Source organism: Melanerpes formicivorus, unplaced genomic scaffold (genome assembly GCF_026170545.1).
Source record: "Melanerpes formicivorus ecotype bairdi unplaced genomic scaffold, bMelFor1.0.p_v2 SCAF_89, whole genome shotgun sequence".
Taxonomy (NCBI): domain Eukaryota; kingdom Metazoa; phylum Chordata; class Aves; order Piciformes; family Picidae; genus Melanerpes; species Melanerpes formicivorus.
Window position 1 is genome coordinate 1,838 of NW_027142441.1, and position 63,163 is coordinate 65,000.

The 63,163-nt window shown below is 54.5% G+C and overlaps 2 protein-coding genes across 5 annotated transcripts; both read right to left on the reverse strand.

Moving 5' to 3' along the window:
* Positions 1 to 24,143: 24,143 nt before the first annotated feature.
* Positions 24,144 to 32,211, reverse strand: HRH4 (histamine receptor H4). The gene is made up of 3 exons (XM_068165469.1): positions 31,965 to 32,211; positions 29,006 to 29,172; positions 24,144 to 25,003 (listed from the first exon to the last, which is right to left on the reverse strand). The coding sequence occupies exons 1-3, from the start codon at positions 32,209 to 32,211 to the stop codon at positions 24,212 to 24,214; spliced, it is 1,206 nt and encodes a 401-aa protein (XP_068021570.1). The 3' UTR covers positions 24,144 to 24,211.
* A 6,595-nt stretch (positions 32,212 to 38,806) lies between these two features.
* On the reverse strand, positions 38,807 to 58,224 carry IMPACT (impact RWD domain protein). 4 transcript variants are annotated; one of them, XM_068165450.1, is made up of 11 exons: positions 58,179 to 58,224; positions 55,343 to 55,471; positions 52,670 to 52,722; positions 52,067 to 52,129; positions 49,119 to 49,204; positions 48,310 to 48,438; positions 47,937 to 48,034; positions 44,909 to 44,982; positions 43,200 to 43,290; positions 41,766 to 41,900; positions 38,807 to 39,006 (listed from the first exon to the last, which is right to left on the reverse strand). In XM_068165450.1, exons 1-11 carry the CDS (start codon positions 58,212 to 58,214, stop codon positions 38,935 to 38,937), a joined length of 966 nt encoding a protein of 321 aa, XP_068021551.1. In that variant the 5' UTR covers positions 58,215 to 58,224; the 3' UTR covers positions 38,807 to 38,934. The 4 variants fall into 4 exon arrangements, with proteins under 4 accessions (XP_068021551.1, XP_068021549.1, XP_068021552.1 ...); XM_068165448.1 differs by having other exon boundaries at positions 47,937 to 48,052; XM_068165451.1 differs by lacking the exon at positions 55,343 to 55,471 and having other exon boundaries at positions 47,937 to 48,052; positions 58,179 to 58,220.
* Positions 58,225 to 63,163: the final 4,939 nt, after the last annotated feature.

Genomic DNA, 63,163 nt, shown 5'->3' on the forward strand with positions numbered 1-63,163 from the left:
CTTGCTTTCATCCCAGGAATTTCATTTAGTCCCTTCTTGTTCAGGTTTGCTCTGCCCTCCCCCTGTGCTCCTGGGAGCCACATGCCAATATTTTGCCTGTGTTATGTAGGGGAATAGTCAGAAGAAAAGCCTCCAAGTCTCTTTCCTCCACTCCCTGTCATATCTTTGCTAGGGCAGACTGTAGCCCTAAGATCCTTCCAAGATCAAATAAATGCCTCCAGGAAGAAACGATCAAAGGAGGGGGAAGAAAGCTTAAGAAGTCATTAGTCTGGGTATTTCCTTGGATTAGAGTGGCCCTTTGTGGCTCCAGCAGTCTCCTGGGTTACAAAAATGAAGGGGCAAAGCGTCCCAGAGGCCCCCAGGTGAGGGAAAGCATCCGCGGGGCACACGCACACAGACAGGACTCGTGTTGCCTTTCTCCCATCCACCTAGAGAAGAATCAGCCCCTACCCATGGGCACAGGGAGCACATCTAGAGAAGAATCAGCCCCTACCCATGGGCACAGGGAGCAATGTGGGTAGACAGCAGCTCCAAGCTTCACAGCAGGTCCTGTGAGCAGCACAGCGCTGGCAGGATGAGCTGAGGGCCCCACGCTGCCAGGCATCTCCCTGCCTCTTCTGCCTGCCTCTGCCATGGTCCCTTTCTGCTGGGCACGGAGATGTGGGGCTGGGGAGGTCCCAGCTTCTGAAAGGCATTCAGGAGACAAAGGGAGAAATGGCTCAGGGCTGAGCTGTGTCTAGAGCTGAGCTGGGATGTCCTGATGGGAGCTTTCCTGTGGGACCGACACTAAGTGGGGGGTGCCTGCACTGTGCACACATCACCTCATAACCAACCATGGTAGGTCAGCTGGTGCTGGATCCTTTCCTCTGTACCTCTTTCTGGTCATGGAATTCCAGCAAGTCTTCCTCTTTCAGCTGGCTTCGCTTTTTTAACCTTAACATTTGTTCCCTCATTCTTCCACAGCATCTCTCTTGCTCCTCTGAATACTGCTGCTATCAAAGTACAAGCAAGGTCACTCGTGGGGAATGTCCCTGGCCCAAGGGAGTTAGATCCAAATGGCTTAAAGTTAGTCACATATTGAGATGCTTTGCTGGGTCAAGACTCCAGGAAGGGGAATGTGCAAAAAGAAAAACAATAAACATCCCCTGAGGAGCTTTGCACCACACCAGGCTGCGGGGTTTTCATGGAATCACAGAATCAACCAGGTTGGAAAAGACCTCAGAGATCATCAAGTCCAACCTGTCACCCAACACCTCCTGACAACTAAACCATGGCTCCAAGTGCCACATCCAATCCCCTCTGGAACACCTCCAGGGATGGGGACTCCACCACCTCCCTGGGCAGCACATCCCAATGGCCAATCTCTCCTGCTGGGAAGAGCTTTCTCCTCACCTCCAGCCTAAACCTCCCCTGGCACAGCTTGAGACTGTGTCCTCTTGTTCTGCTGCTGCTTGCCTGGCAGAAGAGACCAACCCCCACCTGGCTACAACCTCCCTTCAGGGAGTTGCAGAGAGCAATGAGGTCTCCCCTGAGCCTCCTCTTCTCCAGGCTAAGCAACCCCAGCTCCCTCAGCCTCTCCTCACAGGGCTGTGCTCCAGACCCCTCCCCAGCTTTCTTGCCCTTCTCTGGACACCTTCAAGTCTCTCAATGTCCTTCTTGAACTGAGGAGCCCAGAACTGGACACAGGACTCAAGGTGTGGCCTCAGCAGTGCTGAGCACAGGGCACAAGGACTTCCCTGCTCCTGCTGGCCACACTCTTCCTGATGCAGGCCAGGATGCCCTTGGCCTTCTTGGCCCCCTGGGCACACTGCTGGCTCATGTTCAGCCAGCTGTCACCCAGCACCCCCAGGTCCCTCTCTGCCTGGCTGCTCTCAGCCACTCTGACCCCAGCATGTAGCACTGCCTGGGGTTGTTGTGGCCAAAGTGCCAGGGGAAGGGCAGGGCAGGGCAGGGCAGGGCAGGGCAGGGCAGGGAAGGGATGGGAAGGGAAGGGAAGGGAAGGGAAGGGAAGGGAAGGGAAGGGAAGGGAAGGGAAGGGAAGGGAAGGGAAGGGAAGGGAAGGGAAGGGAAGGGAAGGGAAGGGAAGGGAAGGGAAGGGAAGGGAAGGGAAGGGAAGGGAAGGGAAGGGGTGCTTCACTGTCTCTGCTTCTCCTGCCTGAAGAACCTGCTCCTTGCCCGAGCAGGAGTGCTCACAGGTCTGCCAGTTGCACTTTCTGGACAGCCCCACTGGTCTTGGTTCATTGGCGGGTTTTGGCTGCTGTCTGCACTGGGAGCACTTCCCAGCTCTCTAACCAGGCAGCCCAGTTGCAACCCAGCTCCTCATCCAGCTGACACCAGCCACACACTGCTTCCCACAGGCCTTGCTGTCCATGGGAAGCCAGCACAGCCTAGGGGTGATGTGCTCTTCCCACCTCCCTTCCTGGCACCCTGCAGCTCAGCTCCTGCTCACTGGTGCAGGAGATGCAGCCTGGGCTTCCTGGCTGAGCTCCTGCTGCCCTCAGACCTCCATTTGCAGTGAGCAGGGATCAAGCCAGCAGCCACAGCAAAGGTCAGGGGCACCCTGAAGCTGCTCCTGGGGGGTCGTGCTGGTTGCCTTGCCTGGAAGATGAAACAAGGCTTTGTTTGGACCAGAGATTTGTGTTGTTTTCTTTCCTCATGCTCTGTGACAATTGCAGCTCTGCAGGCCATGTGCCAGGCAGCTGAGCATCCTCTGAACCAGACCTCAGCCCAAAGCCAGAAGCCCAGGGAAGCTCTTTCTGTCCTCAGCTGAGAGTCACCATTCCAGGGAAGCTCTTTCTGTCCTCAGCCCAAAGCCATCAGTCCAGAGAAGCTCTTTCTGTCCTCAGCCCAAAGCTAGAAGCCCAGGGAAACTCTTTCTGTCCTCAGCCCAAATCCATCAGTCCAAGGAAGCTCTTTCTGTCCTCAGCCCAAAGCCAGAAGCCCAGGGAAGCTCTTTCTGTCCTCAGCCCAAATCCATCAGTCCAGGGAAGCTCTTTCTGTCCTCAGCCCAAAGCCAGAAGCCCAGGGAAGCTCTTTCTGTCTTCAGCCCAAAACTAGGAGTCAGTTCAGCACTTTCTGTCCTCAGCCCAAAGCCAGAAGCCCAAGGAAGCTCTTTCTGTCCTCAGCCCAAAGCCAGAAGCCCAGGGAAGCTCTTTCTGTCCTCAGCCCAAATCCATCAGTCCAGGGAAGCTCTTTCTGTCCTCAGCCCAAAGCCAGAAGCCCAGGGAAGCTCTTTCTGTCTTCAGCCCAAAACTAGGAGTCAGTTCAGCACTTTCTGTCCTCAGCCCAAAGCCAGAAGCCCAAGGAAGCTCTTTCTGTCCTCAGCCCAAAGCCAGAAGCCCAGGGAAGCTCTTTCTGTCCTCAGCCCAAAGCCATCAGTCCAGAGAAGCTCTTTCTGTCCTGTAACTCAGCCAATTTAATCAGTTTCCTTCCACTTTTGATAAGAACCAGACCCACGTCTGTTTAGATTAGATTAGAGCTAGATAACGGTTGGAGCCGACGACCTTAAAGGTCTTTCCCAACCAAGGCCATTCCGTGACTCCAACAGCACACGGCAGCAGCAGGGCTCAGCCCCGGAGCTTACCGAATGTGGCCCCCACAGCATCCCTCCCCCGCGCCCACAGCACCCACGGGGACCCTTGGCGTGGGATGGGGCAGCTCGGAGCCGCTGAAAGCAGCGCAGGGGCTGCGGATGCCCGTGCTGCGCCTCCCGGGCCCCGGCGCATCTCCTCCATCCGCGGCCGCTGGGGGGGCTTTGCGCGGAGCAAGAGCGACATCCAGCGGCCCCCGCCGCCCTCCCCGGCTGCGCAGCTCGGCAGTGGAGCTGCTTTGCCTTCCCTCTGCGGGAGGGGAAAAAAAAAATATCTAATAATAAATAAATAAATGATGTGCAAAGCAGTGCCAGGCTGGTGCCACAGCTGCCTTTGGGAGATGCGGCTCCCACCGCCCTGCGGGAAACCCGCGCCGCTAAAAGCAGCTGAGGAGCCGCGGCTCAGCCCGGGGGCTCTGGGGATCAGACACCGCACAAAGAATGTGCAGTAACTCCGCGAGCAGGGGGAGGGAGGAAGGGTGTTTGTGGATGGGGAAGGTCACCTCCAGGCCTCTGGCCACTAACCCCCAAAGCGAAATATGCTGAGGTGCACGGAAAGAGGTTGGAGCAGGGTGGGTGTTGGTCTCTTCCCAGTCAGGAGTGGCAGGGTGAAAGGAAACGGCCTCAGGTTGCCCCAGGGCAGGATTAGGTTGGACATTAGGGAAAAACAACTCCTCCCTGCAAGGGCTCTCCAAGCCTGGCACAGGCTGCCCAGGGAGGTGGTTAAATCCCCGTCCCTGGAGGTGTTTCAGAGAGGCAGAGATGTGGTGCTGAGGGCCACGGTTTAAGCCCCAGCCGTGGCAGAGCTGGAGAATGGTTGGGCTGGATGAGCTTAAAGAGCTTTTCCAACCCAAAGGATTCTGTGGCTCTGTGATTAGTGGCACTGCCTTGGCAGTATTTTTCCATCTCCTCTTTGTTTCAAACCTCACAACTGCAGCTGTAAATCTTTCAGCCACAGCCACGGGGCTGTAAAAAACACACCCTCCAACTGCTGTGATTCTCCTGCTGCCTGCCCACTGCTGGAACCTTGGCTCCAAGACAGTGAATATCAGGAAACAGGCAACTTCCAAGGGTCAGGGAAGCTGCAACCTCTCTGACTTCTCTCCCCCACCAGCCCAGCTTCAGTGTAAATGATGACAAGAAGCTGCCCTTACAAAACTGACCTGAGGCTAAGGCTGCACTGGAAGCCTCTATCTCTGGAGCTACATTGGTTTAAGCAGTGACATTTTTATTCCTTCTTTGTTTTGGTTTGGTTGGTTGGGGTTTTTTCATTCCCAGTAAATCCCCAGAGCAGGATTAGCTGTACTAGCAAAAGCTCCTGGATGGGAGTGATGGGAGGCAGGTTAACAGCAGTGGTCCTCACTCTCCAGCAGTGCCTGTGGCAGCTCCAGCTCAGCCTCAGTGTCCTTTCCTCCTCACCCTCCTCCCTCTGAACTCTTTGTCCTTGAGCTGTGCCTGAGCTGGAGGGATCCTGCACCAGCTCAGCTCTCCTGCTACGAGGCAGCTCTTCATCACCTCAGTTTTGGACAATGACTTCTTCATCTCTGCTGGTGATGCCCTTGCTGCTGCAGCTCAGCATCCTGTTGGCTTTCTCTGCTGCTGCAGCACACTCTGCACTCATGCTGAGTTGCTTGTCCACCAACACCCCCCCAGGTCCCTTTCCACAGGGCTGCTCTCCAGTCAAGTGGTTCCCAGTCTGAGCTGCACTCCTGGGTTGTGTATTGGGTGGTTTATGTTATCTGGGCCCTGCTTCACCAGTTTTAGCCAAAACAAGGCCATGTTGTCCTCACAAGGCTGCCTCCTCCAGCTGCTGGCAGGCCAGCTTGCTTGGATCTTCACTTAACATAAACATCTCTTGGTTCTAAATGACCTTGGTCCAAAATGACCTTGGTCCAGAAGCTGCTGCATCACCTGTCCCACAGTGAGCTGTGTGGTTACCCCACAGGCTGTCAGCACAAGATGTGGGTGCCAGAAAGACAGCAGCACCTCATTAACCTGAGAGGCACAGAGGAAGCAGGGGAGGCTGGGGAGGCAGGGGCCAGGCTGCTGCTCGAGTGTCAAAGCACAGCCATAACTGACAGCTCCCTGCTGAGGGGCAGCAAGGAAGGAGAAATCTGGAGACTTGGCCTCCCAAGGTGCTGAGTGGTTCTCCAACCACCTCACCTTGGCATTGCCTCCCCTTTCATGTGTGCAACAGCTACCAGCAGCAGCAGCTGCTGTCAGTGCCTGACAGAGCATCCCACCTGGCAGCCTGCAGATGCTGCCTCCCCACCAACAGGCCACCAGGAGAGAGCTGCTGAGTGCTGGAGGATTTACAGGAACCAAACTCTTCTGTGTAACAGATTAAAAAATGTGGGTGGCAAGTGCAAAAGGGATGGGAGGAGGCAAAAAAGACAGGGAGGGAAACCTGCCTTGAGGAAGTACAACAGGGGGAATAAAGCACAGGAGAGAAGACGGTGGCCCAGCCAGCCTGGTGTGGCAAACTGTTGGGGCTGTTCAGCCTGCAGAAGAGAAGGCTCCAGGGAGAGCTCAGGGCTGCATTTCATTATCTGAAGTGGACCTACAGGCAGGCTGGGGAGGGACTGTTCAGAAGGGTCTGTGGGGATAGGACCAGGGGCAATGATTTGAAACTGGAGCACGGGAGGTTTAGGCTGGACATCAGGAGGAAGCTCTGCACAGTGAGAGTGGTGAAATACTGGATCAGGCTGCCCAGGGATGTGGGTGAGACTCCATCCCTGGAGACATTCCAGATCAGACTTGATGTGGCCCTGGGCAGCCTGCTCTAGCTGGAGGTGTCCCTGCTGCCTGCTGGGGGCTTGGAGGAGAAGTCCTTTGAGGGTCCCTTCCAACCCAGTGCCATCTGTGACTCTGAAACTGTAGTCCTGCATTGAGTTTGGTCCTGCCTCCTGCTCTGGCTCCACACTGATGCTGCTTGCTACTGCTGGGGCCCAGAAGTGGGGCTGTGCTGGGATTACTACTGCAACACCAGCCAAGCCCATCACCTGCTCATCTTTGATGCTACTGACTTCTGGTACATTTAGCCCAGCAGCCCTTCACAAACTCATGAGATCCCCCTGGGGCTTGAGTGGGCTACTGGAAATACTTTGCTTATGTAAAGCAATAATCTGCAGCTCTTGGACAAGTCTCTGCTCAGTTCTGTCCTCTCCACAAGCCTCTGCAGCCAGCAAACCCTGCAGAGCTGCTGACTTCTACCCTCTCTTGTCTTCTGTTCTTAAGTTCTGTCAGGATCTTCAGTCATGGATCACACCTGCCAGGTGGAGGGCTGAGCTTCCACAGGTAGCTCACACAAGCACTTCTGACTTGTAAGATGAGGCCCTGGGAGTCCTGGTGGACAGCTGGATGACCATGAGCCAGCAGTGTGTCCTTATAGCCAAGAAGGCAAATGGAATCTTGGGGTGCATTAAGAAGTTTGTAGCCAGCAGGTCAAGGGAGGTTCTCCTCCCCCTCGACTCTGCCCCAGTGAGGCCACCTCTGGAGTACTGTGTCCAGATTTGGGCTCCCTGCTTCAAGAAGGACAGGGGCTCGCTGGAAAGGGGACAGCAAAGGGCTACAAAGATGCTGAGGGTGCTGGAACATCTCTGGTGAGCAAAGGCTGAGAGAATTTGGGGGTTTTACTCTGGAGAAGAGCAGCCTGAGAGGGGATCTCATCACTGCTGATCAGGGTGGGTGGCAGGAGGATGGGACCAGGCTTTGCTCAGTGGTGCCCAGTGACAGGACAAGGGGCAACAGGCACAAACTTGACCATCAGAAGCTCCATCTAAACATGAAGAGGAGCCTCTTGAACTTAAGGGAGCTGGAGAACTGGAGCAGGCTGCATAGAGAGGTGGTGGACTTTCCATCTCTGGAGAAACTCCAAACCTGCCTGCCCATGTTCCTGTGTGACCTGATCTAGATGAACCTTCCTTGGCAGGGGGTTGGACTCAGCCCTGCGAGGTCCCTTCCAATCCCTCCCATCCTGTGATTCTCACTTCCAAGTAGCTGCCCTATCTCTTCCTCCAGGAGGGGCCAGCAGGGGAGAGGAGGGCCCCAAGCAGAGGCATTTTTACCCAGACACTTCTCCATCCTTTCTTCTCATCAGCTGAAGTGCCAGAGGTGCTGAGGGCTTTGCCTCCTCTCTTAATGTCAGCAGATGTTGGGGTCAGGTATCACTGTGTCTGTAAGCACAGGCACAGCTCCACAGCCTGGCTGCATTCTGCACCTCCTTGCTCAGCAGAGGCACAGCCCCTCTTGCTCGCCTGGTGGACTGAGTCACCTCACGCTACATTTGCACTTTCCCAGAGGCCAGCAGGCTTCAGCTACTGAGCCATCATCATCTACCACCTCCCCTCTGGGCAGGATATGCTGATTTATACCCACAACCAGGCATCTGTGACACCATTTGTGCTGCAGGTACTGATGGGGGGTTGGGAGCTGATGGTTATTCAGATCTGGTGGTAACAGAGGGAAACCTGATTGATTTCCCCACTGAGTGGAGCAGCTACTAAACCCAGAGTGGATGAACTCTCCCTTCTCAATGTGCCTTGGCTGCATGCTAATAGTTTGGAGTGGAGGTGACTTGTTCACTGGAGAAACTTTGCTCTCTGAATTATTCACTTATTCAGCCTACTAAGCCAGATAATAGGAGGTGGCAGAACCTTTCCCCAGCTCTCAGAGGGTGTATTAATATCTTACCAACGTTCCTCCTCTGCCCAGGCATATATATTTCAAGGCTTATTTGTGCATCTGTTCCTTTTCTTGAGTGGATTTGATGCTCTTGTCCTGACTGTGCTTGTACAACAAAGGCTTGGCTGGGAAGAGGCTCCCAGAGTCTCTCAAGTTGGAAGGGACCCTTAAGGGCCATGCAGCTCCAAGTCCTTCAGAGGCTCTGTTACTGCCATCCACACAAAGGAAGAAGACAGCTTTCCTTTCTTCATACACTGAGGGCACCCAGCATTCAGCCCCTGCCAGGGGGAAAATCCCACCACCAGCAGCCTCTTCCCTGCCCCACAGCCACTGTCTGGATCCAGAGACAGTCACTTCCCATTCATGTCACACACAAACAGCTCTGTGGGACTGAAGCCTTCATTGTCACCCCCATAGGTCACAGCAGCTTTTCTCTCAGCTAGAAGCCAAGCTGCACATCACTTCCTGCATCTAGCCAAACAGTTCTCATGGCACTTTTGTAGCTGTGTGCCCTTTTCCTTATGCTCATCCCCAGCTCAAGTTCACCTCCTGCCTTACAGTCCTGTGCTGCTGCAGGGCCAAGCTTCCCAGCAGGCAGAGCCCTTCTTGCCTGCCTATAGAGCTCAGCTCCTCTGTCTGCTTTGCTTCCCTTTGCATCATCTATCAAACAGACTCTTGTCCCAAGTTCCTCTGCAAGCCTAATGAAACAAAGGTATATAGAGGAACTCTACACTGGCTGGAGAGCAGCCCTGAACAAAAGGACCTGGGGTTGCTGGGGGAGGAGAAGCTCAGCAGGAGCCAGCAGTGAGCACTTGCAGCCCAGAGAGCCAAGCAGAGCCTGGGCTGCAATGTGCCAGAAGATGAGCCGCCGGGGCAGACGGCCAGCCTGGATGGTTCATGAACTTTTAATGGAACTGAGGGAAAAAAAGAGGGTGTATCACCTTTGGAAGCGAGGGGAGGCAACCCACAGAATGTTTAAGGATGTTGCTAGGTCTTGTAGGAAGAGAATTAGGGAGGCAAAAGCACACTTGGAGCTTAAACTGGCCTCTACTGTGAAGGACAACAAAAAGTCCTTCTATAAATACATTAATAGTAAGAGGAAGGGGAAGGAAAACCTCCACTCCTTGGTGGATACGGAGGGGAACATTGTAACCAAGGATAAGGAAAAGGCAGAGATACTTAACACCTTCTTTGCCTCAATTTTTACTAGAAGGGCAGAACGTCTTCCTGACAGCTGGCCTGCAGAGCTAGCAGAAGGAGCCAGGGAGCTGCACAGTTTCCCTATGTTCCATGAGGCGGTAGTTGGAACTCTCCTTAGCAGCTTGGATCCCCACAAGTCCATGGGACCAGATGGGATTCATCCTAGGGTGCTGAGAGAGCTGGCAGATGAGCTGGCCAAGCCACTCTCCATAATTTTCCAGCAGTCCTGGCTCACTGGTGAGGTCCCAGAGGACTGGAAGCTGGCCAACGTGGTGCCCATCCATAAGAAGGGCCGGTTGGATGAGCCAGGGAATTCCAGGCCTGTCAGCCTGACCTCAGTGCCAGGCAAGATCATGGAACAGGTCATCCTGAGTTCAATAACACAACACTTACAGGATGGCCAAGGGATCAGGCCTAGCCAGCATGGATTTAGGAAGGGCAGGTCCTGCCTGACCAACCTGATCTCCTTCTATGATCAGGTGACCCGCCTGGTGGATGTGGGGAGGCCTGTTGATGTAGTCTACCTGGACCTCAGCAAGGCCTTTGACACCGTCCCCCATAGCAAACTCCTGGCCAAGCTGTCAGCCCATGGCTTGGACGGGAGCACACTGCGATGGGTTAGGAACTGGCTGGAGGGCCGAGCCCAGAGAGTGGTGGTGAATGGTGCCACATCCAGCTGGCAGCCAGTCACTAGTGGTGTGCCCTGTGCTGGATCAGTGCTGGGCCCTGTGCTCTTTAACATCTTTATTGATGATCTGGATGAGGGCATTGAGTCCATCATCAGTAAATTTGCTGACGACACCAAGCTGGGGGCAGGAGTTGATCTGCTGGAGGGTAGAGAGGCTCTGCAGAGAGACCTGGACAGGCTGCACAGATGGGCAGAATCCAGCGGCATGAGATTGAACACATCCAAATGCCGGGTTCTGCACATTGGCCACAACAACCCCAGGCAGTGCTACAGGCTGGGGTCAGAGTGGCTGAGAGCAGCCAGGCAGAGAGGGACCTGGGGGTGCTGGTTGATGGTAGGCTTAACATGAGCCTGCAGTGTGCCCAGGCAGCCAAGAGGGCCAATGGCATCCTGGCCTGCATCAAGAACAGTGTGGCCAGCAGGAGCAGGGAGGTCATTCTGCCCCTGTACTCTGCACTGGTTAGGCCACACCTCGAGTACTGTGTCCAGTTCTGGGCCCCTCAGTTTAGGAAGGAGGTTGACTTGCTGGAACGAGTCCAGAGAAGAGCAACAAAGTTGGTGAGGGGTTTGGAACACAGCCCTGTGAGGAGAGGCTGAGGGAGCTGGGGCTGCTTAGCCTGGAGAAGAGGAGACTTAGGGGTGACCTTATCACTCTCTACAACTACCTGAAAGGAGGTTGTAGACAGGCTGATGATGGTCTCTTCTTCCAGGCACCCAGTACCAGAACAAGAGGACACAGTCTCAAGCTGCGCCAGGGGAGGTTCAGGTTGGATGTTAGGAAGAAGTTCTACACAGAAAGAGTGATTGCGCTATGGAATGGGTTGCCCGGGGAGGTGGTGGAGTCGCCGTCATTGAAGGTGTTCAGAAGGAGACTTGACGGGGTGCTTGGTGCCATGGGTTAGCTGTTTGGGTGGGTTGGATTGGTTGATGGGTTGGACACGATGATCTTGAAGGTCTCTTCCAACCTGGTTTGGTTTATTCTAATAAAGGTTATTCTAAAGAGAAGTGTGGCCAGCAGGGCCAGGGAGGGGATTCTGTCCCTCTGCTCCACTCTGCTGAGACCACAGCTGCAGCTCTGGGGCCAGCTCTGGAGCCTCTGTGCCAGGAAGGCTCTGGAGGTGCTGGAAGGTGTCCAGAGAAGGGCCAGGAGGAGGAGCAGAGGGCTGGAGCTGCTCTGCTCTGGGACAAACTGAGAGAGTTGGAGTTGTGCATGCTGGAGAGGAGAAGGCTCCAAGGAGACCTCATTGTGGCCTTGCAGGATCTGCAGGGGGCTCCAAGAAAGCTGGGGAGGGACTTTTGAGGGTGTCAGGGAGGGGTAGGACTGGGGGGGATGGAAATAAAACTAGAAATGGGGAGATTGAGATTGGATGTGAAGAAGAAGTTGTTGCCCATGAGGGTGGTGAGAGCCTGGCACAGGCTGCCCAGGGAGGTGGTGGAAGCCTCCTGCCTGGAGGTGTTTGCAGCCAGGCTGGATGTGGCTGTGAGCAACCTGCTGTAGTGTGAGGTGTCCCTGCCCATGGCAGGGGGTTGGAGCTGCCTGATCCTTGAGGACCCTTCCAACCCTGACAATTCTATGGTTCACTCCTGCTGGGGTTGTTTCTCCCCTTTGCCACCAGCAAGGTGACATGGCACGACAACAACAATGGGATTAGAAGCAATTTTGGACATCCATGAGCGCAGTTTCTGATCACAGTAAGGTGAAACATTCCTTCTTTATTCCTCCTGCTGAGACTTATTTGCTCTGAGTCACTATTTACCTCCTGCTCCTCACAAAGCCTGCTGGGCCCCCACGGTTTCAGCAGAGATTTTTAACCTCTGATGAAGGCACTGTGTTAGCTTTTACCCAACTGATCACTACATTCTGCATTGCTGGGCTTAATTTTCCCCCTTCACTCTCTCTCCATCTCATCCCAAGCAAGGCAGTCTCTGAACAGGGCAGATTTAAACAGCTGCCAATTTTCTTCTGCTCTCTCCACTTTGGGATCATAAAGCAGCAGATGAAATTAGTGTGGCTGAAGTTGAGTGCTGCCTGGCACCCTGTCACATAAATAGCATGGGCAGTAATGGGGCAGAGAGCAGAACAATCTGCTGAGTCCTCTCCCAGGAAGCATCAACACTGCTCAGGAGAACAGGAGACACCCAGGGACTCTGCCTGGCCCATGGGACAGGCTCAAAGGAATCCCCTCCTGCATGGTGTGAGCCACAGCAATGCTCTCAGTCCCTGCTTGTGACCTTTGAGGTCATCAAGTCCAACCACTGCCCTGCTGCTCACCATCCCTCCACTGCTGCTAAGCCACTGCCACTAAAGCACAGCCCTCAGCACCACAGCCCTCAGCACCACATCACTCAGCAAGCACATCACTCAGCACCACATCCCCCAGCACCACATCCAGGAGTCTTTTAAATACCTCCAGGGCTGGGGACTCCCCCACCTCCCCTGGGCAGCTCCTCCTGTGTTCCAAGAGAGCTGCACAGCTTCAGAGAAGCAGTGAAAAGTCAGTAAATAAAGAGACAGAGCCACTGACAGAGCCAGCAGAAAAACACTTGCCTCAGAAGTGTAGAATCATAGAAGTTTGAAAAGCTCTCTAAGATCACCCAGCCCAGCACCAGCCCAACCCCACCATGGCCACCAAACCCTGGCCTCAAGGGCCATGGCCACAGCTCTCTGGGACACCTCCAGGCATGGGGACTCCACCACCTCCCTGGGCAGCCTCTGCCAAGCCCTGACCACTCTTGCAGCAAAGACATTTGTCCTCATCTCCAACCCAACCCTCCCCTGGCACAACTCCAGGCCATTTCCTCTCCTTCTATCACCTGAGCCTAGGGAGCAGAGCCCAACCCCCACCTCCCTGCAGCCTCCTCTCAGGGAGCTGCAGAAAGCAATGAGGTCTCCCTCAGCCTCCTCTCCTCCACACTCAACACCCCCAGCTCCCTCAGCTGCTCCTCCCCAGCCCTCTTCTCCAGACCCTTCCCCAGCTTGGTTGCCCTTCTCTGGACATGCCCCAGCCCCTCACTGACTGCTGTGGGTCCATTCTACCACCTAGCTCAGAGCCATTTGCCATCTTTGCAGCAGGTGAATAAAGGAGAGAGAGTGTTAAATTTCCTGGCATCCAGTCTAGCATCTTCCGTTCTGGGACCTTAATTACATCCAGGTGGTGTCCAGGTGCAGTCATCTGGACTGTCTCCATTGGGCACAGTTGCTTACACAATAGGCTGGTTGCTGGGGGGGGTTTGTTTCAGACAAATGGATTCTCCTGGCCATTCATTATGGCCTTCCACTCTTCCCAAGTTCTCCCTCTGTCCCCAAAGTGAGTAACAGCTAATGAAAGGCACAGCTAGAAGCAGCCTCCTTTGACAGCTGAGAACACTCCTGACATCACTTGCTCAATGTGCCTGGCCTCACTGCTCTGTGCACAATCCACAGCAAGGGGAGAGCTCAACCCATCTGAGAGCATTCCTGAGCTGAAGGCAGCTCTGGGCTTTCCTTCTTGTTCTGCAGATCACTGAGGTGCAAAAATTACCCTGAGCCAGGGGGTGCCCAAAAAGGCCACCAGCAGCCTGGCCTGGAGCAGCAATGGTGTGGGCAGCAGGAGCAGGGCAGGGATTGTCCTCCTGTGCTGGGCACTGGGGAGGCCACAGCTGGAGTGCTGGGTTCAGCTTTGGGCCTCTCACTCCAGGAAGGACATTGAGAGGCTGGAGCAGGTCCAGAGAAGGGCAACCAAGCTGGGGAAGGGGCTGGAGAAGAGGGCTGGGGAGGAGCAGCTGAGGGAGCTGGGGGTGTTGAGTGTGGAGAAGAGGAGGCTGAGGGAGACCTCATTGCTCTCTGCAGCTCCCTGAGAGGAGGCTGCAGGGAGCTGGGGGCTGGGCTCTGCTCACATGCAACGAGTGACAGGACAAGAGGAAACAGCCTCAAGCTGTGCCAGGGGAGGGTCAGGTTGTGTATGACAAGAAATATCTCCCCAGCAAGGGCTCTCAGGCACTGGCACAGGCTGCCCAGGGAGCTGCAGGAGTCACCACCCTGGAGGTATTTCCAGCACTCCTGGATGTGGTGCTGAGGGCTGGGCTTTAGTGGCAGAGCCTTAGCAGCAGTGCTGGCATGGGGAGCTCTGGGGGAGCTCATGGGGAGCTCATGGGGAGCACTTGGACTTGATGACCTCAAAGGTCTCTCCCAACCTCAACAGTTGCTTGTTTGGCAGGAACTCCATCACTCTAGCCTTAAAGAAGAGCATCTGTGAGACCTGTTGGGTGCCACAACTCAGTGGAACCAGCAGTGCTCTTTGCTGGTATGGTCTCTCTTGAGATGTGGACACATTCAACCCCCCAGAATCACAAATCAGCTGCTCCCTTCCCCTCTCTTCTGCAGGACAAAGTACAATGATTTGTGTTTGTCCTCTTCCCACTGCTGGCTTTTGGTCACCCTCCCTGGGTCTGACTGAGGAAGCTTCCTCACAACCTGCCCCTGAGGATCCTGCTTTGATTCCTCACTTGGAGGGGAGAGGACAGCCACAGTGCTGGGCAGCTCTCTTGTAACACAGGAGGAGCCTCCCAGGGGAGGTGATGGAGTCCCCAGCCCTGGAGGTGTTTAAAACACTCCTGGATGTGGTGCTGAGGGCTGTGGTGCTGAGGGCTGTGGTTTAGTGGCAGTGGCTTAGCAGCAGTGGAGGGATGGTGAGCACCAGGGGAGGGGTTGGACTTGATGACCTCAAAGGTCTCTTCCAACCTCAACAGATCTGTGGTTCTGTGCCTCTAAGTGAGCCAAAGGGAGCACTAAGTTCACAGCAGATGTGCAGCTTCCCTTGGACAGAGGTGACCGGCGTGCTCAGACAGGGAGGGGGCAAAGCATCCTGCCTGAAGCTAGGAAAGCTCTGGCACATGGTTTCCCCAGGCTGTTAGCACATCTCTTTGATGGGGCAGTCAAGTCGTGGGCAGGCACAGAAGCAGGGAACAGCAAGGCTCTGACCTGCAGTTGAGAAGGTGAACAAACTGACCTCTCTTTACAGCCCTATTAGAGCCACTTGAGTGGCTTCCTGGGCTTTAAAACAGCGGCTGGGGGGACTCTAATTAATGATGCAGAGGTAAAACCAGTATGGGATAAAATGCAGCGTGGGTTTTCTGAAGGCTGACCTTGCCAGCCTCACTCAGTCTCTCCTTTGGAAGGGTAGGAGTGAGGGCAGCAGGGGAGGCATTTCCAGGGGAAATGGGGCAGCATTCCTGTCTCTGCACGAGGCCCAGGTGATGCCATATGGAAAACTGCACACAGCTCTGGTCAGCCAGGCTGCAGGGAGATGCCTCCCAGCTGCAAGAGGCACAAAGAGGTCAGTGGGAAGGTTAGCAGAGAGGATGGGAGATGGCTGCTGTACGGCCTGAGGAGGGGTGGCTGACTAAAGCTGGAAGAGGGGAGCCTGGGACTGGAGACTGCAGTGCAAGTCTGTGGAGATTAGACTCAACTATGATGTCAAAACAAAGGCAATGGTCTTGAAGGTCTCTTCCAACCTGGTTAATCCTATCCTATCCTATCCTATCCTATCCTATCCTATCCTATCCTATCCTATCCTATCCTATCCTACCCTATCTTATCCTTCTATCCTATCCTATCCTATCCTATCCTACCCTATCCTACCCTATCCTATTCTACCCTATCCTATCCTTCTATCCTATCCTATCCTATCCTATCCTATCCTATCCTATCCTATCCTATCCTATCCTATCCTATCCTTCTATTCTATTCTGTTCTATCCTATCCTATCCTATCCTATCCTATCCTATCCTATCCTATCCTATCCTATCCTATCCTATCCTATTCCCAGCCTCTTGTAAACTCAGACCTGGAGCCCCTTCCTGCTGGGCCATCCAGCTCCCCATGTGCAGGGCAGCTCTTGAAAGCTGCCTCCTGGGCATGGTGTCAAATCACCCACCCCACACCTGCCCTCTTCTCTCTGGGGCAGGGCATGGCTTTTAAATTCACCTCCCAGCTCCGGAGCCCGTTCTGCCTGCCAGAAAAGCTAAATTGGCTGCTAAGTGCCCTGTCTGTCAGCAAAGCACAGCTGATGGCCAGAGCCACCAGGGCAGGCTGGAGCGCAGCGCTTCCCTTTGCAGGCTGCTGCCCCACTGCAGGCTCAAGCAGCAGCCCTTCAGGTGCCACGGTGGCAGCTTTCCTTTCAATTAGCAAATCTCAACCAGGAAAAGCCATGGAGAGGCAGGAATTATGCAGGGCAGGCAAGGGGGACAAGGCAAAGGCTGATGGCCTGAAGCAAGAAAGACAGACAATCCAAGATGAAAAGATCCTGACAGCAAGGTCCACCAAAAGGCACCCAGGGGAACTCTTGCACTGGTGGGGGGTTTGCTTGGGGAGGAGGAGGGGGGAGGAAGGGGAGGAGGTGATGGCCTGTATGAACACTTTGTGGCTGCATGTGCAAGCAATAAACAGACTCACTCCAGGAATACTAATCACTGCAGAGAGGCTTTGAGTTCTCCAGGGTGGCTGAGGCAGTCCCCTCTCCCCCACCTGGCCACAGAGCTGTGTTGTTATCAGCAGTGCCAAGCCCAGCTCACACCTTTCCCTCTCTGGGTACTCCTGTACACAACTGACATGCCAAAAATCAGAGAAATCAGACTTTTAACCCAAGCACTCTAATAAGCTACAGCCATGGTACTAATGTTTTTAAGATCCAACAGGATGGCATTCAACAAATCCAAGTGCCAGGGGCTGCACTTTGGCCACAACAACCCCAGGCAGAGCTACAGGCTGGGGGCAGAGTGGCTGAGAGCTGCCAAACAGAGAGGGCCCTGGGGGTGCTGATTGACAGCTGCCTGAACATGAGCCAGCAGTGTGCCCAGGGGGCCAAGAAGGCCAATGGCATCCTGGCCTGCATCAGAAAGAGTGTGGCCAGCAGGAGCAGGGAAGTCCTTGTGCCCTGTGCTCAGCACTGCTGAGGCCACACCTTGAGCCCTGTGTCCAGTTCTGGGCCCCTCAGGTTAGGAAAGATGTTGAGATGCTGGAAGGTGTCCAGAGAAGGGCAAGAAAGCTGGGGAGGGGTCTGGAGCACAGCCCTGTGAGGAGAGGCTGAGGGAGCTGGGGTTGCTTAGCCTGCAGAAGAGAAGGCTCAGGGGAGACCTTCTTGCTCTCTGCAACTCCCTGCAGGGAGGTTGTAGCCAGCTGGGGGTTGGTCTCTTCTCCCAGGCACCCAGCAGCAGAACAAGGGGACACAGTCTGAAGCTGTGCCAGGGGAGGTTTAGGCTCGAGGTGAGGAGAAAGTTCTTCCCAGAGAGAGTTGTTAGCCATTAGAATGTGCTGCCCAGGGAGGTGGTGGAGTCCCCATCCCTGGAGGTGTTCAAGAGGGGATTGGATGTGGCACTTGGTGCCATGGTTTAGTCATGAGGTCTGTGGTGACAGGTTGGACTGGATGATCTTTGAGGTCTCTTCCAACCGTGGTGATTCTGTGATCAGTGAGTCCAACCACCAACCCAACACCACCACAGCCATTAAACCATGCCCCACAGTGCCAGGGCCACACATTTCTTGAACACCTCCAGGGACAGGGACTCCACCACCTCCCTGGGCAGCCTGTTCCAACCCCTGACCAAATGGGAAGGATGAAGGCTAAGGCTGTAAAAGGAGGATGAGTCAGAAGCCAGAGGTGTCTGCTCTCCATTGGGATAGAATCTGGTGGCCTGGTGCAAAGGGGCAGGACACAGGAAGGAAACTTGATGTGTAAGAATGAAAAAGATTAACCAGTGCCTTGTGGCATTAACCAGTGTGACCAACCCTCCAAGGGAGAGCAGGAGATAAGCAGTGTGCCTGTCAGTGCAGCACCAGAGAATGAGTTAACCTGAACCAGCAACAGCAGAAGAGGTTGGAAACTGCTGGAGCTGCACCCCCCAGAAAGGGTTACTGAAATGCAATTCAGACACAGCAAACAGCCCAACCTCAGAGCCTGTGTCCCTCAGCTCCCGTGGCAGGGCTCCAGAAATGAGTCTGGCCCATGTCCCACAGGCATTTTGCACTGACTGTGTCTTTGTACAGGCTTGAGGACTGAATCTTCTTGCAGGCAGTTGTCAGGAGCAGCAGAGTCAGTGAATGCAGAAGTCTCAGCAGGGAACTCCACTCAATTTAACACTTACAGACAGTTTCCTCCATACAAAGGGCTCAACACAGAGCTAGAGTTGCTAAGGCCCTTGGCATGCCAGGGAAAGCAGCAGAACAGAGATCTGTCCTGCTGGGGAGCTCCTCCACCCCCAAAAGCACAGCTGAGCAGATCCCCTGGAAGTTGTCCACCACACAGATCAGGCATGGTCACAGAATCACAGAATCACCAAGGTTGGAAGAGACCTCAAAGATCACCAAGCCCAACCTGGCACCACAAACCCCATGACTAGACCATGGCACCAAGTGCCACATCCAGTCCCCTCTTGAACACCTCCAGGAATGGGGACTCCACCACCTCCCTGGGCAGCACATCCCAATGGCTAACAACTCTCTCTGGGAAGAACTTTCTCCTCACCTCCAGCCTAAACCTCCCCTGGCACAGCTTGAGACTGTGTCCTCTTGTTCTGCTGCTGCTTGCCTGGGAGAAGAGACCAACCCCCACCTGGCTACAACCTCCCTTCAGGGAGTCCTACCCTGTTCTAGTTTGCTAAAGTCACTGGAGGGTTACCAAGACAGCCAAGATAAAGATCTGACATGTAGAAAATGACTGAGAACCATATCCAAGTCCTCATACCCAAAGCTGCAGCTTCCTGGCTCCTTTAAGGTGACCCCAAAGCAAGCTGCAGGCAAAGGGAGGGGTCTCACCTCTTATACCAGCAGCTGGTGCTTCTGTGCTTGTGTCCCAGGATAAGGTGATCACAACCAGCCAGAGAAACACCTGAACCTGCTCCTAGCCTAAGCTTCCTGAACCTGCTCCTAGCCTGAGCTTCCTGAACATGTTCCTAGCCTGAGCATCCTGAACATGTTCCTAGCCTGAGCTTCCTGAAGCTGTTCCTAGCCTGAGCATCCTGAACATGTTCCTAGCCTGAGCTTCCTGAAGCTGTTCCTAGCCTGAGCATCCTGAACATGTTCCTAGCCTGAGCTTCCTGAAGCTGTTCCTAGCCTGAGCATCCTGAACATGTTTCTAGCCTGAGCATCCTGAAGCTGTTCCTAGCCTGAGCATCCTGAACATGTTTCTAGCCTGAGCATCCTGAAGCTGTTCCTAGCCTGAGCTTCCTGAACATGTTCCTAGCCTGAGCTTCCTGAACCTGTTTCTAGCCTGAGCATCCTGAAACTGTTCCTAGCCTGAGCTACCTGAACCTGCTGCCAGCCTGACCTTCCTGAAGCTGTTCCTAGCCTGGGCTTCCTGAACCTGCTCCCAGCCTGAGCTTCCAGAACCTGTTCCCAGCCTGAGTTTCCTGCGCAGCCCCAGCCCTCACCCAGGGTGGCAGCAGGGCAGGACCATGGGGCCAGGAGCAGCAGCAACAGCAGGAAGGGTAGGAGAGCCCCACAGCTTTTTTAGCAGCAGGCCACAGTCAGAGCTGCCTTAAAGCCATCATGAGAGCATGAAGCTCCTCAGAGCAGAGGACACAGTTTGCCAACGAGCCAATGCTGAGGACCTGCTCCCAGCTCAATCTGGCTCTCCACTTGCACAGGCAGCAGAATGCTTTGACGTGGGCCGTGCAGGTCACCTGAGGAGAAGCCCTGCGCTGATGATCTGTCTGGGGAGAGCCTCCCTTCCTTTGCCCGGGGAGGAAGCCCTTCCCCTCATCCTCTCTGCAGCACGGACGGCAAGGTCTGGCGGCGTTTTGAGCAGGAGGGGGCTGCGCTGGTGCAATGGCACTTGCGAAGCAGCGCGGAGCTGCCAGCTCTGCAGGCAGCGCGGAGCACCACTGACATCTGCAGGTGCACATCGCCGCGACAGGGGAAGGCACAGCGCCCCGCAGCAGGCTCCTGCCTGAGGCTGCCCGAAGGAAACGCATCAGGGGCGCTCCCAGCGCCTGCCCCTCTCGGCTCCTCTCCCCAGGGGCTCACTCAGACCCTGCCTCTGGACCAGCCTCGGCAGGAGCTTCTCCCTGCGCTGGCAGTGCAGGTGGCCAGGTTCCCAGGCTTGCTGTGAACTTGGTGCTGCCCTTAGCTCACCTAGAGTCACAGAACCACAGAACCGTTGAGGTTGGAAGAGACCTTTGAGGTCATCAAGTCCAACCACTGCCCTGCTGCTCACCATCCCTCCCCTGCTGCTAAGCCACTGCCGCTAAAGCACAGCCCTCAGCACCACAGCCCGCAGCACCACAGCCCTCAGCACCACATCCAGGAGTGTTTTAAATACCTCCAGGGCTGGGGACTCCACCACCTCCCTGGGCAGCTCCTCCTGTGTTACAAGAGAGCTGCACAGCAGTGTGGCTGTCCCAAGAGGACAGACTGAGGGAGCTGGGGTGGCTTAGCCTGGAGGAGACTCAGGGGAGACCTTATTGCTCTCTACAGCTACCTGAAGGGAGGTTGTAGCCAGGTGGGGGTTGGTCTCCTCTCCCAGGCAAGCAGCACCAGAACAAGAGGACACAGTCTCAAGCTGCGCCAGGGGAGGTTTAGGCTGGAGGGGAGGAAGAAGTTTTACACAGAGAGAGTGATTGGCCACTGGAATGTGCTGCCCAGGGAGGTGGTGGAGTCACCATCATTGGAGGTGTTCAGGAGGAGACTTGATGGGGTGCTTGGTTGCATGGTTTAGTACATTAGGTGGTGTTGGATGATAGGTTGGATGTGATGATCTAGAAGGTCTCTCCCAGCCTCGTCTGGTCTGGTCTATTCTATTCTATTCTATTCTATTCTATTCTATTCTATTCTATTCTATTCTATTCTCTCCCCTCCAAATGAGGAATCAAAGCAGGATCCTCAGGGGCAGGTTGTGAGGAAGCTTCCTCAGTCAGACCCAGGGAGGGTGACCAAAAGCCAGCAGTGGGAAGAGGACAAACACAAATCATTGTACTTTGTCCTGCAGAAGAGAGGGGAAGGGAGCAGCTGATTTGTGATTCTGGGGGGTTGAATGTGTCCACATCTCAAGAGAGACCATACCAGCAAAGAGCACTGCTGGTTCCACTGAGTTGTGGCACCCAATAGGTCTCACAGATGCTCTTCTTTAAGGCTAGAGTGATGGAGTTCCTGCCAAACAAGCAACTGTTGAGGTTGGGAGAGACCTTTGAGGTCATCAAGTCCAAATGCTCCCCTAGAGCTCCCCATGAGCTCCCCTAGAGCTCCCCATGCCAGCACTGCTGCTAAGGCTCTGCCACTAAAGCCCAGCCCTCAGCACCACATCCAGGAGTGTTGGAAATACCTCCAGGGTGGTGACTCCTGCAGCTCCCTGGGCAGCCTGTGCCAGTGCCTGAGAGCCCTTGCTGGGGAGATATTTCTTGTCATACACAACCTGACCCTCCCCTGGCACAGCTTGAGGCTGTTTCCTCTTGTCCTGTCACTTGTTGCATGTGAGCAGAGCCCAACCCCCACCTCCCTGCAGCCTCCTCTCAGGGAGCTGCAGAGAGCAATGAGGTCTCCCTCAGCCTCTTCTCCACACTCAACACCCCCAGCTCCCTCAGCTGCTCCTCCCCAGCCCTCTTCTCCAGACCCTTCCCCACCTTTGTTGTCCTTCTCTGGACCTGCTCCTTCTTGAAGTGAGGGTCCCAAAGCTGAACCCAGGACTGAAGCTGTGGCCTCAGCAGTGCCTCTGACTGACTCCTTCCCTTGCACTTTGATCCACATCCCAATCTGGTTTATAAAACCTTTTATTTTCCCCCCTAACCAGAGCAGTTTCCAAGCAAGTGCAGTGTTCCAAAGCAGTTTTATTTTGGCATTTTCAAACAGGATTTGTTAATGCTGTTGGTGTGGGGTTGTTGTCAATGAAGGGCAGGGAGTGTTCTGGTCACTCTCACTTACCAGTAATGCACATGGGGAAAGTCCCACAAGGTTCCAACAGTCCCAATGAGAAGGGAGATCTGCACTTGCCAGCTGCTTCATTTTTCTTTCTTAGCAGCAGCCTTACTGCTGCTTTTCACAGTCACAGAGTGTGAGGGGCTGGAAGGGACCTCCAGAGATCACCCTGTCCAACCCTGCTGCCAGAGCAGCATCACCTAGGGCAGGTCACACAGGAGCAGTCCAGGTTGGTACCAGAGCATCATAAGCCACACGTGGAAGATGCCACTGGGAGGAGGAAAAGAACTTCCAACCTGGCAAGCAAGGCTTCTGAGCTGTATAGATGAAAACTGCATGGCTCTCCCCCACTCAGGCATCTCCAAACATGCCACTGAAGGACAGCCCACACTGCCTGTTCAGTCTGTCCAGCAACATCAACAACCTGCATCCCAGCTGTGATGGAAGGGCAGGGAACCAGAGCCCCCATGGCTCACAGGACTTCCACTGTCCATGGCTTCAGGGCAGGTGTAGGGAGAGGGAGGTCATTCTGCCCCTGTGCACTGCACTGGCTAGGCTACACCTCGAGTCCTGTGTCCAGTTCTGGGCTCCTCAGTTTAAGAAGGAGGTTGAGTTGCTGGAAGGTGTCCAGAGAAGGGCAACAAAGTTGGTGAGGGGCTTGGAACACAGCCCTGTGAGGAGAGGCTGAGGGAGCTGGGGTTGCTTAGCCTGGAGAAGAGGAGGCTCAGGGGAGACCTTCTTGCTCTCTGCAACTACCTGAAGGGAGGTTGTAGACAGGTGGGGGTTGGTCTCTTCTCCCAGGCAAGCAGCACCAGAACAAGAGGACACAGTCTCAGGCTGTGCCAGGGGAGGTTTAGGCTGGAGGTTAGGAAGAAGTTCTACACAGAGAGAGTGATTGCCCATTGGGATGTGCTGCCCAGGGAGGTGGTGGAGTCACCATCATTGGAGGTGTTCAGGAGGAGACTTGACAGGGTGCTTGATGCCATGGGTTAGTTGATTAGATGGTGTTAGATGATAGGTTGGACTTGATGATCTTGAAGGTCTCTTCCAACCTGGTAAATTCCATTCTATTCTATTCTATTCTATTCTATTCTATTCTATTCTATTCTATTCTATTCTATTCTATTCTATTCTATTCTATCCCATCCTATCCTATCCCATCCTATCCTATCCTATCCTATCCTATCCTATCCTATCCTATCCTATCCTATCCTATCCTATCCTATCCTATCCTATCTGCTTACCTGTGCAGCTTCTAGGGGGCTCATGGTCCTCAAGAACTAGTGACCACCACAGGCATTGGACCATTCCCCATCATCACACATTCTTGGACTAACCCTCACCCAGCTCCTAATATTTCTGCTCTCTGGCTGAAGGCTGAAGAGTGCAGAGGCCACAGAATGACAGAATCACAGAATGCTAAGGGTTGGAAGGGACCTCTGGAGATCACTGAGTCCAAAGGCCCTGCAAAGCAGGACCTCTTCATGCAGGTCACAAAGGGAGGTCCAGGAGGGTTTTGATGATCTCCAGAGGAGACTCCACAACCTCTCTGGGCAGCCTGCTCCAGGGCTCCAACACCCTCACAGTAGGAAAGCTTTTTCTCGTGCTGAGATGGACCTTCCTGTGATTGAGTTTGCATCCACTGGATGATCTTTAAGGTCCCTTCCAACCCAAAGCATTCTGTGATTCCATGGCCTTTGGGCACACAGGTGTACCTGGAGGAGAACATGTTGTACAGAAGTCTAATCTAGCTTTCTAACTAGGCTGACTGGAAAGGTACTCATTTCAAACTGGCTACTTAGGTCACAGCTCACAGGATGTCAGGGGTTGGAAGGGACCTCTGAAGATCATCCAGTCCAAGCCCCCTGCCAAAGCAGGAGCATAGGATCCAGCACAGGTCACACAGGAACACATCCAGATGGGGCTGGAAAGGCTCCAGGGAAGGAGACTCCACAACCTCTCTGGGCAGCCTGCTCCAGGGCTCTGGGACCCTCACAGTGAAGCAGTTCCTCCTCATGTTGAGGTGGAACCTCCTGTGCTAGAGTTTATATCCGTTGCTCCTTGTCCTATCCCGGGGAGCAACTGAGCAAAGCCTGTCCCCTCCCTCCTGACATCCAGTCCAGATCCCTCACCCAGCTCCCCTAGAGCCTTCTCTTTCTTCTTCCTCCTAACAGGAGCCTGATTTCAGCGCTGCAGACTTTTTGGGGCACAGTATCTTCCTGAAAGCCATTCGAAACTTCACATGACAGAGAGGGTAGAGGAAGGGATTCAGAGAGGAGTTGAGCCACAGGAGCCAGAAGGTCATCTCATAGAGGGAGCTGTGGACACAGGTGCCCTGGCAGGCCCCACGGATGATCATCAGCAGGGTGTATGGGGCCCAGCAGATGGCAAAGACACAGACAATGACTGCCAGGGACTTGGCCATCCTCTCGTCCCGCCGCAGCTTCGCCCTGCCCCTCGCGCGGACGGGGGCAGGGAAGTCATTCTCGGGGGCTACAGAACCACCTCTGGATGGTGACGAATTCTCAGCTACCCAGGGCTCCTTCTTGGGCCTCGTGGAGGAAGAAACGCTGTCTTCTGCTTCCAGTGGAGGAGGGGAAGATGCTCCTGGCCTTGGCACGAGGCAAAGCCTCCAGGAGAGGCTGCTGCTGCTCCTCGGGAGCTGCGGGTCCCGGCCGGCGCCGTGCCGCTGGCGCCTGTGGATGTCGTGGAAGATGTGCAGGTTGAAGTAGGTCACCAGGAGCAGCGGCACGAAGAACTCCAGGGTGGATGCAGGCAGGAGGAAGTACCAGTTGTCAAAGAACTCAGCATAGCACTGATCCGCTGCCACCACGCTGTGCCCGGCCACCTGCTCCCAAAGGAGGATTGCTGGGCAGTAGAGGAGGAAGGCCAGGCCCCAGATGGCCACCATCTTGACAACAGGGCTGGATGCTATTCCTTGCTGGGCTCTGTAAGACACCTGTCAGGAAAACAAAGAGGAAGGTCATCTATAGAGGCATGGTTTGGGACCAACAGAAGTAGCACAGAATCATTGAATCATTGAATCATTGAATCATTGAATCACTGAATCATAGAATCATTGAATCACAGAATCATTGAATCATTGAATCACAGAATCATTGAATCATTGAATCACAGAATCATTGAATCATTGAATCATTGAATCATTGAATCATTGAATCACTGAATCACAGAATCATTGAATCATTGAATCACTGAATCACAGAATCACTGAATCATTGAATCACAGAATCATTGAATCATTGAATCATTGAATCATTAAATCATTGAATCACAGAATCATTGAACCACTGAATCATGGAATCATTGAATCATTGAATCATTGAATCATTGAATCACAGAATCATTGAATCATTCAATCATTGAATCATTGAATCACAGAATCACTGAATCACAGAATCATTGAATCATTGAATCACAGAACCATAGAATCATAGAATCACAGACTCATAGAATCACAGAATCATGGAATCATAGAATGGTCCAGGTCAGAAGGGATCTCCAAAGCTCATCCAGCCCAACCTCCTGCTCTCAGCAGGGACATCTCCACTGGATCAGGTTGCCCAGAGCCCTGTCCAGCCTTGAATATCTCCAGGGATGGAGCCTCAGCCACCTCCCTGGGCAATCTGTTCCAGTGTTCCACCAGCCTCATAGTGAAGAACTTGTTCCTAACATCCAATCTGCTCTGCTCTAGTTTGAAGCCATTGCGCCTGGTCCTGTCCCTGCAGGCCTTTGCAAACATTCTCTCCCCACCCTTCCTGCAGACCCCCTTCAGGTACTGGGAGGCTGCTATCAGGCCTCCCTAGAGCCTTCTCTTCTCCAGGCAGGAAAGAAACTTAGCAGAGTGCTTGGTGATGTAGAGCTGCAGTTCTGCTGATCAGCTGAAGGTCACCCAAGTGTGTGTCTGCCATATCACAGGGGAGTCTGTCCACAGCTTAATGTACCTGTGCTGGATTCTGGTGAAACATGGGCATCCATCAGCACCTAGGAACTTAGCATGCCCTGTTGGAGACACCTCTGCTCTGAGAAGTTAGCATCTGGGAGCTGTTCAGGGCATGACCACCACCCACCGCCAGCTGCACTGCTTTCTAAGCCAGGGAGGCTGAACATGCCACAGTGGCCAGGAGCAAATGTGGCACATGTGGCACCTTCCTCTGAGACAATTGTGTACTGCACTCTTCTTGAGGAGGCAGGAATAGATCTCAGCTCTGCACTGCAGCCTTTAGCTGGTGAAACCACATCATCAGCCCTCTTCTTCCTTCTGCCCCTGCTCCAGGGCCACTACACACTTCATAGAGTCACAGAATTGTTTGGGTTGGAAAAGATCATAGTCCAACCATCAACCTAACAGCACCACAGCCATTAAACCATGGCCCCAAGTGCCATCTTGTTTCTGGGACACCTTCAGAGATGGGGACTCCACCACCTCCCTGGGCAGCCTCTGCCAAGCCCTGACCACTCTGGCAGCAAAGACATTTTCCCTCCTCTCCAACCTAACCCTCCCCTGGCACAATTCCAGGCCAGTTCCTCTCATCCTATTTTCCACTCTGTGCTGCAGAACAAGCTCACATCCTGCTCCACCCCTATCATGGGATGCCAGGGGAAATGTGTAACTCGGGGATCTTAGATATCCAACTGGAGAGAGAACATGTGTTGATGTCCTTAAAGACTGTCACACAAAGGGTGGAGGTGAAGCAAATGGGCCTGGGCTCTTTTCAACTGGAGCCCAGTGATGGGACAAGGAGCAGTGGGCACAAACTAGAACCAAGGAGGTGACACTTGAACTTCTTTGCTGTGAGGGTGCTGGAGCCCTGGAGCAAGCTGCCCAGAGAGGTTGTGGAGTCTCCTTCTCTGAAGAGATTCCAACCCCACCTGGATATTGTGATCCTGGGCAACCTGATCCAGGTGATCCTACTCTAGCAGGGGGTTTGGACTGGATGACTCCCAGAGGTTTCTTCCAAGCCCCACCATGCTGGGCTTGGTTCCATGACATGTCCCTGGGTCTTGGTTCCATTTGTGCAGGTGGTCTTAGCTCTGCACTCTGTGAATCCTGGGCCTTCCAGGGCAATGTTTCTCATGTGCACAATGTTCTGCTGTTGGATCTCCCAGGTTCTCTCCTTTAAACTCCATCAAACAGTAAGAAAGGCAACCAGAGTAACTTCATTACAATCAACAGCAATTAAACTCTGCTCTGAGATCACAATGATGTTCAGTATCAGTACCACTAAGGTTGGAAGAGACCTCAAAGATCAAGTCCAACCTGTCACCACAGGCCTCATGACTAGAGTAGGGAGGACACTACTGCCCACTGCAGGCTTGAACTCACGACCTTCCCATTAAGGGTCTTATGCAGTCCCAACTGAGCCACATCTGCCTGCTCTCACACATCACCACCCAGCTGGAACCTGTGGCTGTCCCTGACACTTCCCTTCCACTGGAGCTAACAGAGTGAGCAGTGCTGGTCTCCATCCTTAGCATGAGCCAGAACACAAAGCACCCACAGGGAGGGCAGGAGGCTCCTCAGGAGGCAGAGACACAAAGTGTGGCTGAAGTTTGGGAGTCTGCTCCAGACACTGAGAGAGGTTTATTGCTGCATGTCCACAGGCAGTCACAGCAGTTTCTCCTTTGTCCCACTCCCTGCTCCTCTTGCTCCTGCTCCAGGATCATCTGGGGCCACATTTCAGATGCAGACCCTCTCCCTGGCATCCCTCACTCCACTGCCTTAGTCCTATCTGCCTTTTCCTCCCATGCCTGATTTTAAGCCCAAACCCAAATTCATTTTACTCTGAATTTCCTCTCTCCCTGTCTCTTTTCACCAGCTTCCTCTCTTACCCTTCTCACCCTTCAGCCTCTAGCAGCCTGCAGTAGAAATGGTGAGAAAAGCCCTGGTTGCCCAGCTGTGGGCTGGAGTATCATAGGATCAGAGGATATGGAATGGAATGGAATGGAATGGAATGGAATGGAATGGAATGGAATGGAGTGGAATGGAATGGAATGGAATGGAATAGAATAGAATAGAATAGAATAGAATAGAATAGAATAGAATAGAATAGAATAGAATAGAATAGAATAGAATAGAATAGAATAGAATAGAATAGAATTAACCAGGTTGGAAAAGACCTTCAAGATCATCAAGTCCAACCTATCACCCCACACCACCTAATCAACTAACCCATGGCACCAAGCACTCCATCAAGTCTCCTCTTGAACACCTCCAGTGATGGTGACTCCACCACCTCCCTGGGCAGCACATCCCAATGGGCAATCACTCTCTCTGTAAAACTTCCTCCTAACCTCCAGCCTAAACTTCCCCTGGCACAGCTTGAGACTGTGTCCTCTTGTTCTGGTGCTGCTTGCCTGGCAGAAGAGACCAACCCCCACCTGGCTACAACCTCCATTAAGGTAGCTGTAGAGAGCAAGAAGGTCTCCCCTGAGCCTCCAGGCTAAGCAACCCCAGCTCCCTCAGCCTCTCCTCACAGGGCTGTGTTCCAAACCCCTCCCCAGCTTTGTTGCCCTTCTCTGGACACCTTCCAGCAAGTCAACCTCCTTCCTAAACTGAGGAGCCCAGAACTGGACACAGGACTCAAGGTGTGGCCCTAATATTAGAGGTTGGAATGGACCTCCAAAGATCACTGAGTCCAACCCCCCCAGAATCCAGTACAGGTCCCACAGGAACACATCCGGACAGGGCTGGAAAGTCTCCAGAGAAGAAGACTCCAGAACCTCTCTGGGGAGCCCTTTCCAGCCTGCACTGAGTATGCTCAGGGCAGAGGACTCAGCACAACTAGCTGCAAATATCAACTGAGAGATCTCCACATTTTTGAGGGCTATTTCCTCGATTAAATCTGGGCTAACACTCACCAAGATGGCAAAGCTTGGTGAGAGCAAGCCACTAATGATCCTGTGGCAAAGGCAGAGAAGGTGTAAACAGGATACTCACAGCTCTGGTAACTGACAGGAAACGGTCATAGCTGATAAGAACAATGTTGAACACTGAGGCTGTGCAGAGGAGGTAGTCCAGGGCTAGCCAGAGCTTGCAGATGTCCCTTCCCAAGTGCCACTTCCCTGTCAGGCTGTAAGGGATGTAGAGGGGCATGCAGAACACACCTGTGGAAGGCAACCACACAGACACGCTGTGGTTCATATGGATTGCAGCCAGCACTCCTGGAAGCACAGAGACAATGCTCTGGTGGCTGGCTAAAAAGGAAAAGTTTAACCTCAGTCAGTTTGCAGCTGACACCAAGCTGGGAGGCAGTGTGGATCTGCTGGAGGGTAGGAAGGCTCTGCAGAGGGAGCTGGCCAGGCTGGCTCCAGGGCTGAGCTCAGCTGTGTGAGGTTCAACAAGGCCAAGTGCTGAGTCCTGCACTGGGCTCACAACAGCCCCAGGAGTGCTCCAGGCTTGGGGCAGAGTGGCTGCAAACTGCCCAGCAGAGAAGGACCTGGGGGTGCTGGCTGACAGCAGCTGAAGAGGAGCCAGGGGGTGCCCAGGTGGGCAAGAAGGCCACCAGCAGCCTGGCCTGGAGCAGCAATGGTGTGGGCAGCAGGAGCAGGGCAGGGATTGTCCTCCTGTGCTGGGCACTGGGGAGGCCACAGCTTGAGTGCTGGGTTCAGCTTTGAGTCCTCACTCCATGAAGAACCTTGAGGGGTGGCAGCAGGAGCGTGCTGTGGTGGCACAGTGACATGGAACCTCAGCCCTCTACCTCCTCTGATCTTTCCTCTGGGTTAGCTCTCCCCCAGACACATCTCCAGACGTTGCTAATGGCAGTTGTCAGCATCAGGCTGGTCAGCATTTGCAGGCAAGAGGCAATAGAGTGGTCAGGTGGTGTTGGATCTGGAAACCTCCTCTGCCAGAGGCAGAGCAGACACAGCAGAGCTGTGAAACCCTCTCCCATTTTTAAAGGGTGTTTTAACCTACTGCTGGTTCCCCAGCTGAGGCTCACTCCAGAACTCTTTGATGTTTGCTTTTACTTGGGTTTTGGTCTTCTGCTGAAGTATATCTATCAGAAACATCACATGTGGGTTCTATTTTTAAGCCACCAACTTCTTCATTTCACCACTGCCACCCAAGAGCATGGTGCAACACCTGAGCCTACACCCAGGCAAATGCTGACCTGCCAGGGGCAACAAGAAAATGCTGTGCTCAGCATTGGTTAGGCCACACCTGGAGTCCTGTGTCCAGTTCTGGGCTCCTCAGGTTAGGAAAGATGTTGAACTGCTGGAAGGTGTCCAGAGAAGGGCAAGAAAGCTGGGGAGGGGTCTGGAGCACAGCCCTGTGAGGAGAGGCTGAGGGAGCTGGGGTTGCTTAGCCCGGAGAAGAGGAGGCTCAGGGGAGGCCTCATTGCTCTCTCCAACTCCCTGAAGGGAGGTTGTAGCCAGGTGGGGGTTGGTCTCTTCTGCCAGGCACCCAGCACCAGAACAAGAGGACATAGTCTCAAGCTGTGCCAAGGGGAGGTTTAGGCTGGAGGTGAGGAGAAAGTTCTTCCCAGCAAGAGAGATTGGCCATTGGGATGTGCTGCCCAGGGAGGTGGTGGAGTCCCCATCTCTGGAGGTGTTTAGGAAGAGCCTGGATGAGGCACTTGGTGCCATGGTTGAGTTGATCAGATGGTGCTGGGTGAGAGGTTGGACTGGATGATCTCTGAGGTTTTTTTCAACCTGGTTAATTCTATTCTATTCTATTCTATTCTATTCTATTCTATTCTATTCTATTCTATTCTATTCTATTCTATTCTGTCCTATCCTGTCCTATCCTATCCTATCCTATCCTATCCTATCCTATCCTATCCTATCCTATCCTATCCTGAGCAGCTTCAGGAGCCATATTGAACTCCTCAGATTCTTATTTCCTTACTATATCCATCAAGATCTTAGAATTCACTGAGTGTTTAAGGGCAGGCAGATGAGGCTGTGAGCAACCTGGTGAAGCAGGAGGTGTCCCTGCCCATGGCAGGGGGGGTTGGAACTGGAGAATCCCTAAGGTCCCTTCTAACCCAAAGCAGTCTGTGGCATCCAGGCTGATGCAGCCCCACTGGCAGTAAACCTCTGGGCAAGGAGCTGACAGTTAGCACCAGGGCAATGCCCACAGTGCTCTCAGCGCTGGTGGCTTGGTTTGACTTACACCTTAAACACAAGCACAGCATTTGTGCCCCAAATACTTCTTTTTCATAGTTGCTAGTGACAGCTACTGCTCTCTTTTAAAGAGGTCAGGTGATTCTATCCCTCTACTGTCGTCTGATGAGACACCACCTGAAGCACTGTAGCTGCTTCTGGTGTCCCCACAGCACCAGGAGGACCTGGAACTGTTGGAGAAGGGGCCAGAAGAAGGCATGAAGTTGATCAGAGGGCTGGAGCACCTCCCCTATGAGGACAGGCTGGGAGCTGGGGCTGTTCAGCCTGGAGAAGGCTGCAGGGAGATCTTAGAGAAGCCTTCCAGTAGCTGAAGGGGGCTACAGGAGAGCTGGGCAGGGACATTTTATAAGGGCTCGTAGTGACAGGAGGAGGGGCAATGGATTGAAACTGGAAAAGGGGAGACTGAGACTGGAGAGTAGGAAGAAATTGTTGACAGTGAGGGTGGGGAGGCACTGGCACAGGTTACCCAGGGAGGCTGTGGATGTGCCCTCCCTGGAGGTGTTCATGGCCAGGCTGGATGAGGCCTTGAGCAACCATTCTAGCTGAGAGGCAACCCTGCCCATGGCAGGGGGGCTGGTGACAATGATCTCTAAGGTCCCTTCCAACCTGATCCCTTCTGTGATGCAAGCAGCTTCTACCATTCCTCACCCTCCTCCCAGACACACAGCTGGGAAACTGTGCTCCCAGAAGAAACCACCTAGGAAACAACCCCCACTCCTCCTGCTGGGACTCTTAGGGCACAAAGAGCAGAAGCCACCACAGGCAGGACTTACCCACTGCAAAGTCAGAAATGGCAAGGTTCAGAAAGTAATAGTTACTGTGGTGCCTGAGGCCTCTGTCCAGGATGAAAGCCAGGATCACCAGGACGTTCCCAGCGATGGTGAGCAGGGCCAGCAGCACCATGAGGGAAGCCAGCAGCACCAGCACCCCCAGAGAGAGCTCAGAGCTCAGGGAGTGTGTGGCCAAAGAGCCATTGCACCTTCCAGCCACGCAGAGAGCCTGGGCAGTGCTGTTGTGCATCTTGTGTGTCCAGCTCAGCGCAGGCTGGGAAGAGCTTCCATCTGGCAGCGCTATCCAAAAGGCTGAGACGAGTCCATCAACAGGCTGGGCTGGATCCTGACACATCCAAAACCATTCATAGTAGCAAAATAGTGGAGCTGAAGACCTGCAGGACCTGCAGTCTCTCACATCCCTTGGTCTAGATGCACCTTGCTGGTCTGGAAGCAGAGTCCAGGCAGCTCACAAACAGCAGCGAGGGCACACCTCACAAATCAGATCGCTCTTCCTCCCCTCAACGCTGATCTTTATCGACTGAGGTCAGGAAAGTCAGTCTGAAAGCAACTCTTTCCACAGCCAGTTTGCCTATCAGCACTGTGTAAGCATTCTGACACAGTGAATTCTGCTGAAGCTAAACACAGATCTCATTTTCACTTCCCCAGGGGCCAACGGGATTTGAATCATTGCAGCTCTGTGCTTCTCACTGCTGCACCCCTGGCTGCCTCTCACAGCCACACTTTACAGAACAGAGGCACATCTCCTGATGCTGCTGGTCACTGAGCACTTCAAATTCAGTGACACACAGCAGACTATCACCAAGAGAATCATAGAACTGTCAGGGTTGGAAGGGACCCCAAGGCTCAGCCAGTCCCAACCCCCTGCCATGGCCAGGGACACCTCACACTGCAGCAGGTTGCTCACAGCCACATCCAGCCTGGCTGCAAACACCTCCAGGCAGGAGGCTTCCACCACCTCCCTGGGCAACCTGTGCCAGGCTCTCACCACCCTCATGGCCAACAACTTCTTCCTCACAGCCAATCTCAATCTCCCCACTTCTAGTTTTGCTCCATCCCCCCCAGTCCTATCCCTCCCTGACACCCTCAAAAGTCCCTCCCCAGCTTTCTTGGAGCCCCCTGCAGATCCTGGAAGGCCACAATTAGGTCTCCTGGGAGCCTTCTCCTCTCCAGACTGAACAGCCACAACTCTCTCAGTCTGTCCTCAAAGCAGAGCAGCTCCAGCCCTCTGCTCCTCCTCCTGGCCCTTCTCTGGACACCTTCCAGCACCTCCAGAGCCTTCCTGGCACAGAGGCTCCAGCACTGGCCCCAGAGCTGCAGCTGTGGTCTCAGCAGAGTGGAGCAGAGGGGCAGAATCCCCTCCCTGGCCCTGCTGGCCACACTTCTCTTGCTGAAGCCTTTTCAGCTCACAAGTCTGGCCTTGGGCACAGCAAACTAAATATCTGCACTTTGGGGCACTTCATAAGCACGGCCCATCCAACCCTTCCCTTCCCAATAGTCCCAGGTAAGCTTCCACCCTGGCTAAGCAGCTAAGGGCTTGACTTACTCAGGGAGCACTGAGCAAGATTTTCAACAATCAGAAAACTCTCAGAATCACAGAACAGGAGGGGTTGGAAGGGAGCTCTGGAGATCCAGGTCCAACCCCACTGCCAAAGCAGGACCACCTAGGGCAGGCCACACAGGAACACATCCAGAGGGGCCTTGAAAGTCTCCAGAGAAGGAGACTCCACAACCTCTCTGGGCAGCCTGCTCCAGGGCTCCAGCACCCTCACAGTAAGGAAGTTTCTCCCCATGTTGAGGTGGAACCTCCTGGGTTCCAGCTTTTATTAGAATAAACCTTTTATTAGAATAAACCAAACCAGGTTGGAAGAGACCTTCAAGATCATCGTGTCCAACCCATCAACCAATCCAACCCACCCAAACAGCTTGTACCTGTTGGTCCTTGTCCTCTCACTGGGCACCACCAAAAAGAGCCTGGCCCTTTCTCCTTGACACCCAGCCCTCAGGTATTTATGGACAGTCATAAATCCCCTCTGTCTTATCTTCTCCAGACTAAACAGCCCCAGCTTCCCCAGCCTTGCCTCATCATCCAGTCTCTTCATCATCCTCACAGCTCCCCAGTGGAACCTCCCCAGCAGATCCCTGACTCTCCTGACCTCAGAACAGGACACAGTATTCCAGGTGTGGTCTCCCCAGAGCAGAGGTTAAAGAGACCATCCCTTGACCTGCTGGCCATGCTCTTCTTGATGCACCCTGGGATGCCATTGTCCCTCTTGGCCACGAGGGCACAAACACAACCAATTCTTCACATGTCCAGCAGTGGTGAGACAAAGGCTTTGGGCCCTGCATGGCTAACACAGGACACCAAAAACATCTCTTGTGGCTTCACTGCTCTGTGGGGCCAAGTTTACCACACTCAGTGCTCCCTGACACAAATTCTCCAGCACTGCAAAATGAGGACACAGCTTACCCAGGACCTAATTTCCCAGGCCAGGATGCAAGCAAATGTTGTGCTAAAAGCACAGGGATAGACAAGGAGACAACTCCAACATGGCCTCATCTGGTCCCTGTCTACAACTCCCTGAAGGGAGGTTGTAGCCAGGTGGGGGTTGGGCTCTTCTCCCAGGCAAGCAGCATCAGAACAAGAGGACGCAGTCTCAAGCTGTGCCAGGGAAGGTTTAGGCTGGAGGTGAGGAAGAAGTTCTACACAGAGAGAGTGATTGCCCATTGGAATGTGCTGCCTGGGGAGGTGGTGGAGTCACCATCACTGGGGGTGTTCAGGAGGAGACTTGATGTGGTGCTTGGTGCCATGGGTTAGTTGTTTAGGTGGGTTGGATTGGTTGATGGGTTGGACAGGATGATCTTGAAGGTCTCTTCCAACCTGGTTATTGTTGTTGTTGTTATTATTAACACCAGGTAAGAAAGTCTGGCACATGGAAGAGCTGTACCCAAACCCCAGGTAAGAAAGCCTGGTACATGGAAGAGCTGTACCCAAACCCCAGGTAAGAAAGCCTGGCACATGGAAGAGCTGTACCCAAACCCCAGGTAAGAAAGCCTGGCACATGGAAGGTTATACCCAAACCCCAGGTAATGAAGTCTGGCAGATGCAAGGTTATATTCAAACACCAGGTAATGAAGTCTGGCACATGGAAGAGTTGTACCCAAGCTCCACAGCCTCCTCCAGCACAGCTCCCCACCCCCTTCAGCTCTGCATTTTCAACTCCTTTGTTTATTAGCACTTAAGACACCTCTCTGTCAGCCTCCAGACCTCTCTGAATCCCATTCCCAAGCAGTGAGCACGGCCTTTGCTGAGGGAAAGGCCAAATCCAGTTTGACACTGGTTCAGTGGCAGAGCAAACCCACAGCATGTCACAGCAGCAGTGAACAAAGAGCTGATGCAGTGTGAAAAGCACTGTGTCAGTTCAGGTTTGTTCCAGCCCTTTGGATGGAACTTCTTTGCACTTGCAGAGCTTTACAGCCAAAAGGGCATTGTCCACTCCTGCCCAGCCAGCCCAAAGCCTAAATCCAGTATGAACCTGGGATTGCTGACTCTGCTCATTCAACAGGAATGTGATCATGTGCCCAAGCCTGGCCTAGCTTTGAGGTGCACAGACCAGGCTCTAAATATCATTCAGACACCAGCAGAGACGAAGTCTGGTGAGAGCCTGGCACAGGTTGCCCAGGGAGGTGGTGGAAACCTCCTGCCCGGAGGTGTTTGCAGCCAGGCTGGATGTGGCTGTGAGCAACCTGCTGTGGTGTGAGGTGTCCCTGCCCATGGCAGGGGGGTTGGAGCTGGCTGAGCCTTGAGGTCTCTTCCAACCATGACAATTCTAAGTCTCTTCAGGAGAAAAGGAGGCACTGGGGGAAAGGGTAGGAACTGTTGATGCCTGGGACAGATGTGACAAGCAATCACCAGACTCCAATAGCATGGAAAATTTCCTTCTCTGAAAATCATGCAGAATTGTTAAGTGTACTGTGTCCTGCACCCCAGGCATGGGCTCTGGTAAAGACAGAAAAGCACAGGTATGCTGCACTGCAAGCTAGATGTAGACTTGCCCTCAGGAAGCAAATCTTGCCCATGAGGGTGGAGGTGGAGTGGAAGAGGTTGCCCAGAGAAGCTGTGCAGGCTACAAGCCTGTAAGTGTTGAAAGGCAGGCTGGCTGGGGCAAGCTGGTCTAGTAAGAGGTGTCCCTGTCCATGGCAGAAGGATGGAAGCAGAGATCTCCAAGGTGTCTTCCAACCCAAACTATTTGAGGACTCCTCTACCATCAGGCAGCCCATTCACTTGCATATTCACTTGCACAACCCCAGGCAGAGCTACAGGCTGGGGACAGAGTGGCTGAGAGCAGCCAGGCAGAAAGGCACCTGGGGGTACTGGGTGATAGTAGGCTGAACATGAGCCAGCAGTGTGCCCAGGGGGTCAAGAAGGCCAAGGGCATCCTGGCCTGCAGCAGGAAGAGTGTGGCCAGCAGGAGCAGGGAAGTCCTTGTGCCCTGTGCTCAGCACTGGTTAGGCCACACCTTGAGTCCTGTGTCCAGTTCTGGGCTCCTCAGGTTAGGAAAGAGGTTGAGCTGCTGGAAGGTGTCCAGAGAAGGGCAAGAAAGCTGGGGAGGGGTCTGGAGCACAGCCCTGTGAGGAGAGGCTGAGGGAGCTGGGGTTGCTTAGCCTGGAGAAGAGGAGGCTCAGGGGAGACCTTCTTGCTCTCTCCAACTCCCTGAAGGGAGGTTGTAGCCAGGTGGGGGTTGGTCTCTTCTCCCAGGCAAGCAGCAGCAGAACAAGAGGACACAGTCTCAAGCTGTGCCAGGGGAGGTTTAGGCTGGAAGTGAGAAAGAAATCCTTCCTAGAGAGAGATTGGCCATTGGGATGTGCTGCCCAGGGAGGTGGTGGAGTTGCCATCCATGGAGGGGTTTAGGAAGAGCCTGGCTGAGGCACTTGGTGCCATGGTTTAGTTGATCAGATGGTGCTGGGTGATAGGTTGGACTTGATGATCTCAAAGGTCTTTTCCAACCTGGCTAATTCTATTCTAATGTGACACATTGCTCATGGTGGGAAATAGAACTGCAGGGCACTGCCTTGTCTTCAGAGTAGCTTTGGACATGAGGTTATGCTGCTCCTGTGAGTATTTCCATAGCCTTTTGAAACATAGCAGAACTGCTTCTGCACTGACTTAGATTTGCAACAGGACAAACCTTCTAATTCACCACAGCTCTGCAGTTGTTTAAGGTTGCAGTGAGGTGGGGGTTAGGCTCTTCCCCCCTGGGGTCAAGTGATACAATGAGAGGGAATGGCCTGGAATTGTACCAGGGGAGGGCTAGGTTGGAGAGGAGGCAAAATGTCTTTGCTGCAAGAGTGGTCAGGGCTTGGCAGAGGCTGCCCAGGGAGGTGGTGGAGTCCCCATCCCTGGAGGTGTTCCAGAGAGCTGTGGCCATGGCCCTTGGGGCCAGGGTTTGGTGGCCATGGTGGGGTTGGGTTGCTGGTTGGACTGGAGCATCTCAGAGGGCTTCCCCAACCCAAACAATTCTTTGATTCTATGTCCCTCCACTGAATCTCTCTGGAGATCTTTCCTACAAGCAGCACCTCAAGCAACCAAAGCAGGGCTTCCAACAAAACTTGTTATGTTTGCTAATGCACTGGAGGGTGTTCAGCCTGGCATCACACCAGCCAGAACAGAACCAGGATCTAGAAAATGAGCCAGATCAGGACAAACCTCTGCTGCACCAATGCCAGGAGGAAACAGAGGTTTGCTTCTCTATTTCTGTTGAAGCACTGGTGAAAGAACAGCATCAAATAAGAGAGCAACCTGGCTTCCAACACTTCCAGCCTTGGACCCTCCACAGACTCCTTGGCAACCTGTTCCAGTGCCTCACCACCCTCATGGGGGAAGAATTGCTTCCAATGGCTCATCAAATCCAGCTGCTTCCACTTTGAAGCCATCACCCCTTGTGCTGTCACTCCCAGCCTCTGTCAGAAGTCCCTCCCCAACTCTTCTGCAGCACCCCTTAAGCTACTGGAAGGCTGCAATGAAGTCTCTCTGGAGCCTTCTCTTCTGTGGGATGGGATGGGATGGGATGGGATGGGATGGAATGGAATGGAATGGAATGGAATGGAATGGAATGGAATGGAATGGAATGGAATGGAATGGAATGGAATGGAATGGAATGGAATGGAATGGAATGGAATGGAATGGAATGGAATGAACAAGATTGGAAAAGACCTTTGATATCATCCAGTCCAACCTATCACCCAGCACCATCTAATCAACTAAACCATGGCACCAAGTGCCTCAGCCAGGCTCTTCCTAAACACCTCCAGGGATGGGGACTCCACCACCTCCCTGGGCAGCACATCCCAATGGCCAATCTCTCTTGCTGGGAAGAATTTCTTTCTCACCTCCAGCCTAAACCTCCCCTGGCACAGCTTGAGACTGTGTCCTCTTGTTCTGCTGCTGCTTGCCTGGGAGAAGAGACCAACCCCCACCTGGCTACAACCTCCCTTCAGGGAGTTGTAGACAGCCCCAGCTCTCCCAGCCTGTCCCCACAGGGGAGGTTCTCCAGCCCTCAGAACACCTCCTCTGGACCTGCTCTAACAGCTCCCATGTCCAGATGTTTCCAGGTGTTGCAAGGCTTTCACAAGAAGGAGCTGCAAATGGACGTGGCACTTGGTGCCATGCTCTAGCCATGGGGTCTGTGTTGATAGGTTGGACTCGATGATCCTCGAGGTCCTTTCCAACCTAAGTGATACTGTGATACTGTGAAATGTCAACATGCAGAGAAGTTGTGACTGAGCTCAGCTTGGGAAGAGCAAAAGAAATCACAGAAGGAGGTAAAAATATCCCCAGGGCTTTACTGAGGTGAAAACAAAAGCTCTGCTGCCTCAGGCAGGGCAATGAAGTCCAAGCTTCCTCTGCATAGATATGTGCAAAATCATCCTCTGAGCTTGGAAGGCAAATCAGTCAGTGCTCTGCCCTCTTCTTGGTGTCCTTCCTGAGCTTCTTGCTCTTTCCTGCTTGCTTAGATGAGTCTTCCTGCAACAAAAACCAAGGGTTTCAGAATGTGAAGAGCACTCCTCTGCGCTGGCAGCGTTCTCTCAAGGGCACCCACCAGGCCCATCTGCCCTGTGAGCAGTGCTCAGAGCTCACTGGCAATCCTGTGATGCTCAAGTCAGTCTTTCTCAGGAAGCTAAATGCTTACAAACCTTCTCTACAGTGAAACTGTGTGGCAATGCCAGTGATGAGTAGTGTGAGCAATCTGGCAGTGCAGGCTGTAGGCCTGCACTGCCAGATTGCTCACACTACTCATCTCTGGCATTGCCACAAAACTTCTTTGCCACACAGAATCAGAGTCACAGAATCACCAAGGTTGGAAGAGACCTCAAAGATCATCCAGTCCAACCTGGCACCACAGACCTCATGACTAAACCATGGCACCAAGTGCCACATCCAATCCCCTCTGGAACACCTCCAGGGATGGGGACTCCACCACCTGGAGTGTTGTGTCCAGGTCTGGGCAGCTCAATCCAAGAGAGCTGTGGAGGTGCTGGAGCCAGGGCAGAGCAGGGCAAGGAAGCTGGGAAGGGCCTGGGGAAGAAATCTGCTGGAGAGCAACTGAAGGAGCTGGGGAGGGTTAGTGTGAAAGAGAGGAGGCTGAGGGGAGACCTCCTGGCTCTCTGCAGCTCCCTGAGAGGAGGCTGTGCAGAGGTTGGTGCTGGTCTCTTCTCACAGGCAATTAGCCCCAGAACAAGAGGGAAGGGCCTCAAGCTGTGACTGGGGAGGTTTAGACTGGACAGTAGGAAACATTTTTCCCATCAAGAGTGGTCAGGCACTGGAGCTGCTGCCCAGGGAGGTGGTGGAGTCCCCAACCCTGGAGGTGTTTCAAGGTGGTTTGGATGTGGTGCTTGGGGCTCTGGTTCAGGGGTGACCCTTGCAGAGCAGGGTTAATGGTTGGGCTTGGTGATCCTGAGAGGCTTTTTCTGTGATTCATGGCAGCCAGGGGCTGGCACAGGGGATGTGCTCTCCTGGCTTCACCTAACAGAGACAATTTCATTGAATCACAGAATCATTTCTATTGGAAAAGCCCTTTAAGGTCACTGAGTGCATTCCCTAACTCTGCCAAGGCTGGGGCATGGCCCTCAGCACCACACCTCTGGGTTTTGGAAACACCTCCAGGGATGGGGATTCAACCACCTCCCTGGGCAGCCTGGGCCAGGCTCTCAAAACCCTTTCAGGGAAGAATTTTCTTCCAATGTCCAACCTAACCCTCCCCAGATACAACTTGAGCCCATTTCCTCTCATCCTATCACTTCTCACTTGGGAGATGACACCAAAGCCCACCTGGCTCCAACATCCTGCTGTAAAGAGCCAGAAGGTCTCCCCTCACTTCCTCTTCTCCACACTCAACCCCCCCAGCTCCCTCAGCTGCTCCTCCCCAGCCCTCTTCTCCAGACCCTTCCCCACCTTGGTTGCCCTTCTCTGGACCTGCTCCAGCCTCTCAATGTCCTTCCTGGAGTGAGAGGCCCAAAGCTGAACCCAGCACTCAAGCTGTGGCCTCCCCAGTGCCCAGCACAGGAGGACAATCCCTGCCCTGCTCCTGCTGCCCACACCATTGCTGCTCCAGCCCAGGCTGCTGGTGGCCTTCTTGCCCACCTGGGCACCCCCTGGCTCCTCTTCAGCTGCTGCCAACCAGCACCCCCAGGTCCTTCTCTGCTGGGCAGTTTGCAGCCACTCTGCCCCAAGCCTGGAGCACTCCTGGGGTTGTTGTGACCCAAGTGCAGCACTCAGCACCAGGCCTTGTTGAACCTCATCCCATTGGCCTCAAAACATTGACCCAACCTGTCCAGGTCACTCTGCAGAACCTTCCTACTCTCCAGCAGAACACTCCCTGCATGATTAGTGTCATCTGCAAACTTACTGAGGGTGCCTCCATCCCCTCATACAGATCATTGATTAAGTTAATATAGGGAACTGGCCCCAGGCTGTTGTAAGCCCTGGGGAACACCACTTGTGACTGGCCACCAGCAGGAGTTAACTCAATTCCCTACCACTCTTTGGGCCCTGCCATCACCCAGTGGAGCACACACCCATGCAAGCCAGGAGCAGGCAGCTTCTCCAGGAGGATGCTTTGGGACACAGGGTCAAAGGCTTGACTAAATTCCAGGCAGACACATCCAAAGCCTTCTCCTCACCCACTAACTGGGTCACCTTGTCATGGAAGGAGATCAGGATGGTCAAGCAGGACCTGCCCTTCAAGAACCCATGCTGGCTGGGCCTGAATAATTTAGAATCACAGAACTGTCAGGGTTGGAAGGGACCTCAAGGCTCAGCCAGCTCCAACCCCCTGCCATGGGCAGGGACACCTCACACCACAGCAGGTTGCTCACAGCCACATCCAGCCTGGCTGCAAACACCTCCAGGCAGGAGGCTTCCACCACCTCCCTGGGCAACCTGGGCCAGGCTCTCACCACCCTCATGGGCAACAACTTCTTCCTCACAGCCAATCTCAATCTCCCCACTTCTAGTTTTGCTCCACCCCCCCCCAGTCCTATCCCTCCCTGACACCCTCAAAAGTCCCTCCCCAGCTTTCTTGGAGCCCCCTGCAGATCCTGGAAGGCCACAATGAGGTCTCCTGGGAGCCTTCTCCTCTGCAGACTGAATAACCCCAACTCTCTCAGCCTGTTCTTATAGGAGAGCAGCTCCAGCCCAACTCTCTCAGTCTGTCTCCAGAGCAGAGCAGCTCCAGCCCTCAAGCTCACACACAGAGGCCTTCATTGTAAGCAGCAGAAACTCACCACTGGAGGGACATAGCTGTGCTCCACGAGGACATTCCTTGCACAGTTGTTGATGTGTTTAAACCTGTCAGGTCCCAGGAGGATCCCCCCGTACCAACGGGACACCACCACCAGCACGTTGTGGACATTCAGAATCTGCTTAGAAGCGGAAGAAAGAGAAGCTGCTGTTAGAAACTGCAACTGCTTCTCCTGCTGGCACCAATCCTGAGCACAGAACAAGCCCACCCTCTTGTATTTTCAAGAGGTTACAGGCAGGTCTGTGGCACAGAGACATCAGCACAGGCAACAAATAAACACAGAGGGCTGGAGCACCTCTCCTGTGAGGACAGACTGAAGGAGTTGGGGCTGTTCAGTCTGCAGAAGAGAAGGCTCCCAGGTGACCTAATTGTGGCCTTCCAGGATCTGAAGGGGGCTCCAAGAAGGCTGGGGAGGGACTGCTCAGGATCTCAGGTAGTGATAGGACTAGGGGGAATGGAATGAAGCTGGAGGTGGGGAGATTCAGGCTGGAGGGGAGGAGGAAGTTCTTCCCCCTGAGAGTGGTGAAGCCCTGGAATGGGTTGTCCAGGGAGGTGGTTGGGGCCCTGTCCCTGGAGGTGTTTAAGCCCAGGCTGGATGAGGCTCTGGGCAGCCTGATCTAGTGTGGGGTGTCCCTGCCCATGGCAGGGGGGTTGGAACTGGATGATCCTTGTGGTCCCTTCTAACCCTGAATAATACTATGATACTATGATCCAATCCTCTCTTGAACACCTCCAGGGATGGGGACTCCACCACCTCCCTGGGCAGCACATCCCAAGGGCCAAGCTCTCTGGCTGGGAAGAACTTTCTCCTCACCTCCAGCCTAAACCTCCCCTGGCACAGCTTCAGACCGTGTCCTCTTGTTCTGGTGCTGGGTGCCTGGGAGAAGAGACCAACCCCCACCTGGCTACAACCTCCCTGCAGGGAGTTGGAGAGAGCAAGAAGGTCACCCGTGAGCCTCCTCTTCTCCAGGCTAAGCAACCCCAGCTCCCTCAGCCTCTCCTCACAGGGCTGTGCTCCAGACCCCTCCCCAGCTTTCTTGCCCTTCTCTGGACACCTTCAAGTCTCTCAATGTCCTTCTTAAACTGAGGAGCCCAGAACTGGATATAGGACTCCAGGTGTGGCCTCAGCAGTGCTGAGCACAGGGCACAATGACCTCCCTGCTCCTGCTGGCCACACTCCTCCTGATGCAGGCCAGGATGCCCTTGGCCTTCTTGGCCCCCTGGGCACACTGCTGGCTCGTGCTCAGCTGGCTGCACTGACAGCTGTCTTGGGCTGATCATCTCCTCTAATGATCTCCATACATTACTTCTCCCACAGCAAGCACTCCCACAAGCCTTCAGAGGACAAATCCCATGGTAGCCATGCTTTAAAATCCCTGCTCAAGGCTTGCAGCAGTCAAGGATGGATCCCTGGCACCTGCATCAGATGGAGAAGACGTCCTCCTGCTGCTGTCTCCCCATCATCCTCACAGTCCTGCAGGAAGGTCTGCTTGTCTTCACAGTATATCCTTGGAAAGGAAACACAGCAACAAAATAGGAACAGAAAAGGCCAACCAGTGCACCATTCTGCCCAGGTGAATGCAGCCCCCAGACACTTTCCCAGGCATCTGTTACCAATTTTACTTCTCCATTAAAGGCATTTACATGAAAACAGGATGTGGCTCAGGGTAAGCCACAGAGATGCCTTCAGCTCTACAGCAGAACAGGTTTGGAGAAGACTGCACCCAGATTTTAGCTGCTTCAGATGAAATTTAGAGATAGCAGCAGTGTGAAGTCCCTAATCAGAAAAATCTGTAGGTTTCGAGCCTAATAAATACATCTGCCTGATGTCATAGAATCATAGAATCAATAAGGTTGGAAAAGGCCTCAGAGACCATCAAGCCCAACCTCTCACCCAGCACCTCCTGACCAACTAAGCCATGGCTTCAAGTGCCATATCCAATCCCCTCTTGAACACCTAATGTCAATGGGATGAGGTTTAACAAAGCCAAACCCAAGTGCCAGGGGCTGCACTTTGGCCACAGCAACCCCAGGCAGAGCTACAGGCTGGGGGCAGAGTGGCTGAGAGCAGCCAGGCAGAGAGGGACCTGGGGGTGCTGATTGACAGCTGCCTGAATATGAGCCAGCAGTGTGCCCAGGGAGCCAAGAAGGCCAAGGGCATCCTGGCCTGCATCAGGAAGAGTGTGGCCAGCAGGAGCAGGGAAGTCCTTGTGCCTCTGTACTGTGCATTGGTTAGGCCACACCTTGAGTCCTGTGTCCAGTTCTGGGCTCTTCAGGTTAGGAAAGATGTTGAGATGCTGGAAGGTGTCCAGAGAAGAGCAAGAAAGCTGGGGAGGGGTCTGGAGCACAGCCCTGTGAGGAGAGGCTGAGGGAGCTGGGGTTGCTTAGCCTGCAGAAGAGGAGGCTCAGGGGAGACCTCATTGCTCTCTGCAACTCCCTGAAGGAGGTTGTAGCCAGGTGGGGATTGGTCTCTTCTCCCAGGCAAGCAGCAGCAGAACAAGAGGACACAGTCTCAAGCTGTGCCAGGGGAGGTTTAGGCTGGAGGTGAGGAGAAAGTTCTTCACTGAGAGAATTGTTAGCCATTGGAATGTGCTGCCCAGGGAGGTGGTGGAGTCCCCATCCCTGGAGGTGTTCAAGAAGGGATTGGATGTGGCACTTGGAGCCATGCTTTAGTTGTCAGGAGGTGTTAGGATTAGGCAACAGGTTGGACTTGATGATCTCTGAGGTCTTTTCCAACCACTTGATTCTATGACTCTATGATTTTTCCCCTGCATTGGGCACTGGGGAGGCCACAGCTTGAGTGCTGGGTTCAGTTTTGGGCCTCTCACTCCAAGAAGGACATTGAGAGGCTGGAGCAGGTCCAGAGAAGGGCAACCAAGGTGGGGAAGGGTCTGGAGAGCAGGGCTGGGGAGGAGCAGCTGAGGGAGCTGGGGGTGTTTAACCTGGAGAAGAGGAAGCTGAGGGCAGACCTACAGCTCCCTGAAAGGAGGCTGCAGTGAGATGAGGGTTGGGCTCTGCTCCCCAGTATCAGGTGACAGAAGGAAAGAAACAGCCTGGAATTGTGCCAGTGCTCCAGGCAGGGTCTCAGCAGAGCAGAAAGAAGGACAGCCACTACTTCTCTCTCACCTGTATGCATAAATGTTGTGGGTGGCAGTTGCAATTTTCTTGTTCTCATAGAGCTTCTCAAGAACTCTCTTCACCTTTAAATAAAAACAAAGCAAACAAAACACCAAAAAACCCAACCAGGAGTCAGATTCCTTCTCTAATGGAGACTTCATCAATCTCATCTCAGCATCACTCCTAAACAAACATCTCCTGAAGCTTCAGGAGGGGAGATTTAGACTGAAGAAATTCTTTACAGTGAGGGTGCTGAGACCTTGGAACAGAACAGAACAGAACAGACCAGACCAGACCAGGTTGGAAAAGACCTCAGAGATCATCAAGTCCAACCTATCACCCAGCACCATCTGATGAACTCAACCATGGCACCAAGTGCCTCAGCCAGGCTCTTCCTAAACGGCTCCAGGGATGGTGACTCCACCACCTCCCTGGGCAGCACATCCCAAGGGCCAAGCTCTCTCTCTCTATGAAGGATTTCTTCCTCACCTCCAACCTAAACCTCCCCTGGCACAGCTTGAGACTGTGTCCTCTTGTTCTGCTGCTGCTTGCCTGGGAGAAGAGACCAACCCCCACCTGGCTACAACCTCCCTTCAGGGAGCTGCAGAGAGCAATGAGGTCTCCCCTGAGCCTCCTCTTCTCCAGGCTAAGCAACCCCAGCTCCCTCAGCCTCTCCTCACAGGGCTGTGTTCCAAGCCCCTCCCCAACTTTGTTGCCCTTCTCTGGACACCTTCAAGTCTCTCAATGTCCTTCTTAAACTGAGGAGCCCAGAACTGGACACAGGACTCAAGGTGTGGCCTCAGCAGTGCTGAGCACAGGGCACAAGGACTTCCCTGCTCCTGCTGGCCACACTCTTCCTGCTGCAGGCCAGGATGCCCTTGGCCTTCTTGGCCCCCTGGGCACACTGCTGGTTCATGTTCAGCTGCTGTCACCCAGTGCCCCCCCAGGTTTCTTTCTGCCTGGCTGCTCTCAGCCACTCTGACCCCAGCCTGTAGCTCTGCCTGGGGTTGCTGTGGCCAAAGTGCAGCCCCTGGCACTTGGATTTGCTGAATACCATCCTTCTGGCCTCTACACATCTGTCCAGCCTGGCAAGGTCCCTCTGCAGAGCCCTTCTGCCCTCTAACAGATCAACTCCTGCCCCAGCTTGGTGTCATCTGCACATTTACTGCTGACTGACTCATTGTTTTCATCAGAAAAAAACCCTCTCAGGTTCTCAAGTCCAACCACTGCCTCTCCCCTGCTCTGCTCTCATGAAACCCCACCTGCAGCACTGCCTCCAGCTCTGGTGCCCCCAGCACAAGAAGGACATTGAACTGTTGGACAGGGTCCAGAGGAGGCCACAAACCTCCCCTATGGGAACAGGCTGGGAGAGTTGGAGCTGTTCAGCCTGGAGAAGAGAAGGCTCCAGGGAGACCTTAGTGCACATACTTGTTGGGAACACCAGAGCTGGACCCAGAACTGCAGGTGAGGTCTCAGCAGAAGAGAGTAGGGGAGAGGTAGTGGCTGGAATCAATAACCTTAGAGGGAGAATCCCCTCCCTGTGCTGCTGCTCTCCCTGCTCTGGCTGCAGCTCAGCACTGAGCTGGCTCTGGGCTGCCAGGGACCAGTGCTGGCTCCTGGGGAGTTTGTCACCAGCTGACACCCCCAAGGCCTCCTCCTCAGACACCATCATCACACACAGATGCAAAGACAGAGACACATTTGGCTAATCTGAAGTGTTTAGAAGCTGGACAGGAGCAGTGTGACCTTGCAGCACAGAAGGCAAATCACAGCCTGGGCTGCATCCAAAGCAGCATTGCAGGAGATCCAGAGAGGTGATTCTGCCACTTTGCTCTGCTGAGACCTCACCTGCAGTGCTGTGTGCAGGTCTGGAGCCCTCAATATAGGAAGGACATGGAGCTGATGGAGAAGGTCCAGAGGAGGCCATGAGAATGATCAAAGGGTTGGAGTGTTTCTGCTACAAGGACAGGCTGAGGGAGCTGGGAGTGTCCAGCCAGAACTAATAGCAGCCTGTCAGTGCTTGAAGGGGCTACAAGAAGGATGGAGAGAGACTGTTTACAAAGGCTGCAGGGACAGGACCAGGGGCAATGGCTTTAAGCTGGAGAACAGGAGATTGGAGTCTGGATGTGAGGAACAAGTTCTTCACTATCAGGGTGGTGGAACACTGGAACAGGTTGCTCAGGGAAGTGGCTGAGGCCTCATCCCTGGAGATATTCAAAGTGAGGCAGGGCCCTGGGCAGCCTGAGGAGCCAGCAGTGCCCTCCTGCAGCCCTCAGGCAGCTGGGTGCTGGGCTGCAGCCAGAGCAGTGTGGGCAGCAGGGCAGCAGAGGGGATTCTGCCCCTGGGCTCTGCTCTGCTCAGACCTCACCTCCAATCCTGCCTCCAGCTCTCGTGTCCCCAGCATGGGAAGGACACAGAGCTGCTGGAGTGAGTGCAGAGGAGGCCACAAGGATGATCCCAGGGCTGGAGCAGCTCTGCTGTGAGCACAGGCTGAGGGAGCTGGGGCTGTGCAGCCTGGAGAGGAGAAGGCTCCAGGGGGACCTCAGAGCTGCCTGCCAGGACCTGAAGGGATCCTGCAGGAAGGCTGCAGAGGGACTTTTGCTGAGGGTGTCTGGAGCCAGGCCCAGGGGGAATAGTTTGGAGATGAGGCAGAGCAGGGTTAGAGTGGAGCTGAGGAAGAAGCTCTTCAGCAGGAGGGTGTTGAGGCTCTGTCACAGGCTGCCCAGGGAGGCTGTGGCTGCCTCCTCCCTGGAGGTGTTCAAGGCCAGGTTGGATGAGGCCTTGAGCAAGCAGGTCTAATTGAGAGGCATCCCTGCCCACGGCAGGGGAGTTGGAGTAGATGACCTCTGAGCTCCCTTCCAACCTGAGCCCTTCTGTGACTCTGTGACCTAGCTGGGGATGTCTGGGCTGTCGGCAGGGGGGGGTTGGACTGGCTGAGCTTTGGAGACCCCTTCCAGCCCAGCCCATTCTATGACTTCAACAACATATTGTGGAGCTTGAAGCACAGACAAAAAGAGCAGCATGGATCCCTACTGACCTGCCTGGGTGTCACCACAGGAGCCAGATGTGCCTGGAAAGTGCTCCTTCGATCTGTGATGGGGTCTCCATGATGGATGGGTGGCAGCTCTTCAGCTCCTGAGCACAAACAAGGAACTGCTTTCTGTCAAGGCCACTGAACCAAGAGGTGGCTACAGAAGGCAAGCATGGCTGCACTTTGAGGAAGAGATTTGCTCAAGTGAAGCCCACAAGCTGACACCCAGAAGCCCCAAGTGTGGGGCTGTTTGGCTTGTGGGCCATCAAGAAGCCCTGGCACTCTGTTAATGTTAGGAGCCTTACTCAAAAGGCAGTAGCCAACCAGAACCTGAAGGCTTCTCTCTTCTCAGTTATGTCCCCAGAACTCTCTTTTTTACCTTCTAGACTTCCAGGTGTAAGGCAACTCCACATTTGAATTGGATCCTCCTGAATGGGCTGATAGTCCAGGAGGAAATCATCTCCAGCATCATCTTCAGCTTCCTCAGTGGTTTTCTTGCCATCTGGTTCTGGTAAGACACAAGCAGTAGGATTTGTGACACCTCTGGTGAGGCCAGCAAGGCAAAACTTCACATTCTTTGTCTCAAAAAGCTCTGGATTTCCAGTTCAAATCCTTCTGACATTGAAAATGATACAGGTAAGTGGCAGTGGTCCCTGGTAGCCCAGCACCACCCATGTCCTGGGCTGCAGCCAGAGCAGGGAGAGCAGCAGCACAGGGAGGGCATTCTGCCCCTCTGCTCTGCTCAGACCCCACCTGCAGCACTGCCCCCAGCACAAGAAGGACCTGGAGCTGCTGGAGAGGCTCCAGAGGAGGCCTCAAAGATGATCAGAAGGCTGCAGAACCTCCCCTGTGGGGACAGGCTGAGAGTTGGGGCTGTGCAGCCTGGAGAAGAGAAGGCTCTGAGGAGACTTCATAGCAGCCTTCCAGTAGCTAGAGGGGCTCCAGGAGAGCTGGGGAGGGACTTGTGACAAGGGCTGGGAGTGATACAATGAGATACAATGGCTTTGAGCTGGGAGAGAGGAGACTGAGACTGAAAGTTAGGAAGAAATTGTTCCCAGGGAGGGTGGTGAGCCCATGGAGCCCAAGCATTACCTAACTCTAAAACCTGTAACCTTTCAACCTGTAATGCAGTTTTCTTTTGCAGTTGAGCAAGAAGGGAGCTGGCAAACTGTGCATGTCCTGCAGTACCTGGTTCTGATGACTGTGCCTTTTCTATCAGGACTTCTCTTATCTTCTCCACCCATAAGTAGAGGATACTTTCACCAAGGTTCTGCCTGGGAGGGAAAAGTCACTGTGAGTGAACCATCATTTGGAAAGGGCTCCAGGAAACATGCAGGCTTCAGAGGTGCAGAAATGGTTTAGGGTGGAAGGGACCTTCAAGCTCATCCAGTTCCACCCCACTGCCATGGGCAGGGACACCTCCCACCAGCACAGCTTGCTCAAGGCCTCATCCAGCCTGGCCTGGAACACCTCCAGGGATGGGATATTCACAGCCTCCCTGGGCAGCCTGTGCCAGAGTCTCACCACCCTCACTGCAAAGGATTTCTCCCTAACCTCCAGTCTAAATCTGCCCTCTTCCAGCTCCAAGCCATTGTATCATAGTATCAGTCAGGGTTGGAAGGGACCACAAAGATCATCCAGTTCCAACCCCCCTGCCATGGGCAGGGACACCCCACACTAGATCAGCCTGCCCAGAGCCTCATCCAGCCTGGGCTTAAACACCTCCAGGGACAGGGCCCCAACCACCTCCCTGGACAACCCATTCCAGGGCTTCACCACTCTCATGGGGAAGAACTTCCTCCTCCCCTCCAGCCTGAATCTCCCCACCTTCAGCTTCATTCCATTCCCCCTACTCCTATCACCACCTGCCCCTCATCCTCTCACTCCCAGCCCCTGGCAAAAATCCCTCCCCAGCTCCCCTACAGCACCCGTCAGATACTGGAAGGCTGCTCTGAGGTCTTCAGAACAGACTGAAGCTGGAGTGAGTGAGAGAAAATCATGTGAGAGAGATTTGCAGTGGCACATCTCACATCTGACCAATGAAATCTGTTTGGAATTAACCTTTGTTTTCCTTTTGACAGCCAAACATTCAGCTGGAGAATCCTGCAGCTCTCCTTTCCTTAAAGGCACAGCCTAACCTGCCACAGGTCCCTCTGGAGCCTTCTCTTCCCCAAGGTGAACAGCCCCAGCTGCTGCACTGCAAGTGGTGAGCTCCTTCTCTGGGATTGTAGGGGACCTCCCCTACAATCTCTGCTCTGGTGAGACACCACCTGGAGCTCTGGGGCCAGTTCTGGAGCCTCTGTGCCAGGAAGGATCTGGAAGGTGTCCAGAGAAGGGCCACGAGGAGGAGCAGGGGGCTGGAGCTGCTCTGCTCTGGAGACAGCCTGAGAGAGTTGGGGTTGTGCAGGCTGGGGAGAAGAAGGCTCTCAGGAGACCTAATTGTGACCTTCCAGGATCTGCAGGGGGCTGCAAGAAAGCTGGGGAGGGACTTTTGAGGGTGTCGGGGAGGGATAGGACTGGGGGGGATGAAGCAAAACTAGAAATGGGGAGATTCAGATTGGCTGTGAGGAAGAAGTCGTTCCCCATGAGGGTGGTGAGAGCCTGGCACAGGTTGCCCAGGGAGGTGGTGGAAGCCTCATGGCTGGAGGTGTTTGCAGCCAGGCTGGATGTGGCTGTGAGCAATCCTATGGCTTTTTCCTTTCATTTTTGGGGCTCAAGGAACTCTTCCCACTTGTCTCCCCACCTCAAGCAGTCAGTGCACAGAGGTTGATCCCAGTGGACTGTGACAGCAGGTTGGTGGCAGTAGACCCAGTGCAGCCCTGGAGATGTCAGACTGGGTAACAAGCAGTGCTGAAGGACAGGGAGGGAAGGATTTAGGTCCAGGGGTCTTTAGCAGGGAGCACAGGCACCCATCAAGGTACTGGGGAGCAGTGGGATAAAGACCTTTATTGTGTGCAGAGTTAAAAAGCCAGAAAGAAGTGTTTCAGAGCCATGCTGATTCTGCCCACAGGCCTCACGTGGCAGCTGGAAGAAGCACACACCCCACACACCCCAGCAGCCCTACCTCTGGTACAGGCTCCAGCAAAGCCTACGAATCTGAACAGAGTTCAGGACAGCCTCTGTCACAGAATTGCCAGGGCTGGAAGGGACCTCAAGGCTCAGCCAGTTCCAACCCCCCTGCCATGGGCAGGGACACCTCACACCACAGCAGGTTGCTCACAGCCACCTCCAGCCTGGCTGCAAACACCTCCAGGCAGGAGGCTTCCACCACCTCCCTGGGCAACCTGGGCCAGGCTCTCACCACCCTCCTGGGGAACAACTTCTTCCCAAGGTCTAATCTAAATCTCCCTTCCTCAAGCTTGGTCCTGCCCCTGGGTGTTGTCCCTCGGGGAGACAAGATCCTATAGAACTTCTCACTGCAAACTCCTCATGGTTTGTAACATTTCAAATCCAATTTTATTAAATAGTGTGGCCAGCAGGAGCAGGGAGGTCATTCTGCCCTGTGCTCAGCACTGCTGAGGCCACACCTTGAGTCCTGTGTCCAGTTCTGGGCTCCTGAGGTTAAGAAGGACATTGAGAGACTTGAAGGTGTCCAGAGAAGGGCAACAAAGCTGGGGAGGGGTCTGGAGCACAGCCCTGTGAGGAGAAGCTGAGGGAGCTGGGGTTGCTTAGCCCAGAGAAGAGGAGGCTCAGGGGAGACCTTCTTGCTCTCTCCAACTCCCTGAAAGGAGGTTGTAGCCAGGTGGGGGTTGGTCTCTTCTCCCAGGCAAGCAGCACCAGAACAAGAGGACACAGTCTCAAGCTGTGCCAGGGGAGGTTTAGGCTGGAGGTGAGGAGAAAGTTCTTCCCAGAGAGAGTTGTTAGCCATTGGGATGTGCTGCCCAGGGAGGTGGTGGAGTCCCCATCCCTGGAGGTGTTCCAGAGGGGATTGGATGTGGCACTTGGAGCCATGGATTAGTTGTCAGGAGGTGTTAGGCATTAGGCAATAGGTTGGACTGGATGATCTCTGAGGTTTTTCCCAACCTGCTTGACTCTGTGATTCTATGACTCATGCAGGTACATCAGAAGCACAGATTGAGCAGACCAGGGAACTGCAAACACCTTGTCTCCTTTTACTATGTTCCAGACTAACTTACAGATAGATTTCCTCCAGGCTATTTGCCAGTTCCACATACTCTTGTCCTCGAAGCCAAGGGGCACTGGAATGAAAAGAAATGCAATGAAAGTTGTGCCCAGCTGCCACTTCCAGCATCTTAACAAACAAAACAAACTGGATTTACATTAGACATTGGGAAGCAATTCTTCCCCATGAGGGTGCTGAGGCACTGGAACAGGTTGCTCAGAGAAGCTGTGGAGGCTCCAAGCCTGGAAGTGTTGGAAGCCAGGTTGGCTGGGGCCCAGATCAATGTGGGCTAGGAGGAGGTGTCCCTACTCAGGGCAGGAGGCTTGGAACTAGATGATCTTTAAGGTCCCTTCCTACCCCAAACCATTCCATGATTCCACAGCCTAATTTATACCTCCTTGTCACAAAAGAACACTGCAATGAGTTGGGGGAAGGGAGCCTCACTATGACAGTTTGCTAACTCAGGAGACAGAGTAGAATGTTCTTGCTGGAAACATCCTTCCCCCCCATCCCTGGTGCACTTGAATCCAGCAAGTCATCTGAACTGAAGTACAGCTTACACTGGGAGCAATTAACAGAGGGACCTCAGAAAAGGTGTGAAAGCAACTTCACTTACTTCAGTTGATAAATAGGAGGCTCTGCAGTTGGATATCCCGGTGGCAAAATCACCTGGAAGACATTCAGGATAAACATTCACTGGACTACTCTCAGCTGGCTGAGCTCTACTGCTGGACTCTGATTTCCAGCACCAGGACTCCAGGCAGTGTTACACATGAAGAAAACAGTTGGCTGGGCTGTTACAGACTGACAAGAAACTCTCAGTGTCTGTTTGCTGATGACACCAAGCTGTGTGGTGCTGCTGACAGCTGGAGGGAAGGGATCCATCCAGAGGGACCTGGACAGGCTGCAGAGCTGGGCACAAGCCAACCTCAGGAGGTTCAACAAGACCAAGGGCACGGTCCTGCAGCTGGGTCAGGGCAATCCCAAGCACTGCTATAGGCTGGGCAGGGACTGGCTGGAGAGCAGCCCTGGAGAAAAGGCCTTGGGGGTGCTGGGGGAGGAGAAGCTCAACAGGAGCCAGCAGTGAGCACTTGCAGCCCAGAGAGCCAAGCAGAGCCTGGGCTGCAGCAAGAGAAGTGTGGCCAGCAGGGCCAGGGAGGGGATTCTACCCCTCTACTCCACTCTACTGAAACCCCACCTGGAGCACTGTGTCCAGTTCTTGAGCCTCTGTGCCAGGAAGGATCTGGAGGGGCTGGAAGGTGTCCAGAGCAGGGCCAGGAGGAGGAGCAGAGGGCTGGAGCTGCTCTGCTCTGGACACAGCCTGAGAGAGTTGGGGTTGTGCAGGCTGGAGAGGAGAAGGCTCCCAGGAGACCTCATTGTGGCCTTCCAGGATGTGCAGGGGGCTCCAGGAAAGCTGGGGAGGGACTTTTGAGAGTGTCAGGGAGGGATAGGTCTGGGGGGGATGGAGCAAAACTAGAAATGGGGAGATTGAGATTGGATGTGAGGAAGAAGTTGTTCCCCATGAGGGTGGTGAGAGCCTGGCACAGGATGCCCAGGGAGGTGGTGGAAGCCTCCTGCCTGGAGGTGTTTGCAGCCAGGCTGGAGGTGGCTGTGGTGTGAGGTGTCCCTGCCCATGGCAGGGGGTTGGGACTGGCTGAGCCTTGAGCTCCCTTCCAACCCTGACAGCTCTGTGATTCAGGTTTCTGATGCTGGTAACCTGTACAAATATTCCATTTCTTCCAGTTTTTGTGGGTGGTGTCATGCAAAATCAAGTGCAGAAGCACTCTGAAAGGAGCTGTCTAGATGGTTACTGAACTTAAATTTAAGAGGCAGTGCACTTCCTTCAGCAGACATTTCAGTGCCTCTTCCACTAAGTCACTTACTGCTTTCTCTCCTGCAAGCACAAAGCAGTAATTTACCCAACTAGGTTAAGCCAATTTGCACTTTGCCTCCACACTTGCCACCAAGGCAACCTGCAGGAGGCTCACTGAGGTGTCCTGCACAAAGCCAATGTGGAAAAAAAGTCATTCTAAAATGAGTCTGTGGAGAGTAATATTGAAAACAGTTTTTGTCAGGTGTGGGCTTAGGAGAGACTCATAGAATCAATAAGGTTGGAAGAGACCTCAGAGATCATCAAGTCCAACCTGTCACCCAACACCTCCTGACAACTAAACCATGGCACCAAGTGCCACATCCAAGCCTTTTGTAAACACCTCCAGGGATGGAGACTCCACCACCTCCCCGGGCAGCACATCCCAATGGCCAATGACTCTCTCAGTGAAGAACTTTCTCCTCACCTCCAGCCTAAACCTCCCCTGGCACAGCTTGAGACTGTGTCCTCTTGTTCTGGTGCTGAGTGCCTGGGAGAAGAGACCAACCCCCACCTGGCTACAACCTCCCTCCAGGGAGTTGCAGAGAGCAATGAGGTCTCCCCTGAGCCTCCTCTTCTCCAGGCTAAGCAACCCCAGCTCCCTCAGCCTCTCCTCACAGGGCTGTGCTCCAGACCCCTCCCCAGCTTTCTTGCCCTTCTCTGGACACCTTCCAGCATCTCAGCATCTTTCCTAACCTGAGGAGCCCAGAACTGGACACAGGACTCAAGGTGTGGCCTCAGCAGTGCTGAGCACAGGGCACAAGGACTTCCCTGCTCCTGCTGGCCACACTCTTCCTAATGCAGGCCAGGATGCCCTTGGCCTTCTTGGCCACCTTGGCACACTGCTGGCTCATGTTCAGGCAGCTGTCAATCAGCACCCCCAGGTCCCTCTCTGCCTGGCTGCTCTCAGCCACTCTGCCCCCAGCCTGTAGCTCTGCCTGGGGTTGTTGTGGCCAACGTGCAGCCCCTGGCACTTGGACTTGTTGAATGCCATCCTGTTGGCCTCTGCTCATCTGTCCAGCCTGGCAAGGTCCCTCTGCAGAGCCCTTCTGCCCTCTAACAGATCAATTCCTGCCCCCAGCTTGGTGTCATCTGCACATTTGCTGATGATGGACTCAATCCCCTCATCCAGATCATCAGTAAAGATATTGAACAGGTTGGGGCCCAGCACTGATGCCTGGGGGACACCACTGGTGCCTGGCTGCCAGCTGGATATTCAACTACTGAAAATATCACAAGCACACTGATGTGCTACAGGAACAACCACAGGAAAGCCTCTCACAGATTCCAATCCAAGGTCTCCTTAAGCCATCTGAGGAGACACCAAACTTTGCTTTAAAGGGTTTCATGCAGGCACAAGATTTGGCCTGCATCAGTCCAAGGGCCTGCTCTGTGACCAGCCCCTGAAGAGCACTGTACCTGCAGACAGAGGGTCCATTTTGGGTGATCCAGACAATCACTAATCTTAATGCAGTAGATTTTTTCATCTTCATCAACCACACACCAATCTTCACCATAAATGGACGAGAGAGCTTCGATTTCATCACTCTAAAACAAAGCAGTTTGCAAAAGTCAACACTAACACACCCCACACACACAAACTTGGTGTGCTCATCATAGCTTTAAGCCTGCTGCTCCTACAGCTTCTTCAAAGGTTTGCTGGAGCTGGTCCACAGAAGGGCAACCAAGGTGGGGAAGGGTCTGGAGAAGAGGGCTGGGGATGAGCAGCTGAGGGAGCTGGGGGTGTTAAGCCTGGAGGAGGCTGAGGGAGACCTCCTTGCAGCTCCCTGAGAAGAGGCTGCAGTGAGGTGGGGGTTGGGCTCTGCTCCCTAGTCTCAGATGATAGGAGAGGAAATGGCCTGGAGTTGTGCCAGGGGAGGGTAAGGTTGGAGATAAGGCAAAATGTCTTTGCTGCAAGAGTGGTTAGGGACTGGATGAGGATTGCAGGGAGGTGGTGGAGTCCCCACCTCTGGATGTGCTCAAGAAAAATGTGGCTATGGCACGTGGGGCCAGGGATTAGTGGCCATGGTGGGGTTGGGTTGAAGGCTGGACTTGATAATCCTTGACAACAGCTATTTGGGAGTCAGGCTTGGGTACAGCTATGACTTGGTGTCTGGAGGTCTGCTTGTGCCATGGGGTAGTCCTGCTGTGATGTGCATGGTTTGTAGCTAAGAGACATGGGCCACAGGAAGGGAAGGAAGGGAAGACAGCTGGGGGTGAGACAAGTCAGGTAAGAACTGCCAGTCCTGAGAGATGCATAGGCAAAGGACAGGGCAGGGAGGCATATGGGAGCACCTCACACAGAGGCAGCTGATGACAGGAGGGAAGGGGGAAAGGGGAAGAAGGGAAAGGGAGGAAAGCAGAAGGGAGGAAAGAGGGGAAAAGCAGAAGGGAGAAGGGGGGAAAGAGGGGAAAGGGATGATCTCAGAGGTCCTTTCCAACCAAAACAATTCCATGATTCTATGAGTTGTGACAAGGTTCACTACACGGGCAGCCAACCCCTGATTCACAGTGGAAGTAACCTGTGCTCAGCTCTCCTGAGCCTGCTTTTGCGTTTCTATGGACAAGCCTGGAATTCCCAGCAGCCACAAGGGCAGCAAAGGGATGCGGAGAGGCTCCAACACCACCTGCCCGCAGCTGCCGGCCAGCCGAGCGGCTCCAACACCGCCTGCCCGCAGCTCCCGGCCAGCGGAGCAGCTCCAACACCTGCCCGCAGCTGCCGGCCAGCGGAGCAGCTCCAACACCACCTGCCCGCAGCTGCCGGCCAGCGGAGCAGCTCCAACACCACCTGCCCGCAGCTGCCGGCCAGCGGAGCAGCTCCAACACCACCTGCCCGCAGCTCCCGGCCAGCGGAGCAGCTCCAACACCGCCTGCCCGCAGCTCCCGGCCAGCGGAGCGGCTCCAACACCTGCCCGCAGCTCCCGGCCAGCGGAGCAGCTCCAGCGCCGCCTGCCCGCAGCTCCCGGCCAGCGGAGCAGCTCCAACGCCTGCCCGCAGCTCCCGGCCAGCGGAGCAGCTCCAACACCTGCCCGCAGCTCCCGGCCAGCGGAGCAGCTCCAGCGCCGCCTGCCCGCAGCTCCCGGCCAGCGGAGCAGCTCCAACGCCTGCCCGCAGCTGCCGGCCAGCGGAGCAGCTCCAACACCTGCCCGCAGCTCCCGGCCAGCGGAGCAGCTCCAATACCTGCCCGCAGCTCCCGGCCAGCGGAGCAGCTCCAACGCCTGCCCGCAGCTCCCGGCCAGCGGAGCAGCTCCAGCGCCGCCTGCCCGCAGCTCCCGGCCAGCGGAGCAGCTCCAACGCCTGCCCGCAGCTGCCGGCCAGCGGAGCAGCTCCAACACCTGCCCGCAGCTGCCGGCCAGCGGAGCAGCTCCAACGCCTGCCCGCAGCTGCCGGCCAGCGGAGCAGCTCCAACGCCGCCTGCCCGCAGCTGCCGGCCAGCGGAGCGGCTCCAACACCTGCCCGCAGCTCCCGGCCAGCGGAGCGGCTCCAACACCTGCCCGCAGCTCCCGGCCAGCGGAGCGGCTCCAACGCCACCTGCCCGCAGCTGCCGGCCAGCGGAGCGGCTCCAACACCTGCCCGCAGCTGCCGGCCAGCGGAGCGGCTCCAACGCCTGCCCGCAGCTGCCGGCCAGCGGAGCGGCTCCAACGCCTGCCCGCAGCTCCCGGCCAGCGGAGCGGCTCCAACGCCTGCCCGCAGCTGCCGGCCAGCGGAGCGGCTCCAACACCTGCCCGCAGCTGCCGGCCAGCGGAGCGGCTCCAACGCCTGCCCGCAGCTCCCGGCCAGCGGAGCGGCTCCAACGCCTGCCCGCAGCTGCCGGCCAGCGGAGCGGCTCCAACACCTGCCCGCAGCTGCCGGCCAGCGGAGCGGCTCCAACACCTGCCCGCAGCTGCCGGCCAGCGCTGGGCGCTCCTGGCTGGGTCACCCCCCGGGCACAGGGCGGACCCCATGGCGCCGGTACCAGCTCTGAGAAAGAGTGAATGAAGTTGCCCGGCAAGAGCTGGGCAGGCAGCTTGCACCCTGGCACTGAACACCTGAGACAGGCATCCGGTGCAAGCCTGCCCTCGGTGCCTGCACAGCGACCAGGGCCGCAGGGACAGCAACTCCTCCCAGGCTCAGGGCTCGGCAGAAGCCACCTCAGTCACCGCGTTCCAGGCGGCACTCACACTGCCTGCGCCGGCCGGGCCGGGCCGGGCCGGGCCGGGCCGGGCCGGCCGGCACAAGCGCAGCTGCGCTCCCCGCGCCCCGCACCGCCGCTCACCGGCTGCTGGGCCGCGGCCGCATCAGCAGCCGCCATGGGCACCTGAGGGGCGTGCGCCTGCGCGGAGCGCCGAGGGTGCGCAGTAGTGCTGCTGATGCTCCCTGCCCTCCCCTTGCCGCTTCCCTTTGCCCCTCCTCTTTTCCCTTCCCTTGTCGTTTCCCTTTTCCCCTTCCCATGGACTTTGTCCTTTTTTTTTCTTATTCCCTCCCCCCTTTCTCCTTTTCTCCCCTTCTTTCTCCCCCTTCTCCCCCTTCTCCCCTTCCCCCCTTTCTCCCCTTCCCCATTTCACAATTTCACAGAATATACCTGGTTGGAAAAGACCTCCAAGATCAGCCAGTCCAACCTTTGATGCAGTACTGAAGGGTCGACACTAAACCATGTCACTAAGCCCCAGGTCTACAAGCTGCCTGAATGTCCCCAGGGACGGTGACTCCACCACTGCCCCGGGTAGACCATTCCAGTGTTTGAGAACCCTTTCAGTGAAGAAGTATTTGTATGTATCCACCCTAAACCTCCTCTGGCACAGGTTGTAACTATTTCCTCTAGTCCTCTCACTTGTCATCAAGGAGAAGAGGCTGGCCCCTTCCTTGCTCCAACCTCCCTTCAGGTAGTTTTTCTCCTGTCAACATTTATCCACCTAAACACCCAGTTGCATACGAGTCATGACCACTGAAGAAACTGCTGCCATAAGTTTCTTCATTTCTCCCCTTCCCCATTTCTCCCCTTCCCCATTTCTCCCCTTCCCCATTTCTCCCCTTCCCCATTTCTCCCCTTCCCCATTTCTCCCCTTCCCCCTTTCCCCTTTTCCCCCTTTCCCCCATTCTCCCGTTCCTCCTTTCTCCCCTCTTCTCCCCTTCCCCCTTCCCCATTTCTCTCCTTCCCCCCTTTCTCCCCTCTTCCCCCTTTCCCCCTTTCTCCCCTTCCCCCTTTCTCCCCTTCCCTCTTTTCTCCCCTTTCCCTCTTCCTCCTCTTCCCCCCTTTCTCCCCTGCCCCATTTCTCCCCTTCCCCCCCTTTCTCCCCTTCCCCCTTTCTCCCCTTCCCCCTTTCTCCCCTTCCCCCTTTCCCCTTTTCCCCTTTCCCCCTTCCCCCTTTCCCCCCTTCCCCCTTTCCTCCTTCCCCCTTTCTCCCCTTCCCCTTTTCTCCCCTTCCCCCTTTCTCCCCTTCCCCCCTTTCTCCCCTTCCCCCTTTCTCCCCTTCTCCCTTTCCCCCCTTCCCCCTTTCCCCCTTCCCCCTTTCCCTCTTCCCCTTTCCCCCCCTTCCCCCCTTCTCCCCTTCCCACTTTTCTCCTCTTTCCCCCCTTCTCCCCTTCCCCCTTTTCTCCCCTTTTCTCCTCTTTCTCCCCTTCCCCCTTTCCCCCTTTTCCCCCTTCCCCCTTTTCTCCCCTTTCCCCCCTTTCCCCCTTTTCTCCCCTTTCCCCCCTTCCCCCCTTTTCCCCTTCCCCCTTTCTCCCCTTTCCTCTCTTCCCCCCTTTTCCCTTTTCCCCTTCCCCCTTTCTCCCCTTTCCCTCTTTCTGGCTGCAAAATCAACTTCTGTCATGCTTTGCCACAGGATCAAGATGACATCTGCCAGGTGATGTTTTTAACCTTACTCATTCATATCCTATTTTTACACTAAAGTGTATCAGCAGTTGCATTTGAGTGATGACTTTAAAGACAGCCATTTCCACCTTGCATCCCTGGCACTCAAAATGAGCAACTGGCATTCCTGTCACTACATAATCTCTTCTAAAATTGGAGTTTTAAAAATTAATTGAGGTGTTCCAAGTGGTTTTCCTTACAGTTAGAGAAGCATAGCTCATTCATTTAAGACTGAGCTCTGTGTTTCTCTTTAGGAGACAGCAGTGGTCAGTAAAACTCCCTTCCTGCTAGAGTGCAAAGTATGGCTGTCACCTCTTTCTACTAACATAGAATCCTAGAATGGTTTGGGGTGGAAGGGACCTCGAAGCTCATCCAGTTCCAACCCCCTGCCATGGGCAGGGACACCTCCCACCAGCCCAGCTTGCTCAAGGCCTCATCCAGCCTGGCCTTGAACATCTTCAGGGAGAAGGCATCCATGACTTCCTTGGGAGTGACAGTGAATCCCAAGCTAAGCATTTGCCAACAGTCTTTGGCCAAGAAGGCCAAGGGCATCCTGGCCTGCAGCAGGAAGAGTGTGGCCAGCAGGAGCAGGGAAGTCCTTGTGCCCTGTGCTCAGCACTGCTGAGGCCACACCTTGAGTCCTGGGTCCAATTCTGGGCTCCTCAGGTTAGGAAGGACATTGAGAGACTTGAAGGTGTCCAGAGAAGGGCAAGAAAGCTGGGGAGGGGTCTGGAGCACAGCCCTGTGAGGAGAGACTGAGGGAGCTGGGGCTGCTTAGCCTGAAGAAGAGGAGGCTCAGGGGAGACCTTCTTGCTCTCTCCAACTCCCTGAAGGGAGGTTGTAGCCAGGATGGGGTTGGTCTCTTCTCCCAGGCAAGGAGTACCAGAACAAGAGGACACAGTCTCAGGCTGTGCCAGGGGAGGTTTAGGCTGGAGGTGAGGAGAAAGATCTTCACTGAGAGTCATTCATCATTGGAATGCACTGCCCAGGGAGGTGGTGGAGTCCCCATCCCTGGAGGTGTTCAAGAGGGGATTGGATGTGGCACTTGGTGCCATAGTTTAGTCATGAGGTCTGTGGTGACAGGTTGGACTCGGTGATCTTTGAGGTCTCTTCCTGCCTTGGTGGTTCTGTGACTCTGTGAAAATGTGCCCTTGGTGCCAAGAAGGTCAGTGGTATCCTGGGGTGCACTGAGCAGAGTGTGTCCATCAAGTCAAGGGAGGTTCTCCTTCCTTCTACTCTGCCCTACTGAGGTCACATCTTGAATATGTGCCCAGTTCTGGGCTTCCTAGTTCCAAGAGAGACAGGAATTACTAGAGAGAGTCCATGAGGATGCTGAAGGGCCTGGAACATCTGTGTGATGAGGAAAGGCTGAGAGACACCGGGCTGGTTAACCTGGAGAGCAGAAGGCTAAGATTAAGGTCTATAAATATCTGAGGGGTGGAGGGCAAGAAGAAGGGACCAGACTCTTTTTGGTGGTGTCCTGTGATAGGACAAGGGGCAATGCACACAAACAGGACCCCAGGAAGTTCCACCTCAACATGAGAAGAAACTTCCTTACTGTGAGGGTGCTGGAGCCCTGGAGCAGGCTGCCCAGAGAGGTTGTGGAGTCTCCTTTCAAGACGCACTTGGATGCGTTCCTGTGTGACCTGCCCTTGGTGATCCTGCTTGGGCAGGGGTTGGACTGGACGATCTCCACAGGTGCCTTCCAGCCCCTAGCATTCTGTGCTTCTCTGAAGTGTCTTGGTTTCACGAAGCCTGCCTGCTGCTCCCTGGGTCTGTCCAGAGGAGGGAGGCAGAGCCACGTTTTCACGTCGCACGAAGAACAGTGAACCAGCTGAAAACTGCTCCCTGCTCTGCCCAACTTCAGCTCATGTGAGCTTTTATTTCCTGCAGATTCTTTCATCTCCACTAGTCATATTTTTTTAACTTCATGATCAAAGCTTTAGCAGCTTTAGAACAGCACAATGAGCCAGCGATGTGCTCTCACAGCAAAGAGCCAGCCGGGTCCTGGGCTGATTCCCAGCAGTGTGGGTAGCAGGGGGTGGGGGAGAGGATTCTGCCCCCCTGCTCTGCTCTGCTCTGCTGAGACCCCTTCTGAAGTGCTGCTGCCAGCTCTGGAGCCCCCGACACAAGAACATGGAGCTGTTAGAAAGGGTCCAGGGGAGGGTCACCAAGATGATCAGGCAGCTGGAGCACCTCTGCTGTGAAGACACAGTTGGGGCTGTTCAGCCTGGAGATGAGAAGGCTCCAGGGAGACCTTAGAGCAGCCTTCCAATACCTGAAGGGGCTACAGGAGAGCTGGGGAGGGACTTTTGACATAGGCTGGGAGTGACAGGACAAGAGGTGATGGCTACAAACTGGAGGAAGCTGTATTTAGGTTAGACACTGGGAAGCAATTCTTCCCCATGAGGGCAGTGAGGCACTGAAAAAGGCTGCCCAGAGAATCTATGGAGGCTCCATACCTGAAGGTATCCCAAGCCAGGTTTTCTGGGGCCTTAGCTGAGAGCCCTGGGGCTGTTTAGTGTGGAGAGGAGAAGACTGAGAGGGGACCTAATCAATGTGTATCAGTATCTGAGGGCTGAGGGTCAGGAAGGAAGGGGCAGTGACAGCCTCTGTTCACTTGCACCCTGTGATAGGACAAGGGGCAATGGATGGAAACTACAGTACAGGAGGTTCCACCTCAACATGAGGAAGAACTTTACTGTAAGGGGCACAGAGCACTGGAACAGGCTGCCCAGAGGGGGTGTGGAGTCTCTTTCTCTTGAGACTTTCAAGCACTGTGTCCCTGCCCAAGGCAGGGGTCTGGCACTGGATGATCTATAAGGTCCCTTCCAACTCAAACCATGCTGTGATTCTATGATAACATACCAAGGACTTACATAAATTGTGATAGGAAGAAGATAGTGTAAGAGTTCAACAGCACCAAGTAACTGCTGATTAGGGATAAAATGCCACAAGTGAGATGAGTGAATTCAGATTGGTGACACAGAATCACATGTAGAGCCCACATCCCCAAGTTCTCATCAGATGACATTTGCTCCAGCAACTTTGATGGGGCTGCAGCATGTAAACACAGAAGGAGAAATGCCATACTGGGGTGTATTAGAAGGGCTGTGGCTAGCAGGTCAAGAGAGGTTCTCCTCCCCCTCTACTCTGCAGGAGCAGGGAAGTCCTTGTGCCCTGTGCTCAGCACTGCTGAGGCCACACCTTGAGTCCTGTGTCCAGTTCTGGGCTCCTCAGGTTAGGAAGGAGGTTGAGCTGCTGGAAGGTGTCCAGAGAAGGGCAACAAAGCTGGGGAGGGGTCTGGAGCACAGCCCTGTGAGGAGAGGCTGAGGGAGCTGGGGCTGCTTAGCCTGGAGAAGAGGAGGCTCAGGGGAGACCTCATTGCTCTCTCCAACTCCCTGAAG

Excerpts from the sequence above, each read along its gene's own strand:
- HRH4 (XM_068165469.1), bottom strand. The coding sequence starts at position 32,211 with ATGCACAACAGCACTGCCCAGGCTCTCTGCGTGGCTGGAAGGTGCAAT. Across the intron at positions 29,173-31,964 it reads CATTTCTGACTTTGCAGTGG|GTGTGTTCTGCATGCCCCTC; the intron begins GTAAGTCCTGCC and ends TGCCTTCCACAG. Across the intron at positions 25,004-29,005 it reads TCCTGTCAGTTACCAGAGCT|GTGTCTTACAGAGCCCAGCA; the intron begins GTGAGTATCCTG and ends TTTTCCTGACAG.
- IMPACT (XM_068165448.1), bottom strand. The coding sequence starts at position 58,214 with ATGGCGGCTGCTGATGCGGCCGCGGCCCAGCAGCCG. Across the intron at positions 52,723-55,342 it reads AATGGACCCTCTGTCTGCAG|GTGATTTTGCCACCGGGATA; the intron begins GTACAGTGCTCT and ends AATGTCTTCCAG. Across the intron at positions 49,205-52,066 it reads AGCCTGGAGGAAATCTATCT|GCAGAACCTTGGTGAAAGTA; the intron begins GTAAGTTAGTCT and ends TTTCCCTCCCAG.